Source organism: Ahaetulla prasina, chromosome 4 (genome assembly GCF_028640845.1).
Source record: "Ahaetulla prasina isolate Xishuangbanna chromosome 4, ASM2864084v1, whole genome shotgun sequence".
In the NCBI taxonomy this organism is placed as follows: Eukaryota; Metazoa; Chordata; class Lepidosauria; order Squamata; family Colubridae; genus Ahaetulla; species Ahaetulla prasina.
The window spans coordinates 4,849,636-4,920,466 of NC_080542.1; the positions used below are offsets into that span (position 1 = coordinate 4,849,636).

At 47.6% G+C, this 70,831-nt stretch overlaps 1 protein-coding gene across 1 annotated transcript; it reads right to left on the reverse strand.

Annotated features, from left to right (window-relative positions):
* Window positions 1-18,855: 18,855 nt before the first annotated feature.
* Window positions 18,856-52,738, reverse strand: CPNE6 (copine 6). Its single transcript, XM_058181259.1, has 16 exons — window positions 52,625-52,738; window positions 51,223-51,383; window positions 50,291-50,479; window positions 49,262-49,336; window positions 40,555-40,629; window positions 34,046-34,129; window positions 30,974-31,063; window positions 28,817-28,915; window positions 27,808-27,894; window positions 26,361-26,420; window positions 23,902-24,035; window positions 22,493-22,547; window positions 22,341-22,392; window positions 21,806-21,939; window positions 21,460-21,693; window positions 18,856-18,978 (listed from the first exon to the last, which is right to left on the reverse strand). The coding sequence occupies exons 2-16, from the start codon at window positions 51,373-51,375 to the stop codon at window positions 18,856-18,858; spliced, it is 1,644 nt and encodes a 547-aa protein (XP_058037242.1). The 5' UTR covers window positions 51,376-51,383; window positions 52,625-52,738.
* Window positions 52,739-70,831: the final 18,093 nt, after the last annotated feature.

The window sequence follows — 70,831 nt, forward strand, 5'->3', positions numbered from 1 at the left end:
ATGAAGAGTACAGTAGAATGGAATGGAATAGAATAGAATAGAAAATAGAATAGAATATAGAAAAAAGAATAGAATAGAATAGAATAGAATAGAATAGAATAGAATAATGAAGAGTATAGTAGAATGGAATGGAATAGAATAGAAAACAGAATACAATGGAAAATTAGAATATAGAAAAAATAGAATAGAATAGAATAGAATAGAATAGAATAGAATAATGAAGAGTATAGTAGAATGGAATGGAATAGAATAGAATAGAAAATAGAATAGAATATAGAAAAAATAGAATAGAATAGAATAGAATGCATAGAATATAGAAATAGAATAGAATAGAAAATAGAATAGAATGCAGAATAGAATAGAATAGAATAGAATAGAATAGAAAATAGAATAGAATGAAATGGAAAATAGAATAGAATATTGAAAAAATAGAATAGAATAGTAATAGAATAGAATAGAATAAAATCAAATAGAATAGAATAGAATAGAATCGGAATGGAATCGAATGGAATCGAATGGAATCGAATGGATAGAATATAGAAATAGAATAGAATAGAATAGAATAGAATGGAAAATTAGAATAGAATAGAATAGAATAGAATAGAATAGAATAGAATAGAATAATGAAGAGTACAGTAGAATGGAATGGAATAGAATAGAATAGAAAATAGAATAGAATATAGAAAAAATAGAATAGAATAGAATAGAATAGAATAAAATAGAATAATGAAGAGTACAGTAGAATAGAATAGAATAGAAAATAGAATAGAAAAAATATAGAAAAAATAGAATAGAACAGAACAGAATAGAATAGAATAGAATAGAATAGAATAAACAGAGTTGGAAGGGACCTTGGAGGTCTTCTAGCCCATCCCCCTGCTTAGGAAGGGAACCCTATACCATTCCAAACAAATCGTTGTCCAATCTTTTCTTAAAAACTTCCACTCATGGAGCACCCACAACTTCTGGTGGCAGGCGGTTCCCCCTGTTTAATTGTTCTCACTGTCAGGAAATTTCTCCTTCAATTCCAGGTTGCTTCCTTCCTGGATGAGTTTCCATCCATTTTTTCTCTCTCTTGTCCTGCCCTCAAGTGCTTTGGAGAATAGCTTGACTCCTTCTTTGCGGACGGCCCCTCAAATATGACTGCTATCACTCCTTGCCCTTCTTTGCATCGAACTAGCCATGCCCAATTCCTGTATCCATTCTGTTTTTTAGCCTCCAGGGTCCCCTAATCACCTTTCATTGCTCTTTTCTGCACTTGTTTTAAAGTTTCAATCATTTTCAGAGGTTGCAAAAACAAAAAAACAAAAAAACCCAAACCTAAAACAGGCCAGTCTTTCTTTGTGGCTGCCCCTCAAATATTGGGAATAGAATAGAATAGAATAGAATAGAATAGAATAGAATAGAATAGAATAGAATAGAATAGAATAGATTTTTTTTTATTGGCCAAGTGTGATTGGACACACAAGGAATTTGTCTTGGTGCATATGCTCTCAATGTACATAAAAGAAAAGATACCTTCATCAAGGTACAACACTTACAACACAAATGATGGTCAATATATCAATATAAATCATAAGGACTGCCAGCAACAAAGTTACAGTCATACAGTCATAAGTGGAAAGATTGGTGATGGGAACGATGAGAAGATTAATAGTAGTGCAGATTTAGTCAATAGTTTGACAGTGTTGAGGGAATTATTTGTTTAGCAGAGGGATGGCATTGGGGGAAAAACTGTTCTTGTGTCTAGTTGTTCTGGTGTGCAATGCTCTATAGCGTCGTTTTGAGGGTAGGAGTTGAAACAGTTTATGTCCAGGATGTGAGGGATCTGTAAATATTTTCACGGCCCTCTTCTTGATTCGTGCAGTATACAGGTCTTCAGTGGAAGGCAGGTTGGTAGCAATTATTTTTTCTGCAGTTCTAATGATCCTCTGAAGTCTGTGTCTTTCTTGTTGGGTTGCAGAACCGAACCAGGCAGTTACAGAGGTGCAAATGACAGACTCAATAATTCCTCTGCAGAACTGGATCTACTCAATACTGCTATCATGTCACCTCTAATTCTGCTCCAGTGTTTTAGGCCCAATGCTCTTCATACTCTACATAAATGACCTGTGCGCGGATCCTCTTCGCTGACGATGTTCAACTATCTATCAGCCTCTTCTATCTATCAAAGCTGGGGACAAGTAAAAGTCACTTCCTGTCGAACTGGGTTGTAAAATGGGCCATTTCTGGAGTGGGAAGGCTGTTGCCCTCCCAGACTCATGAAGGCTCTGGAGCCAGGAGAGAGAAAAAGCAGTTCTACTGAGCCATTCGCAGTAATCGCCCATGCGGGGGCGGGGTATAGAATTATGGGTGTGGGCGCGTGGTGAACGACTCCCCACTTCCCACCAAAGCATAATAAGATTTACCATCACTGCTATATACCATTTCAGACAAATTGTTTGCCCAATTGGGTGATGGGTTTCTACTGGTTTGTCCCTGTTTGGATGAAAGCGGAAAGTGGCAGCAACGCAGAGGGATTTGTCATGAGCGCCGATCGTTATTGACACTCTGCATGTAGCCTGAGACCGCCATGATGAAAAAAAAGTGGGCCACTACTGGTCAATCTCTTCTTAAGGCCTCCATATTGGAGCACCCACGGCTTCTGGTGGCAGGCTTCACTTAATTGTTCTCGCTGTGGAGAAGTCTCTTTAGTTGGTTGCTTCTCTCCTTGATTAGTTTCCATGTTGCTTCTTGTCCTGCCTTAGACTTTGGAGAATAATTTAACCCCACTTCTTCTTTGGGGCAGTGAGATATGGGTTCTTATAAAACAAGTTTAAAGCCTACTGATAGCCGCACTTGATTGCATCAGTTTTGTCACCATATATAGAAAGGTGCTGAGACTCTAGAAAAGTGCAGAGAAAGGTCAGCAAGATGATTAGGGGACTGGAGGCTAGAACATATGAAGAACGATTGCAGGAACTGGGTATGTCTAGTTTAATGAAAAGAAGGCTCTAGGGAGACATGATAGCAGTGTTCCAGTATCTCAGGGGTTGCCCAAATATAAGAGATATATAGAATTAATTCTTGAATAAAAAGTGCAGGACAGGAAGCAAGAGTGGAAACTCATCAAGGAGAATGCTTAGACTGGAACTTAAGAAATTTGCTGACAATAGATACGACATTAATACAATTGAACCAGAAATATTTGCTCCAGAAGTTGTAGTGCTCCAACCCTGGAGGTACAAAAAATACTGGGCAACCATTTGTCTGTTTCTTCATGTTATGTATCTTTAAATATTTGAGGGGAAACAAGCACGTTGCTGATTGATTGAAAGCCCGTTAAACTGTATATAAAGAGGTTGTTTTTCCCCAGCCTGTTGCTGGGTTCACCATATTAAAGAGCTGTTGTCACTACCCTGGTCTCCAGCCTCTTACTTCCCGAACTTAACACTGGCGACGAAGGTGGGATCTCGAGGCTAAGGAGCACCAGAACCGAGCTGAAGCACGAAGAACCGAACCCAGCAAACACAGGGCAGAAAAGCGGAGATGGCCAGTTACCACCGCACTGCTTGACCCGCAAAGAGAAATGGGGAACGATATGACCCGCTTCGAAAGCTTTCTAGAAGCCAACGAACTGCAAGGAGTTCCAGACAACCGCAAAAGGGCATATTCTTGAGCCACTGCGGTCCCGAGGTCATCGACATCGGAAGCCCTGGCAGAGCCAACGCCATACAATCGGTATCGTGGCAAACTCTGCAAACCCTGCTAAAAACCATTTCGCCAACGCCATCCAAATACGTGCGTTTGAATTTGGAGAGCGACAGCAGAGGGCGAATCCATCGACTACATGCCGCGGAAAGCCTCCAAAGACTGTGGGATACCGAGACCTGGACGAGGTGCTGCTGGAGCAACTCATCCGGGGGTCAGACCGCTTGGAGGCGGCTGCTATCAAAGAGCAATCTGACGGCAAACGCCTGGACGGCCAGAGCGCATGAAATGTCCACCCAAGCGGCGGAGACACTGCAAAAGCCTCTCACACCAAAGGCGAGCACAAAGTCAACCCCGTGCACCAGAGGAGATTCAGACCGAATCCGACGGTGAGGATGAGGAAGGGTCTGCCGAACCGAGAAACGCCAAAGAGACCGGGATGACGCGGAAGTTGCGGGTCAACACCAGCGCCAACGCTGCAAGTTTAAGGACGCAATATGGCGGTGTCGAGAAGAAAGGGCACCTAGCTCAAGTCTGTCGAGCTCCCCCAACCTTCCCGCCGAAAATTCAAATCGAATCAGAGCTGGATCGGCAAGGCGACGCGATTGGCTCAAACAAAAAGGCGCGGATTCAAACCAAACGACTGGTCATAGGCGCCAACCCGGTGGAGAAGAAGATCTTCACCAAACCCAAAATAGAGGAGTACGGTGCCGACTGGTGGACACGGGTCAGCGATCACCATCATGTCCTGGGACACTTTGGCAAGTCGCCGCCAGTCAAAGCGCCACCTGCAAACACAACGCTACGAGTCCACGACTACCAAGGGAATCGCATCCCTGTTCGAGGGACCACCTCCGTCCGAGTCGAGTACGGACCACACAAGAAGACCCTGCCCATCACGATCGTCGAAGGGACCCTGCCCAGTTTGTTGGGACTAGACTGGTTTCGCACTGGGCATGGGAGTGACTGGCATCTACAGAAGTGACTGTAACCTGAAAGACATTCTCATGAACGAGTTCAAGATGTCTTCAAGGACTGCCTGGGCAAGTACAAGGGGACCCCTATTTCCTTCAACTTAGACCCCAGGTAGCCCCATTAGGTTAAAGGCAAGGAGAGTCCCTTTGCCCTAAACCAAAATTGACAAGGAGCTAGATAAGCTCATAAATCAGGGATTTTGGTGCCAGTCGATCACGCAAAGTGGGAGACGCCAATCGTCACCCCAGTAAAACCAGATGGGTCAATTAGAATCTGCGCTGACTACAAGGCGGCTAAACAAAGCCTTACAGAAAAGCGCTTACCCGGTTCCCGTGGTGCAACACTTGCTGCACTTTTGGGGCAAGGGCAAGTCTTTGCAGTTAGACTTGGCTCAAGCCTACCAACAACTGCCCGTAGAGACGCCAACACAGCCAAGCCCAAACGATTGTAACTCACAGGGTTTCAAGTGTACCCGATTACAATTTGGGGTGAGGTGGCACCGGGTGTTCCAAAACTTAATGGAACGACTTCTGCAAGGGCTCCCAGGGTAGTTCCTCTACTGATGATGTATTGATATCAGCGAAACGAGAGGAATTGGGGAGCGTTGAGAAAGGTTCTGGGCATTTTCCGTCAGCCGGACTAAAGGTTAAAGTGAACAAATGCCAGATAGGGGTAGAATCACGATTCTTGGGCTACCGAATAGACAAGAAAGGAATTCACCCCACTGAGAGCAAGGTCAAGGCAATCAGAAAGGCTCCAGCGCCCAAAAACAAAACAGAGCTACAGGCATTCCTGGGCTAGTGAATTTTACGGTTTTTTTAAAAACAAAGCGACTGCTGTTGAACCGCTGCATAAGCTTCTAGGAAAAATACTGTTTGGTCTTGGGGAAAGTCGGAAAATAGGGCTTTGAAGCAGTAAAAACCTGCTCTCAGCGATAGCCTGCTCATCCAATATCAGCTCATTGCCCTAGTGCTGGTTTATGATGCCTCCTTACGGGTGGGGCTGTACTCAGCCACAGACTTCCAAACGGCACAGAAGCCCCTATAGCCTTCTACTCCAGAACGATGTCCTCCCAGAGAGGAACTATAGCCAGTTAGATAAGAAGCGCTAGCAATTGTGTCAGGGGTAAAAAATTTCACGAATATTTTTTGGGCAGACTTTGAAATTGTGACTGACCACAGACCGCTGTTAGGATACTGGCTGGCGATCACCAACGCCTGTGGCACTTTCGCCACGATTGACCCGATGGACTATTTTCTTAGCCGCCTACAAGCTGCAGCATCGACCAGGAAAAGAAGTGGGCATGGACGAAGCAGATGCCCACTACCAGGGGCGATCAAGACCCCACTCCGGGACGCCCATCCTGCTTATTGACTCTTGGACTCTGGCCCAGTCACATCTAAGGAAGTGGCTCGGCATCATACCGACATTATGTTAAGGACTCGGTTGGGTAAGAGGGGCCGCTGCGCCCGGGCGAACGTTTAAGGAATTTGTTAAAAACGTGATGAGCTCTCGGCTCAAGGGGGTGCCTGTATGGGGTGATCGTGGTAATCCCGGATAAATTAAGGGAAAGGTATTGGACCTCCACGAGGGTCACCCAGGGATCGTAAGGATGAAGGGGCTAGCAAGAAGCTATGTGTGGTGGCCACTCATGGACTCAGAGATTGCTGAGAGGGTAGGAAATGCCAGGCTTGCCAAGAGTCCAGACCTCTACCCCAACGGCCCCAGTCAGGAATGGGAAACCCCAAGGGCCCTGGTCAAGAATCCACATTGATTTTGCTGGCCCTTCCACGGCCAAACCTTCCTAGTGGTTGTCGACGCATTCTCTAAATGGTTGGAGATCATACTCATGAAATCCACAGCCGAGGCAGTAATCGCAGCCCTGCGCCACCTATTCGCAACCCACGGGTTGCCTGACACTCTGGTGTCCGACAACGGCCCAATTCACGGCAGCCCAGTTTGAAGAATACTTGGCAGAGGAGGCATCCGACATGCCCTCTGCGCCTTTCCACCCTGCGGAATGGCCTTGCAGAGCGCTCCGTCCGAGCGCTAAGGAGGCATTGTCCAGGCTCAAGCCAGGTGACTGGCAAACAAAGATAGATTTTTCTGGCCGTCAGCACAGAACCCCAAGCACTGCTACAGGCAAGCCCAGCCGAATTATTGATGGACGGAAACTCCGTGCCCACTTGACCGTTTGAATCCCCATTACACACCAGAGGGTTACAAGGGGAACTAGAAAACGAGAAATGGGCATAGGCGATCGAGTGTGGGCCCGAACTATGGGGACGGCCCAAGTTGGCTCGCAGGGCAAATCATAAAAGCAACCGGTCCAAAATCATACTTGGTGAGTTAAGACAACCGAGTATGGAGGCGCCACATAGATCAGATAAGGAAACGAATAACTGAACAACCGAGCCAAATGAGACAGATCATGACCACCCTTATTTGAACCCACAGCTGACCATAACCCGGGAGGCGCAAGACTTAGCTGAGGTCCCGGAGGTCCAGCGACGCCATCAGGTTCCCGAGGAAACAGCAGGAAAACTCAGTAATCCAAGGCCGGATGGCCAAGAAAAATTGTAAGTTTTCTAATCCCAGGATTTCAAGTCTGTTGGTATAAGGTATTTTTCTTCTCCCGGGAACTCAAACCTCTTGCCTTGCTTTTAAATTTTCCACCGCTATGGAAATCTTACTAACAATAGCTTGCTGCTCGACACGCACTCTGCCTCATCCGCCCCCGGATGCAAGCATTATGGAGCCGATCAATATTATTTATGGGCTGCCGAGAGAACGCAGCCATCGCTGAATGGATGGAGAGGTTAAATCAGTGCTAAATATCTTAATGTACCAGGCCCGGGGACTCGCCTGATTGCATCGGCCCCCCAAAAAACCAAATGCAATCCTAGGCTGCATTAATAGAGGGATGAAAAAAAAAATATCAAATCAAGATCACGTTAGAAAAGTTAGAATAACAGAGTTGGAAGGGACCTTGGAGGTCTTCTAGTCCAACCCCCTGCTCAGACAGGAAAGCCTACATACCTGTGATGGCGACGCGTGCCACAGGTGACACGCGTGGCCATATCAGCGGGCACGCGGGCTCAGTTCCAGAGCACATGTGAACGACGGCCAGCTGGGCCCACCAGAAGTAGAGAAACAGGCTGTTTCCTGCCTCTGGAGGGCCTGGTGGGTGGTGGGGAAGGCCCGTTTTTCTCTCTCACCTGGCTCCGGAGCCTCTTTAGGAGTCTCGGGAGGCTGGGGACAGCAAAAAAGTCACTTCCTGTCGAACTGGAAGTTGGCAAATGGGCCATTTCTGGAGTGGGGAAGGCTGTTTTCGCCCTCCCCAGACTCATAGAGAGGCTCTGGAGCCAGGAGAGAGAGAAAAACGGTTCTACTGGGCCATTGTGTGCGCATGTGCGGGGGCGGGGTGTATAGAATTATGGGTGTGGGCACGTGCGTGCACGACTCCCCCTGCCCCCCACCTGGCACACGATAGCCAAAAGTTTAGCCATCACTGCTATATACCATTTCAGACAAATTGTTTGTCCAATCAGGTGATGGGTTTCTACCGGTTCGTCCCAGCTCCGCCGACCCGCCCGGACGTCGTTACGGACACTCTGCACATGCGCAGAAGCGCCGCGCGGACACTCACCGGTCGCGAAACTAAGTGGAACCCACTACAGGTCCAATCTCTTCTTAAAGGCCTCCAGTTGTTGGAGCACCCACAACTTCTGGTGGCAGGCAGTTCCACCGGTTAATTGTTCTCGCTGTGGAGGAAGTCTCTCCTTAGTTCCAGGTTGCTTCTCTCCTTGGTTAGTTTCCATCCGTTGCTTCTTGTCCTGCCTTCGGGGGCTTTGGAGAATAACTTTAACCCCCTCCGCTTCTTCTTTGGGGCAGCCCCTGAGATATAGGAGTTCTTATACACCGCTTTGCAAAGCCTTAGTAAGGCCGCACTTGGAAGATTGCATCCAGTTTTAGTCACCATGATATAGAAAAGGTGCTGAGACTCTAGAAAGAGTGCAGAGAAGAGCAACCAAGATGATGAGGGGACTGGAGGCTAAAACATATGAAGAACGGTTGCAGGAACTGGGTATGTCTAGTTTAATGAAAAGAAGGACTAGGGGAGACATGATAGCTGTCTTCCAATCTCTCAGGGGCTGCCTCAAAGAAGAGGGAGTCAAGCTATTCTCCAAAGCACCTGAAGGCAGGACAAGAAGCAATGGATGGACACTAACCAAGGAGAGAAGCAAGCTGGAACTTAGGAGAAATTTGCTGACAATGAGAACAATTAACCAGTGGAACCACTTGCCTCCAGAAGTTGTGAGTGCTCCAACCCTGGAGGTTTTAAAGAAGAGACTGGACAACCATTTGTCTGTTCCTTCCTTCCTTCCTTCCCTCCCTCCTTCCCTTCCTTTTCCTTTCTCCTTCTCTTGCTTTTTTCCTTCTTCCTATCTCCCTTCCTTCCTCCCAGCTTCTTCATTCCCTTCCTCCCTTCTCTTCCTCTTTCTTCTTCCTCTCTCCCTTCTTCCCTCCTTCCCTTGCTTTCTTCCTTCTTCCTATCTTCCTCCCTCCTTCATTCCCTCCCTCCCTCCTCTTCCGTCCTCCCTCTTTCCCTCCTTTCCTCCCTCCCTCTTTCCCTCCCTCCCTCCCTCCTTCCTTCCTTCCTTCCTTATTCCCTTTTTCCTTCCAACCCTCCCTTCCTTGCTCCCTCCCTTCCTCCTTCCCTCCCTTCCTTTTCCTTCCTTCCAATCTTCTTCCCTTCCTCCCTTCCTTTTCCTTTCTCCTTCCCTCACTTGTTTCCTTCTTCCTATCTCCCTTCCTTCCTCCCAGCTTCTTCATTCCCTTCCTCCCTTCTCTTCCTCTTTCTTCTTCCTCTCTCCCTTCTTCCCTCCCTTCCTTCTTCCCTCCTTCCCTTGCTTTCTTCCTTCTTCCTATCTTCCTCCTCCTCCCTCCTCTTCCTCCTCCCTCTTCCTCCTTTCCTCCCTCCTCCCTCCTCCCTCCCTCCTCCCTCTTTCTTTCTTTCTTTCTTTCTTTCTTTCTTTCTTTCTTTCTTTCTTTCTTTCTTTTCTTCTTCCTCCTCCCTCCTCCCTCCTCCTCCCTCCCTCCTTCCTTCCTTCCTTCCTTCCTTCCTTCCTTCCTTCCTTCCTTCCTTCCTTTCTTATTCCCTTTTTTCTTCCAACCCTCCCTTCCTTGCTCCCTCCCTTCCTTGCTCCCTCCCTCCCTTCCTCCCTTCATTTTCCTTCCTTCCAATCTTCTTCCCTCCCTCCCTCCTTCCCTCTCTCCCAAACAGAAACGATGAGCGATGGACACGTGGAGGAAACCTATCTCCCTGGAGGGCTGTGATCCACTTCTGGGATGCTCCTGGCACAGCCACAATTCCAGAGACGACAACAACACACACACACACCCGCCCGCCCGCCCCGCTGGCTCTGCCTCCCAAGACATCTGCTGGATAAGCAGCTTCTCCATCAAAGAAGTCAGCAAAGCCATTTGTGGCAAAAGTGGAGCGTACCTCCATAATGGCCGAGGGCGGGGGTGGGGGGGGTGGGGGCTTTTCTGCTGAGCTGGCAGGTGAGCTGATGCGCTCAGCAGGAACAGCCCAAGATGGCCCATGTTGGCTCGGATCCCAGATGGGGGGCTGGGAAGCGGGGAACAGGATTGGCCAAGCAGGGCAGGACCAACTGGTGATAGAAAAAATGGATGATGGATCTGGTTTCGTGTCTGATTTCACCACGGTGAGCTTTGCTAGCCATTACCTAGACCCGTGTTTGCTCAACCGGGGCAACCTTAAGATGGGTGGACTTCAACTCCCAGAATTCCCGAGTCAGCATGGTGGTTAGTGACTTTCAAATGGGTGGGCCACGACTCCCAGAATTCCCTCGTTCGCACTGGCGCTAGATAGAAAGCCCAGCAATTTTAAGGTGGGTGGACTTCAACTCCCAGAATTCCCCAACCAGCATGAGGATTAGCAGCCTCAATGGGTGGACTTCAATTCCCAGGATTCCCTAGTCAGCACCGGAGTTAGAAATCGCAGCAATTTTAAGATGGGTGGACTTCAACTCTCAGAATTCCTCAAGCAGCATGGGGATTAGCAACCTTAATGGGTGGACTTCAACTCCCAGGATTCCACAGTTACTGTGGGAGTTAGCAACTTTAGTGACTTTAAGGTGGGTGGACTTCAACTCCCAGAATTCCCAAGTCAGCATGGTGGTTAGCAACCTTAGTGACTTTCAAATGAGTGGGCCACAACTCCCAGAATTTCCTCGTTCGCACTGGCGCTAGATAGAAAGCCCAGCAATTTTAAGGTGGGTGGACTTCAACTCCCAGAATTCCCCAACCAGCATGAGGATTAGCAGCCTTAATGGGTGGACTTCAACTCCCAGGATCCCCTAGTCATCGGTGGAGTTAGAAATGTCCGCAATTTTAAGATGGGTGAACTTCAACTCCCAAAATTCCACAGCTACTGTGGGAGTTAGCAACCTTAGTGACTTTAAGGTGGGTGGACTTCAACTCCCAGAATTCCCTAGTCAGCACTGGAGTTAGAAATCTCAGCAATTTTAATATGGGTGGACTTCAACTCCCAGAATTCCCAACTACCATGTTAGTTAGTAACCTTAGTGACTTCAAAATAGGTGGACTTCAACCCCCAGAATTCCCCAGCCAGCACTGGAATTAGGAATCCCAGCAATTTTAAAATGGGTGGACTTCAACTCCCAGAATTCCCCAACCAGCATGGGGATTAGCAATCTTAATGGGTGGACTTCAGCTCCCAAGGTTCCCTAATTAGCACTGGAGTTAGAAATCTCCACAATTTTAAGATGGGTGAACTTCAAATCCCAAAATTCCACAGCTACTGTGGGAGTTCGCAACCTTAGCGACTTTAAGGTGGGTGGACTTCAACTCCCAGAATTCCCCAGCTACCATGGTGGTTAGTAACCTTAGTGACTTCAAAATGGGTGGACTTCCACTCCCCGAATTCCCTAGTCTGTCCTGGAGTTAGGAATCCCGGCAATTTTAAGATGGGTGGACTTCAACTCCCAGAATTCTCCAACTACCATAGGAGTTAACAACCTTAGTGACATCAAAATGGCTGGACTTCAACCCCCAGAATTCTCCACCCAGCACTGGAGTTAGGAATCCCAGCAACTTTAAGATGCATGGACTTTCAACTCCCAGGATTCCTTAGTTACTACTGGAATTAGAAATCTCAGCAATTTTAAGATGGGTGGACTTCAACTCCCAGAATTCCCCAACCAGCATGAGGATTAGCAACCTTAATGGGTGGACTTCAACTCCCAGGATTCCCTAGTCATCACCGGAGTTAGAAATGTCCGTAATTTTAAGATAGATGGACTTCAACTCCCAAAATTCCACAGCTACTCTGGGAGTTCGCAACCTTAGTGACTTTAAGATGGGTGGACTTCAACTCCCAGGATTCCCCAACCAGCATGGGGATTAGCAACCTTAATGGGTGAACTTCAACTCCCAGGATTCCCTAGTCATCACTGGAGTTACAAATGTCCGTAATTTTAAGATGGATGGACTTCAACTCCCAAAATTCCACAGCTACTCTGGGAGTTAGCAACCTTAGTGACTTTAAGGTGGGTGGACTTCAACTCCCAGAATTCCCCAGCTACCATGATGGTTAGTAACCTTAGTGACTTCAAAATGGGTGGACTTCCACTCCCAGAATTCCCTAGTCTGTCCTGGAGTTAGGAATCCCGGCAATTTTAAGATGGGTGGATTTCAACTCCCAGAATTCCCCAACTACCATAGGAGTTAACAACCTTAGTGACATCAAAATGGCTGGACTTCAACTCCCAGAATTCCCCAGTCAGGCGATGAAGTCCACCCAGCTTAAAATGGTTAAGATTGCTAATCCCCCCATGCTGGGTGGGGAATTCTGGGAGTTGAAGTCCACCCTTCTTAAAGCTGAAATATTGATCCTTGGAGCTCTCGGGCCCGTGCCTTCCCTGTGCCAGCAAAAGCAGCCGGATTAATAGCGCTTCTGAACCTCTGCCATAAAGGAAATGCGAGGGAAGGCCGCAAAGCAAAGCAGGAAACCACAGGAAACGCTTAGCAAGGAAGAAAACCTGTCAAAATGACCCAAATTGCCTGTTGGGTTTATCAAGGGGGGGGGGAGAAATTATCGCTTGATTCGCACCAGGAGCTGGCTGCAAAAATTGGAGCCTTTTAGGTTTTTCTCCAGCCTGTGGTTCCCTTGGATGAGGTGTGCTTAGGATGGGTGGCCCACTGCCTATGCCCAGAGGTATTGCCAGGTAGGGTTGAGCACCCGTAACGAAGGACAAGCTGAGATGCCAAGGTTTGGCACAGATCGTGGTTTAGAGCTGGTCTAGGGCTTCTAGAAACACCCATTTGTCATATCTTGTTGCTAAATTAGGATCACCAAGATCTAACATTTTTTTAAGGTGGTCTCCAATGTCTCCCAGATGGCTTTCATGCCTAAGGCAGGACTAGAACTCACTGTCTCCTGGTGATTGTGCTAAAGTCCCCCAACCAGCTTTCATGCCTAAAGTGGGACTAGAACTCCTGGTCTCCTGGTGATTGGCCCAAAGTCACCCAGCTGGCTTTCATACCTGAGGTGGTGCTAGAACTCCCAGTCTCCTAGTGATTGGCCCAAAGTCACCCAGCTTTCATGCCTGAGGCGGTACTAGAACTCCCAGTCTCCTGGTGATTGGCCCGAAGTCGCCCTGCCGGCTTTCATGCCTAAGGCGGGACTAGAACTCCCAATTTTCTGGTAATCACCAGGAGGCCCACTAGGAGGCCCAAAGTCACCCAGCTGGCTTTCATGCCTGAGGTGGTGCTAGAACTCCCAGTCTCCTGGTGATTGTCCCAAAGTCACCCAGCTGACTTTCATGCCTGAGGCAGTACTAGAACTCCTGGTCTCCTGGTGATTGGCCCAAAGTCACCCAATTGGCTTTCATACCTGAGGCGGTACTAGAACTCCCAGTCTCCTGATGGTTGATCCCAAGTCACCCTGCCGGCTTTCATGCCTGAGGCAGGACTAGAACTCCCAATCTCCTGGTAATCACCAGGAGGCCCACCAGGAGGCCCAAAGTCACCCAGCTGGCTTTCATGCCTGAGGTGGTGCTAGAACTCCCAGTCTCCTGGTGATTGGCTTGAAATCACCCTGCCGGCTTTCATGCCTGAGGTGGGACTAGAACTCCTCGTCTCCTGGTGATTGGCCCAAAGTCACCCAACTGGCTTTCATACTTGAGGTGGTGCTAGAACTCCCGGTCTCCTCTTGATTGGCCCAAAGTCACCCAGTTGGCTTTCAGGCCTAAGGCAGGATTAGAATTCACTGTCTCCTGGTTTCTAACCAACATCTTAACCACTACACCATCCTGCCTGTTTTACTGATTTGTAGCAACCGCTGGGGACGATGGGTATGCTAAAATCAAGCCCCCAGCATCAATAGCCCTGGGCCCCACCCTATAAATGTTTGTCATCTTATTGGCCCAAGTCAAAACTTCTGTATTACCATAAAATCATGATTAATTATTAAAAATCATGATTAAATGGGTTTATTTTTTTAAAAAAATATATCTAAAACACTGTTTTTCAACCTTGGCCACTTTAAGACTTTAATTCCCAGAATTCCCCAGCTAGCCAAGGTCGAGAAACACTGACCTGATCTGCTTTTCGTCATGGGCGGCGTCACGGATGGACTAACCAGGTTATTGATTAACCAACTTAGCTTGTCTCTGAATTTGAGATCCCTATTAAAACCTTTCACCAATATTTATTTATCTTACACACTTCAAAATCAATATCCAAATTTGGGAATAAAACTCCCTTGGAGAATAAAAGTTTCTACCACCAGTCAAGTGAAAACGGACAATTTTTTCCCCCCCATGGCAAAAAATAAAATAAAAATATCATCATTTTTTTAACAGCCAGGTAGTCCTCAACTTTACGGCCGCAATCCCTGACCCGAATTTCCTCACCAAGCGGCGGTTAAACGACTCGGCCCTGATTTTATAACCTTCATTGGCTACCCTTCTTCAGCAAATCCCCATAGATGGTCGTTAAATGAACCCGTGGTCGTTAAGCAAACCCGAATGTCCCCATTGAACTTTGCTGGTCGGAAATCGGTCGGAATGGTCACGAACGGCGATTATACGACCCGGGGGACCACTGCAACCATTCGTAAATGTATGTTGGTTGCCAAATGCCTGGATTATGTTCATATGACTGGTGTTAATGCTCCGAGGGTCGTATGTGCGAGGACTGGTCATAAGTGCGAGGAAAGGATGTAAGGGCGAGGATCAGCTGTAAGTGCGAGGACCGGCTGTAAGGACAACTGTCAGTGTGAGGACTGGTCAGAAGCGCGAGGATCAGTCGGAAGTGTGAGGACCTGTCCCAAGTCATTTTTTTCCAGCCCCGCAGTCGCGTAGCCGAACGGTCGTAAGTCAAGGACTCCCCGGGTCTCCGTGCCCAGGCAAGAATTCAAGAATCTCAGGAGGATTTGATGGTGTTTATTAAAGGATGTGGGGGTCAGCCCCGGCAAGCTATTTTTTTGGGGGGGTCGGGGGGTGGGGAGGGTTTTCAGGCTAAGATCGGGGGAAGGCAGAGAAGGGGGAACTCTGGGGGGCGGAGGGGGTGCCCGATGCCCATGGTGCCAGCTGACGTCCTGAGTCGTGTGTGGAGGCCTGAAACCGCAGAGGATGGAGGCAGCTCCCTGTTCGTTCGATCTCTTTTTGGTCCCACCCGAAGGGACCGAGGGTGGGTTTTCCGAAGGGACCGGAGGCTGGAAGACGGAGGTGTGAGGATAGAGAACAGGCACCTGGGTGGGAGAGGGAGGGAGAGACAGAAAAAGAGAGAAAGAGAGGCGGAGGGGGAGAGAGAGAGACAGAGAGAGGGAGGGAGGGAGGGAGAGACAGAGAGAGAAAGAGAGATACAGAGAGAGAGGAGGAGAGACAGAAAGAGAGAGAGAGGTAGAGACAGAGAGAGACAGATGCAGAGAGGAGAGACAGAGAGAGAGAAAAAGAGGGAGGGAGAGGAGAGAGAGACAGGGGAGGAGAGAGAGAGAAACAGAGAGGAGGGAGAGAGAGAGAGACAGAGAAGGGGGAGGGAAGGAGAGACAGAAAGAGAGAGAGAGAAAGAGATACAGAGACAGAGAGAGGGAGAGAGGGAGGGAGAGAGAGAAAGAGATACAGAGAGAGGGAGAGGGAGGAGAGACAGAAAGAGAGAGAGACAGGTAGAGAGACAGAGAGAGACAGATGCAGAGAGAGGGAGACAGAGAGAGAAAAAAGAGGGAGGGGGAGAGAGACAGGGGGGGGGAGAGAGAAAGAGACAGATGGGTAGAGACAGATGCAGAGAGAGGGAGAGAGACAGAGAGAGAAAAAAGAGGGAGGGAGAGGGAGAGAGAGACGGGGAGGGAGAGAGAGAAACAGAGAGGGAGGGAGAGAGAGAGACAGAAAGAGAGAGAGAGAGACAGAGAGAAGGAGAGAGGAAGGAGAGAGAAGAGAGAGAGAGAGAGAGAGGGAGAGAGTCAGAGAGAGAGAGAGAGACAGGTAGAGACAGAGAGAGACAGATGCAGAGAGAGAGACAGAGAGAAAAAGAGGAAGGAGAGAGACGGGAGGGAGAGAGAGAAACAGAGAGGGAGGGAGAGAGAGAGACAGAAAGAGAGAGAGAAAGAGATACAGAGACAGAGAGAAGGAGAGAGGAAGGGAGAGAGAGAAAGAGAGATACAGAGAGAGAGGGAGAGAGGGAGAGAGAGTCAGAAAGAGAGAGAGAGACAGGTAGAGACAGAGAGAAAGAGAGAGAGAGAGACAGAGAGAGAAAAAGAGGAAGGAGAGAGACGGGAGGGAGAGAGAGAGAGACGGGAGGAGAGACAGAAGAGAGAGAGAGAGAGAGACAGAGAGAAAAAGAGGAAGGGGGGAGAGAGAGACGGGGAGGGAGAGAGAGGGACAGAGAGAAGGGGGAGGGAGGGAGAGACAGAAAGAGAGATACAGAGACAGGGAGAGGGAGAGAGAGAGACAGAGGGAGGAATAGAAAGAGAGAAAGAGAGACAGGTAGAGAGAGAATGAAAGGGAGGGAGAGGGAGAGAGAGACAGGAGGAGGGAGAGAGAGAAACAGAAAGGGAGGGAGAGAGAGAGAGAGACAGAGAAGGGGGAGGGAGGGAGAGACAGAAAGAGAGAGAAAAAGAGATACAGAGACAGAGAGAGGGAGAGGAAGGAGAGACAGAAAGAGAGAGAAAGACAGAGAGAGAGGGAGAGGGAGAGAGAGAGACAGAGAGAGGGAGAGGGAGAGAGAGAGACAGAGAGGGACGGAGGGACAGAGAGAGGGACGAAGGGAGGAATAGAAAGAGAGAAAGAGACAGGTAGAGAGAGAATGAAAGGGAGGAGAGGAGAGAGAGACAGGAGGGAGAGAGAGAAACAGAAAGGGGGGGAGAGAGAGAGAGAGACAGAGAAGGGGGAGGGAGGGAGAGACAGAAAGAGAGAGAAAAAGAGATACAGAGACAGAGAGAGGGAGAGAGGAAGGGAGAGACAGAAAGAGAGAGAGAAAGACAGAGAGAGGGAGAGGGAGAGAGAGAGACAGAGAGAGGGAGAGGGAGAGAGAGAGACAGAGAGGGACGGAGGGACAGAGAGAGGGACGAAGGGAGGAATAGAAAGAGAGAGAAAGAGAGACAGGTAGAGACAGAGAGAGAATGAAAGGGAGGGAAAGAGAGAAACAGGGAGGGAGAGAGGAGGAGGAGAGATAGAAAGAGACAGAGAGGGGGAGAGAGAGACAGAGAGAGGTGGGGAGAGAGAGTGAGAGGGGAGACAAATTGATGCACAATGGTCATTTGCAAAGTTTGCCGATTCACACAACCCACTAACCCCTACAACCGGGTTCTTGTGATTGTGGGAAAGCTGTACAGATGACCTCTGGAGTCCCCAAGAGTCTTCTGTTTTTGGACTTACCTCATGCCTGCTGCCCTGCTGAAAGTTCCCATAACCTGCACATCTTGTGCAGTTCACACAACCCCTCTACTAAACCCACACCGGGGTTCTTGCGGTTGTGGGAAAGCTGTACGGAGATGACCTCTGGAGTCCCCAAGAGTCCCACCCTTCCCCAAGTGTCTTCTGTTTTAGATTTGCCTCGTGCTTGTTGCCTTCCTGATGGTTAAAACAACCCACAAATCCACCGGTTCCCACAACTCACTAACCCTACAGATGACCTCTGGAGTTCCCAAGACTCCCCTGTTTGCCCTTCGCCCCGTGGCTGTTGCCTTCCTGCGGATTGTGAGGCGATTTCCGCAATTCCCCGTGTTTTTCCTCAGCAAAACGCTAACAAAGCTGGCTAGAAAGAGAGGCCACAGACCGGGTTCATGACTGCGCCAGGCTCTCCTTTTGAGAACCGCAATTCCCAGCATGCCCAGCTCTGCCGCTCGGCATGCTGGGAGTTGAAGTCCCCATCCTTCTAAGAAGCAGGCTGTTGTGTCTGCGCCCCCCGAGCTGGTCCTCCTGCCAGAAAGTGACTTGGAAAGTGAGGAGGAAGGGCCGTCAGGACTTACCTCGGGAGCACCGGCTTCCCTGGCTCAGCTCCAGGAGTCAGAGGCAGGCCAGGTGGAGGAGATAACGAGGCCTCCGTCTCCTGACTCTTTCACCCCCAGGCCACGCCTCCAGACCCAGCTGATGGCAATCAGGCCTGGCTGGACCCTAGGTTTCGTAGGCAGGAGAGGCGGGAACAACAGAAGCAGGGGTGGGGCAGGCCTAGGAAGTGCTGAGTCATGGAGCCGCACCCCTCAGGATATAAAGGCAGCAAGGGCTGCTGTGCCTCTTCGTAGCAGGCAAATCAACTGCTTGACTAGAGCTGAAGTACGGTTTGTTGACTCATCGGCATCAAGGGAGATAACAGAGACACTTGGCAGGCGCTCGCTAGTTTGCTGCCAGAGCTGATAGTGCCGGCTAATTAAGCCATCGCTCGGACGGAGGCGAGGGGGGACAGAACACAGGCCTTCTCCAGTTGGGGGAGCCCGCGGTTTCTATATTTTTGGCTCATTCTCACCTATTTTTTTTTTCCACCCAAAATTTATATCTCTACCTCACCCCTCCATCTTGGCAGCTTGAAAGTCCAGCCCATCCCCAAGTCGCCATTTTGAGAGCAAAGTTGCTTTTGACACTCACATTCAGGTTCTGGACAGATCATGCCCACAGGAAGGGGGGTGCTGGCGGGGGGGAGGTCTCACTGGGGCAGCGGAGACGAGGATTTCTGTGTCCCAGGCGGGATTCCTTTGCACCCGTAATATTCCACCACCTGTCTGGGGACTTCAGCCAACACGGTCTTGGCCAGAGCATTGGGGCCAGTCTGGGGGAAAAAAATACCAAAAGAAAGGAAGGAGGGAGGGAGAGAGGGAGGGAGGAAGGAAGGAAGGAAGGAAGGAAGGAAGGAAGGAAGGAAGGAAGGAAGGAAGGAAGGAAGGAAGGAAGGAAAAGAGAGGGAGGGAGAGAAAGAGAGGGAGGGAGAGAAAGAGAGAAATGACAAGAAGAGGGGGAGGAAGAGGAAGAGAGAGGAAGGAAAAGAAAGGAGGAAGGAAAAAAAAGGAGGAAAGGAAAAAGGAAGGATGGAAAGGAAGGAAGGAAAGGAAGGAAGGAATGGGACAAGGAGAAGGACAAGGAGGTAGAATGAATGGAAGAGAGAGGAAGGAAAGAAAGGAGGAAAGGAAAAGAAGGAAGGAAAGAAGGAAAAGGAAGGATGGAAAGGAAGGAAGGAATGGGACAAGGAGGTAGAATGACAGGAAGAGAGGGAGGAGGAGAGAAAGAGAGAGGAAGGAAAGAAAGGAGGAAAGGAAAGAAAGAGAAGGAAGAAGGAAAAGGAAGCAAGGAAGGAAAAGAGGTAGAGTGAGAAAGATATAGGAAGGAAAGAAAGAAGGAAGGAAAGAAAGGAAGGAAAGAAAAGACAGAGAAGGAAGAAGGAAAAAGGAAGGAAAGGAAGGAACGAAGGAAAAGAAAGGTAGAAAGACAGGAAGAGAGGGAGGGAGAGAAAGAGATAGGAAGGAAAAGAGAAGGTAGGAAAAGAAAGGAGGAAAGGAAAAAAGAAGGGAAGAAGGAAAAGGAAAAGGAAGGAAAGGAAGGAAGGACAAGGAGGTAGAATGACAGGAAGAGAAGGAGGAGAGAATGAGAGGAAGGAAAAGAAAGAAGGAAGGAAAAGAAAGGAGGAAAGGAAAAGAAAGAAGGGAAGAAGAAAAAAGGGAAGCAAGGAACGAAGGAAGGAATGGGACAAAGGAGAAGGAAAGAAACATAAAGCAGGGAGGGAGGGAGGAAAAAGAGGTAGGGGGGAGAAAGGAAGGAAGGTAGAAAGAAGGAAAAAAGGTAGAATGAAAGGAAGAGAGGGAGGGAAAGAAAGGAGGAAAGGAAAGAAAAGAAAGGAGGGAGAGAAAGAGAGAAATGACAAGAAGAGGGGGAGGAAGAGGAAGAGAGAGGAAGGAAAAGAAAGGAGGAAGGAAAAAAAAGGAGGAAAGGAAAAAGGAAGGATGGAAAGGAAAGGAAAGGAAAGGAAGGAAGGAATGGGACAAGGAGAAGGACAAGGAGGTAGAATGACAGGAAGAGAGAGGAAGGAAAAGAAAGGAAAGGAAAAGAAAGAGAAGGAAAGAAGGAAAAAGGAAGGATGGAAAGGAAGGAAGGAATGGGACAAGGAGAAGGACAAGGAGGTAGAATGACAGGAAGAGAGGGAGGGAGAGAAAGAGAGAGGAAGGAAAAGAAAGGAGGAAAGGAAAAGAAAGAGAAGGGAAGAAGGAAAAAGGAAGCAAGGAAGGAAAAGAGGTAGAGTGAGAAAGATATAGGAAGGAAAAGAAAGAGGGAAGGAAAAGAAAGGAAAAGAAAAGAAAGAGAAGGGAAGAAGGAAAAAGGAAGGAAAGGAAGGAACGAAGGAAAAGAAAGGTAGAAAGACAGGAAGAGAGGGAGGGAGAGAAAGAGATAGGAAGGAAAAGAGAAGGTAGGAAAGAAAGGAGGAAGGAAAAGAAGGAAGAAGGAAAAGGAAAGGAAGGAAAGGAAGGAAGGACAAGGAGGTAGAATGACAGGAAGAGAAGGAGGGAGAGAAGAGAGGAAGGAAAGAAAGAAGGAAGGAAAGAAAGGAGGAAGGAAAGAAAGAAGGAAGAAGAAAAGGAAGGAAGGAAGGAAGGAATGGGACAAGGAGAAGGAAAGAAACATAAAGCAGGGAGGGAGGGAGGAAAAGAAGTAGGGTGGAGAAAGGAAGGAAGGTAGAAAGAAGGAAAAAAGGTAGAATGAAAGGAAGAGAGGGAGGGAAAGAAAGGAGGAAAGGGAAAGAAAGAAAGAAAAAGGAAGGAAGGAAGGAAAGGAAGGAATGGGACAAGGAGAAGAAAAAGAAAGGAAAGAAATATGTAGTAGGGAGGGAGGGAGGAAAAAGAAAGAGGGTGGAGGAAAGAAGGAATTGTAGAGGAAAGAAGGAATTAAAGAAGGAAAAGAGAGGTAGAATGGAAGGAAGAGAGGGAGGGAGAGAAAGAGAGGAAGGAAAAGAGAGAAGGAAAGAAAAGAAAGGAAAGAAGGAAAAAGGAAGGAAGGAAGGAATGAGACAAGGAGAAGGGACGGAGGGAGGAAGAAAAGTAGAGAAAAGGAGGGAAAGAAATATAAAGTAGGGAGGAAGGAACGAAAGTAGAAGAAAGGAAGGAAGGAAGGAAAGAAAGAAAGCCAAATTGAGAAGGAAGGATTGTAGAGGCCGAAACTCAAGCGCACAGAACCGATGCTCCGAGCCGGCCTTTTGACCCCTCTTGGTGGCCCCGGGGGGGTCTTCTGCCCGCACCCGCCTGGCACAGCCTGGCCCGTCCTTCACCTTCTTAAACTCCCTGACGGGCACGAACTGCACGATGTCCCGCACGGCCCGGCCCTCTTCCGTCTCCAGCATCCCCCGGTCCCCGTTCAGCTCCCGCATGTCGGAGAAGTCGGCGTTCCCGATGCCCACGATGATGATGGAGAGTGGTAGGCGGGAAGCCCGCACGACGGCATCGCAGGCCTCGGGCATGTCGCTCACCACCCCGTCGGTCAGGATGAGCAGTACGCGGTACTTCTGCGAAAGAGGGCAGAGGAAGGTCTCAGAGACCCCCACCGAGGGGGCCCACAGGGTGAGACCAACCACCACCACCCCGCTGCCCTTTTTGGGGTTCCACCCCGTCCCTTACCGTGGGCATCCCACTCTTCTCCTCTTCGGCTGCAGGTCCTGCCACCTTGTTGATGATGGGCGCCACGTTGGTGGGGCCGTAGAGCTCGATCTGGGGCAGGCAGCGCTTGTAAGCCTCAATCACCCCGAGAATCTCTGCCAGGGAAGGAAAGACATTAGATTCCCACCCCATCTGGAAGAGGTTAGCTTCCTTCCTTCCTTCCTTCCTTCCTTCCTTTCCCTCCCTCCCTCCTTCCTTAATATTTTCTCTTTTTTAAAATGCTCCTTTTCCTTCCTTCCTTCCTTCCTTCCTTCCTTCCTTCCTTCCTTCCTTCCTTCCTTCCTTCCTTCCTTCCTTCCTTCCTTCCTTCCTTCCTTCCTTCCTTCCTTCCTTCCGCTTTGCCCGGGTTTTCAATCTCCCAAATCTTTCTTTTTTTAAAAAATAAATAAATCAGTAGCTGGCACGAGAATGTGAAATTCCACCCAATAAATAAATAAATAAATAAATAAATAAATAAATAAATAAATAAATAAATAAATATCACAATCCTTCCTACTTTCGCATTCGGGGTTCTCCAGATCGAAGTTGATGGCGAAATCGTGAGACACCTGTCCGAGAAAAGAAAGACGAAATAAAATAGGAATGAGGAGTCGAACTCGGAACACCACAAGGGAACGTTTCGGCTTCCTCAGATCTCAGGACTCCTACCTCGAAATCGGGAGGGATTCGCGCCCCGAAGCCAAAGGCCGGGAACCGTTTATCGCTGGAAGAGAAAACATTGTTAGTTTTTCCATCCGGACAGGGGACCATTGTGATCCAACCTTGGCAGAGGCAAGAAACAGACTCCTGGGCCACAAAAAACCCTCATGTGAATTAATGGCATCCATCCACCGAAAAGCCCAGGCGAGAGTCCTTCAAGGACTTAACGGCAGTAACAGACCTTATCAGTTCCTTGCAATAATTGCCAGGCCGGGAGCTCCCAGCCGCAAGGCTGCAAATTAAATTCTGGCAAGCAGTCTTTGTGGCACGAAACTCAATGAGCAGAATCTTCAGAAATACGAACGGTTGTCTCCTACGACCACCACTTCCTTTTCCTTCTTTTTATTCATTCCCCAGCCGGGGGCGGGGGGCATTCAGCGTCCACGTGTGCATTGCTTCCCGAGTCGACTCCTTGTCTTCCGTTGTTCTCCTCTCCTAACTGCTCTGCACAATACGTGCATCTGGAACAGGCCCCAGCTGTTCTTCCTCCTCACTCATCTCAGCCTCCAAAGGCAGCCACCTCCCCGGCGGCTGGGAAATGTTGGACGGCCCTGGCTCTATCTCTGCGTCTGATGCAGAGCATCCATCAGAGCCTTCCCCAGACTCCAGCACTGGCCCACGTTCCTCCCCAACCTCCTCATCGTCCGAGTCTGGCCAGAACAGGGACAGGGGAATTTTGAGAGTTATTGTCGTGTCCCACCCCCACTCCGACGAATGAGTCAAGGAAGTCCGTAACAAACTTGGCAACAAAGCCTCTGCAGCTTGCCAAGTGCCTTCGAGGTTTATCAGGGCAGGCAGGAGTCCAAGTTGTGACTTCAGCGATAGGGTCCGATATCAGCAAACTAGATAAGACTTTGCTTGACTCAAGGTTGGAATGCCAAAAGCAGGTCCTTTATATAGGCTGTGGGGTGTGGCTCCATGACTCAGCATTTATCCAGGCCTGCCCCACCCCTCCTTCTGCTGGCGTCGCCTCTCAGATCTCTGGAAGCGAGGGTCCACCTACTCTGAACTGTCTTCAGCTGGATCTGCTGTCAGTTTCTGGGAAAGGGAGGGGTCAGAGGGAGTAGGGCCGAGTGATTCCAGCACCTGGCTGGCTTCCTGCTCTGATGGCTGAGCCAAAGGAACCCAAGCTGTATGAGTGAGGTTTATTGGGCTTCTCCTTTCACTCCTTGAATCCTCTCCGGGCATGGGGCTAGGGCCGGGGGCTGGAGGCATGACAGGTCGTTCATCTTCATTATCAGACTCGGAGTCTGATAAAAGGCCCGGTTGGAGACGGGAGGGGCCCGGCTGAGGAGAGGAGGGAGGACGAGTCACAACAGTTATAGTTTCAACACTGCAGGCACAAACTTATCCTATACCTGTCGTAATCCTGGCAGATCTCGCCCACGGACGACAAAGTTTTCAGGTATTCATTGGGCTCTCGGGGGTTGATGAAATGGAGGGAATGTTCACTTCTGGGGTCGCCGTTGGAGGCTGTGAAGTCAATGGCTACCTGGGCAAGGGAGAGAGAGAAAGAGAGAGCCAGCGGTGTAGCCTAATGGTTAGAGCATCGCAGTGGTGGGATTCAAATAATTTAACAACTACTCTGCCCTAATGACCGGCTGGGTGGGTGTGGCCATGGTGGGTGTGGCCAGGGGTGTGTGACAGGCAGCACTCGGCCTCCTGTACCCCACTGGGGGCAAAAACGGGCTGCAGGGGGACACCAACCCGCCCCGTTCCCCGTTTTGGGCCCAGTAGGCTTCTCTACAAGCTCCTGGGAGCAAAAACAGGCCGTGGCGGGGGGCATGATGCACCCCCCCATGCCCAGTTTTGGGAGCCAAAATCGGGCACGTGGAGACTCTTGGAAAGGGCGGGGAGGGGAGGGCCAGGGCCAACCAGCAATTTAACAACCGGTTCGCCCGAGTCGGCCCGAGCCTAACCCTAACCCTAACCCATTGTATCACACCTTTAAAAAAATCTTGGCGCACTGGGGAACTACCAGTGGATTGAAAAAGAGCTGATATGATTCCCATCTTCAAAAAATGAAGAAGAAGAAAAAAAGGACCCAGGAAATTACCGACCAGAGGTGGTATCATCCGGTTCGGACCGATTTACCTGAACTGGTAGCAGAAATCATGGGTGGGCCTGCCCACCCACCCCGCCTCTATGCCATCATATTTAGGCACGTTTTTAAGGCCGGGTATAGGTACGAAATAGGGATATGGTGGCTTTAGTGGGTAAGATGCTGAGCTTGCCGGTAGAAACGTCGGCAGTTCAGCGGTTCAAATCCCTAGTGCTGTGTAACAGGGTGAGCTCCCGTGACTTGTCCCAGCTTCTGCCAACCTAGCAGTTCGAAAGCACGTAAAAAAATGCAAGGAGAAAAATAGGGACCACCTTTGGTGGGAAGGTAACAGCGTTCCATGCGCCTTTGGCATTTAGTCATGCCAGCCACATGACCATGGAGACGTCTTCGGACAGCGCCTGGCTCTTTGGCTTTGAAACGGAGATGAGCATCGCCCCCTAGAGTCGGGAACGACTAGCACATATTTGTGAGGGGAACCTTTACCTTATATGCACAAAAGGCTCATGCGCCAGCAAAGCACACATGTGGAAGGCCGCGTGGATGCGTGGATGTAGCGCACATGAGCAACGCAGGTGCGCATGCACCCCTTTGCGAACCCATATGGAAAATAAGTGCATACCATCCCGGCTACAGACCTATCAGCCTAACCTCAATACCTGGGAAGATACTGGAAAAAATAGTTAAGAACCAGTTCTGTGAAAAATCTAGAAACAAATAAAGTTATAATTATGGTAGAAGCCAGAACACAGTTTGTTAAAAACATATCGTGCCAAACCGATCTTATGTCATTCTTTGACAAAGTGACTAAATTCGAAGACCAGAGAAATGCTGTGGACCGAATATTCTTAGATTTTCAAGAAGGCATTCGACAAGGTAGACCACAACCTACTTTCTTGGTAAGCTAGAAAAATGTGGGATCGACAGCATTGCCACCAGATGGATTTGTAATTGGCCGACAAAGTGTACTTGACGAGTAGTCCTTAACGGTACTATGTCTACATCAGGGGTGAAATGCTCCTGGTTCGGACCAGATCGTGCGATCCGGTAGCGATGGGGGCGGGTAGTTTGGAGAACCAATAGCAAAAATCCCTGCCCACCCTCTCCGCCCACGCCTTGTTGTTCCTCTTCTCTGTCCCTGAAGCTCTCGGTGGTGATATAGCTGTGAAGGGCCTTAAATGACTGCTGGCGCTTCAAAGGGCCGCACTACAGCTGATCAGCGCTGTAGGCGGCTAGTAGACCGGTGCCTCTATTTTTGAAGAAGGTAGACCGGTGCGCTCCCAAAAAAAGGCAATTAGTAGACTGGTGCCTCTATTTTTGAAGAAAGTAGACCGGTGCGCTCCCAAGAAAAGGCAATTAGTAGACCGGTGCCTCTATTTTTGAAGAAGGTAGACCGGTGCGCTCCCAAAAAAGGCAATTAGAAGACCGGTGCCTCTATTTTTGAAGAAGGTAGTCCGGTGTGCTCCCAAAAAAGGCAATTAGAAGACCGGTGCCCCTATTTTTGAAGAAGGTAGACCAGTGTGCTCCCATAAAAAGGCAAGTTTTGTATACTTTATTATTTTTATTATTTATTATTATTGGCCATGCCCATTCAGTCACCTGACCACCAAGCCACGCCCACCAATTAAGCCACGCCCACAAAACTGGTAGGGAACATTTTTAGATTTCACTACATGGAGGGAAGTAAGCAGTGGAGTACCACAAGGTTCCTGCCTAAATTTCCCTCCTTTCTCTTAATTCTTAATTATAAAAACTTACCGTGAAGGAGATCTGTAAGCCACCCATGATATAATCCAGGAAAGTGTGGACTTTCTCCATCTGCAAAGAAACAACGATGGTCAGGATGAGGGGCCGCGACGGTTAGCCAACTTCAGAATCTTTGCTTTTCTTCTTTTTCTTCCGAGCCCCAAATATTAACACAGTTACTCCTCAACTGACAACAGTTCACTTAGTGACCGTTTGAAGTCACAACGGCACTGAAAAAAGGGGACTTTTTTTCCACACTTGTGACCATTTCGGCATTTTCGCGGTCACGTGAGGTAAATATGGATGCTTGACAACCGACTCGTAATTCGGACGGTTGTTGCAGAGTCCCGGGGTCCTGTCGCGATTCCCTTTTAGCGACCAGCGATGTCGATGGAAATCTGGATTCGTTTAACGACCGTGCGACCGATTGAATGACGGCAGCGATCCGCTTAACGACGGTGGCAAGGAAGGTCGTCAAAATGGGTCGTAAAGCTCGCAACAATGGTCTCGCTTACGTGATCCCCTTTTGCGACCTTCCAGCGAGCAAAGTCAGCAGAGAAACCAGGTTCACTTAACGACCGTGTGACTAATTTAATGACGGCAGGGAATCCGTTCATCGATGTGGCACAGAAAGTCGTAGAAGGCGGCAAAATTCACTTTGAACGACTTTCTCACTCAGCAACATTAAACTTGGGGCTCAATTCTGGTCGTAAATCGAGGACTACCTGTACTACCAACACCCTAGAAACAAGGCTGGTCAACTACAGCAATGTTAGGACTTAAGGACTTCAATTCAAAGAATTCCTAGAATTCCTGAGCCACCCATGTATCTCCATGAAGGAATATAGGTAGTCCTTGACTTATAACATTCATTTAGCGACCGTTCAAAGTCACAAGAGTCCTGAAAATAAGTGGCTTCTGACCGTTTTTCACACTTACGACCGTTACGGTCACGCGATCAAAATTCAGACGCTTGCCAACCGACCCATATTTATGACGGTCGCGATGTCCCCGGCGGGGGGGGGCAGGGGGGTCACGTGATCCCCTTTGGAGACCACAGCAACGTCAACGGGAAAGCCGGAGTCACTTAACAACCGTGTGACTTCATTTAACGACGGAAGGGATTCGCTTAACCGCTGGGGCGAGGAAGGCCATAAAACGGGGCCCGCTCGCTGAACGACGGAGCTTCGGAGCGGCAGACATTTTAGGCTCCATTCTCGTTGTAAGTCGAGGATTAGTTGGAAGATTTGATCGGTCATATCTTCCCAGCAATTGAAGCCTGACGGATGATCCAGAACCTTAGAAACCTATATATATATATTTTTTTCCAAGCGTAGGAATATTTTTTGATAATTGCTGAGCTGTGTGGAGAATTTGAAAGCTTTAAAAATCAGGCTGCTTAAGGTTCCCCGTCTTACCTAAACCAGACGGGAGAAATGATGGCCCTTGAAAGGCTCACCTTGCACTGAGTGAGGACGATATAGCCCGAATTTTTGTAATGTTTCTTCTTTTCTTGATACTTGTGGTTAATACATTCCCATTTCACCTGCCAAGAAAAAAAAAATTGGATTATAATGCAAATTATGGCTTTTGCTAGTCAAAAGGCTGGACTAAGATTTTTTTTCCAACTAACCCCAGCATTACAAAACACGACGGTAGTCCTGGACGGATGGCCATTATTAAACAAATGTTCCTTCCCTCCCTCTCTTCCTCTCTCACTCTTTTCCTTCCTTCCTTCCTTCCTCCCTTCCCTCCTTCCTGCCTCTCTCGTTCTCTTTTTCTTTCCTCCCTCCCTCCCTTCCTTCTGCCTCCCTCCCTTCTTTCCTTCTCTCCCTCATTTCCTTCCTTCCTTCCTTCCTCCTTTCCTGACCTCCTTCCTCTCTTTCTTTTCTTTCTCCTTCTTCTTCCTCCCTCCTCTCTCCCTTCTTTCCTCCTCTCCTGTTTTCTTCCTTCTTCCTCTTTTCCTTCCTCCTCCCTCCTTCCTCTCTTTCTTTTCTTTCTTCCGTCCCTTTCTCCTCCCACCCTCCCTTTCTCCTTCCACCCTCCCTTTCTCCTTCCACCCTCCCTTCTTTCCTTCTCTCCCTATTTTCTTCCTTTCCTCCCTCCCTCCCTCGTTTTCTCCCTCCCTTCTTTCCTCCTTTCCCTCTTTTTCTTCCTTCCTTCCCTTCCTCCTTCCCTTCCTTCCCTCCTTCCTCTCTCTTTCTTTCCTCCCTTTCTCCTCCTCTCTCCTTCTTTCCTTCTCTCCCTCTTTTCTTCCTTCCCTCCTCCTTCCTCCCTCCCTCCCTCCTTCCTCTCTTTCTCTTTTTCTTCCTTCCCTCCCTCCCTCCCTCCCTCCTTTTCTCCCTCCCTCCCTTCCTGCTCTCCTTTCCCTCTCTTTCCCTCCCTCCCTCCCTTCATTTCTTCCTCTCTCCCTCCTATGCTTCCTCCCTCCTTTTCTCCCCCCTCCCTCCCTCTCCATTCCAATTTACCTCTTTTTCGGAGGAAACCTGCAGCATCTCTTGAAAAGTTGTGCTGAATTCCCCGATGTAATCGTGCTTCCCGCTGGAATCATGATCGTAAACCACGCACTGGAAAATAAACAAGGAGGGAGTGACAGAGACCCAAGAAATACAGAATTTTCCGAAAAGAACTGCTTTCCCATCCGATTAAAAGTGAGGTTTCATGGGATTTTTTTTGAAACCCCTCCTCCGAGACCAGAGAAATAAAAACCGATCGGAAAATTGGTTCTGCTTTCCTGAACCGCTTCGTTGGGTTTTCCTAACCCAGTGGTTCTCAACCTTTATAGTGCTGCGACCCCTTTAATACAATTCCCCACGATGTGGCGACCCCCAACCGTAAAATTATTTTCGTTTTGAATTTATCGCGCCTGAAGCCGTCTTGGCTAGCGATCTGAACTGCTTGCGATTGCCTTGAGGACGGAGGCATTAAAGCGGAGACTCCTCCCCTATTAAGTTTATGGCGCCTGAAGCCAGATTAGGCTAGCGATTGGGAGGGATTGCAGCTGGCTTGAGAGGGAGACATCAGAGCAAAGATTTCTCTCTTTTTTTAATTCATCGCGCCTGAAGCCGAATTCGGCTAGCGATTTGAAGAGCCTGCAGCTGGCTTGCGGAGTCAACCATTGGAGCGCGATTCTTCGACTCGCAAGTATACTTCCCATATTTCCGATGGTCTTAGGCGACCCCTGGCAAATCGTCATTCGACCCCCAAAGGGGTCCCGACCCACAGGTTGAGAACCACTGTCCTAACCGTTTCATTGTAATTTGAGATTATTTTTCCAGATCAAGTGTAATTTCCCCCCCCTCCAACTTTGCCAAGATGAATTCCGGTCATTTGAGTTTATTTTCAGATCTAATGGCGTTTTTTTCCCTCCAACTTGGCAAGTTTAAGCCGGGTTGGACTTCAACTCCCAGAATTCCCCAGCCAGCACAATTGTGCTGGCTGGGGAATTCTGGGAGTTAAAGTCCACCCGGCTTAAATTTGCCAAGTTGGAGACACCACGGACTTAAATCCTTTTATATTGATATCCAGACTGGTGGTATTCGGACCGGTTAGGGCGAACCGGTTGTCCTAACTCTATGCCGTCCTATTTAGGCACAGTTTTGAGGCCAGGCGCATGCGCGGAAGGCCTGTGTTTGAACAAAGCACATGCGCGGAAGGCCAAACCCATGCACGGAAGGCGCCCAGGTGCGCAATGCAGGCTTGCGCACTGCGGCGAACCGGTGGTAACCAAATATGAAACCCACTGCTCTTGATAATGTAGAATGAAAAAACTTTTTCATGCTGGACTTTCAAGCAACCAAAACTTTTAAAATCGGTATTTCATACTGAAGTTCATCCTCCTTCCTTCGTTTTCTTTCTTTCTTTCTTTCTTTCTTTCTTTCTTTCTTTCTTTCTTTCTTTCTTTCTTTCTTTCTTTCTTTCTTTCCTTCCTTCCTTCCTTCATTTTTCCTCTTTCTTTCTTTCTTTCCTTCCTTCCTTCCTTCTTTCCTTCCTTCTTCCTCTTACGTTTTATCTTCCTTCCACCCTTCCTTCCTTCCTTCCTTCCTTCCTTCCTTCCTTCCTTCCTTCATTTTTCCTCTTTCTTTCTTCCTTCCTTCCTTCCTTCATTTTTCCTCTTTCTTTCTTTCTTTCTTTCTTTCTTTCTTTCTTTCCTTCCTTCCTTCCTTCCTTCCTTCCTTCCTTCCGTCCTTCTTTCCTTCCTTCCTTCCTTCATTTTTCCTCTTTCTTTCTTTCCTTACTTCCTTTCTTCCTTCCTTCCTTCCTTCCTTACTTTTTATCTTCCTTCCTTCCTTCCTTCCTTCCTTCATTTTTCCACTTTCTTTCTTTCTTTCTTTCTTTCTTTCTTTCTTTCTTTCTTTCTTTCTTTCTTTCTTTCTTTCTTCCTTCCTTCCTTCCTTCCTTCCTTCCTTCCTTCCTTCCTTCCTTCCTTCCTTCCTTCCTTCCTTCCTTCCTTCATTTTTCCTCTTTCTTTCTTTCCTTCCTTCCTTCCTTCCTTCCTTCTTTCTTTCTTTTTCTTTCTTTTTTTCTTTCTCTTTCTTTCTTTCTTTCTTTCTTTCTTTCTTTCTTTCTTTCTTTCTTTCTTTCTTTCTTTCTTTCTTTCTTAATACGGCTCAGAAGAAACTTACCCGTATAGGCCTTTCGGGATCACAACTGCACAACGATTGCAAAGAGATACGGAAGGGTTGCCACTGAGGACTCAGGTTGTTCTTCACCACCTGGTGCACAAAACAGATTAACGGAGTCGGACGGGACCTTGTAGATCATCTAGTCGAACCCCCCCCCCCCCCACCCAAACATCGGGAGAGAGAGAGATGTACAAAAAAACATGACTCCCGAGAAATTGTCCTTTCCCCCCCCCCCCAAACCGAAGCACTTGTTCGAATCCCTGGGTGAGCAGGGGGTTGGACTAGATGACCTCCAAGGTCCCTTCCAACTGTCCTCTCTTCTTTTCAGTTTAGCTTCACAGCCTTTTTGGTGGCGGCTGTTAAAATCCCCATGTTTCCTACTGAAAAGGGCCTTATCTATGCAAGCCTTTAAAAATCTATATTTTCCTCAGATTATTAGAAGAAGGCTGGGTTTTTTGCATTTTTACTATCTCTTTACCGTTCTGCCTCGCTTCGCTTGCTGTTTTCCTCAGTTTTTGAACTGCACGAGTGCCAATTCCCTGAGTAAAATTGGAGTCAGTTTTAATTTCCTTTTATTCATTTACTAACTCAATGATGGTATAGTACAGGGGTCTCCAACCTTGGTCCCTTTAAGACTTGTGGACTTCAACTCCCAGAGTTCCTCAGCCAGCAAAGCAAAGCTGGCTGAGGAACTCTGGGAGTTGAAGTCCACAAGTCTTAAAGGAGCCAAGTTTGCAGACCCCTGGTATAGTATTTAGGTTCTCCTGATTGGGCAGGGGGCTGGACTAGAGGACCTCCAAGGTCCCTTCCAGCTCTAGTCTAGTCTATTTTTATTATACAGCCCCCGTAATTGTGAAACAGAATGAACCAATTTCTTTAAAAAGTATCTTTAAACTATAGCTGCAGGTAATCCCAATTGGTTGAATTTTCATTGCTGGGCTAGGTCGTTAAGTGAGTCGCACCCCGTTTTACGACTCAGGGGACAGTTCTGCAAATCACTGCAGTTGTTAAGTGAATCGGGCGGTCGTTAAACGAATGTGGCTTCCCGGCTGTCAGGAGGGAAGCTGCAACCATTGTAAATACGAGCCGGTTGCCAAGCACCCGAATTTGATCATGTGACCATCAGGATGCTGAAACGGTCATAAGTATGAGGACCAGTCATAAGTCTTTTTTTTTCACTGCCATTATAACTTTGAAATGGGTCACTAAATGAACGGTTATAAAATCAAGGCAGTTTTTTTATTTATTATTTATCCATCTATCATCTATCTATCTATCCATCCATCTTATCCATCCATCCATCCATCCGTCTATCGTCTATTATCTATCTATCTATCTATCTATCTATCTATCTATCTATCTATCTATCTATCTATCTATCTATCTATCTATCTATCATCTATATCTATCCATCCATCCATCTATCTATCTATCTATCCCTTATCTATCTATCTATCTATCTATCTATCTATCTATCTATCTATCTATCTATCCATCCATCCATCTATCTAGCTATCATCTATCTATCCATAATATCTATTCATCCATCCATCCGTCTTTGTCGTCTATAATCTATCTATCTATCTATCTATTCATAATCTATCCATCCATCCTTTCAACCATCCACCCATCCACCCATCTATAATCTATCCATCCATCCATCTGTTTTTCAATTTGTCCGTCTATCCATCCATCCATCCATCCATCCATCCATCCATCCATCCATCCATCCATCCGTCTTTGTCGTCTATCTATCTATCTATCTATCTATCTATCTATCTATCTATCTATCTATCTATCTATCTATCATCTATATCTATCCATCCATCCATCTATCATCTATCTAGCCATAATCTATCTATCCATCCATCCATCCATCTGTCTTTGCCGTCTATAATCAATCTATTTATCATCTATCTATCCATAATCCATTCATCCATCCATCCGTCTTTGTCGTCTATTATCTATCTATCTATCTATCTATCTATCTATCTATCTATCTATCTATCTATCCATAATCTATCCATCCTTCCATCCAACTATCCAACCATCCAGCCAGCCATAATCTATCCATCCATTCATCTGTTTTTCAATCTGTCCGTCCATCCATCCATCCATCCATCTGTCGTCTATTATCTATCTATCTATCTATCTATCTATCTATCTATCTATCTATCTATCTATCTATCTATCTATCTATCTATCTATCTATCCATCCATCCATCCATCCATCCATCCATCCATCCATCCATCCATCCATCCATCTATCTATCTATCCATCCATCCATCCATCTATCCATCCATCCATCCATCCATCCATCCATCCATCCATCCATCCATCCATCCATCTATCTATCTATCTATCTATCTATCTATCTATCTATCTATCTATCTATCTATCTATCTATCATCTATCTATCCATAATCTATCCATCCATCCATCCATCCATCCATCTGTCATCTATAATCTATCTATCTATCTATCTCTATCTATCTATCTATCTATCTATCTATCTATCTATCCATAATCTATCCTTCCATCCATCCATCCATCCATCCATCCATCCATCCATCCATCCATCCATCCATCCGTCTTTGTCATCTATCATTTATCTAGCTCCCTCCCTTCCTCTCTGTCTCCTCTGTCTCTCTCTCATCTATCAAAATTTATTGGCTGCCCATTTTACCTCAGGATAACTCTGGACGGCTTACAATCGCAAAAGATAAAAATAATCATATAAAATTCAGTTTATTTTATGTACTTTACTTTCTTTTTCAAAGTTATTGGCTGGCCCATCTCATTTCGAAACGACGCTTGGGCATCTGGCGGCATTGAAAGGATTGAAAATCACCGAAGGGCGAATATATTTCTAAAACATTCCTTAGATCAAATGGATCTATTCGGATAGCCGGTTATCCGATCAGCCCACTGAGAGGTTTGCAAAACTTCCCCTTGCTCCTCTCTGTTCCAGTCTGTTTTAATTTTTTAATATCTTCATTTTTCATCCTTTTTTTTTTTAAAAAAAAACCCCTCCCATCAAATTCTCCGGCGGGGCCTTGTAATATCCTCACCTCTGTCCTCCAAACCAGATTTTCCGACTCGCCAACGCTAACTTTATATATTTCCAGGAAAGGATCGGATTTGCTGAAGAAATCCTGGAAAATAGAAAAAAAAAAGGAAAGCAATTTTTCAAAGCGTTACGGCAAAGCAGCCATTTTGTGACACCCAGGGGAAGCCAACTGGCAACAATCCAGATTGTTATATATATATCACACCAGCTGTTCTCACACGGCACACCGGAGGTCCTTTAAGGTCCCCTAACGCACCCCTGCAACCTTTCTAAAGACGGTCCGCGACTTACGACCACAACTGACCCCCCGTTTCTGTTGCTAAGCGAGACAGTTAAGTCAGCTTTGCCCCGTTTTGTGATCTTTCTTGCCACGGTTGCAGAGGTGATATTCAGACGGTTCGGGCTGGTTCGGACCGGTTCGGGCGAATTGGTAGCGGCGACAGGAGGTGGGCTCACCCAGACGTAATGCAGTCCTATTTAGCCGCGTATTTGAGACCTGATACACACCTCGTGGCGCACACAAGCAAAGTGTACGTGCAAAAAACTAGGCGCATGCGCAGAAGGTGCGCAAACTCGCAGCGAGCATGTGGAAGGCTGGGCACATGCGCGGAAGGCGTGCGAACGGCGAACCGGATGGCAAGAATATGTAAAACCCACCGCTGCATGGTTGTGAAGTGAACTCCTGCCGGCTTCCCCGTCGACGTCGCTCGTCGGAAGGTCGCAAAAGGGGATCGCGTGACACACCCCCCCCACCGGGACATAGCAACCGTCATAAATACGAGTCAGTTGCCAAGCGGCTGAATTTTGATCATGTGACCTGTGGGGATGTTGTAAGTGTGCCAAACGGTCCTAAGTCGCTTTTCCGGTCCGTCGTAACTTCAAATGGTCGCTAAATGAATAAGTCAAGGACTGCCTGTGGATCCCCAGCGTAGGAATAAACCTTAAAGTCTTCCACAGCTGGCTTGGTGTTAAAGAATGCAGCTAGTCCTCGACTTACAACAGTTCATTTAGTGACGGTTCGAATTTACAACGGTGTAGGAGAAAAAAAAACTTATGACCGTTTTTCAGACTTATGACCTTTGCGGCATCCCCATGGTCACGTGATCAAAATTCAGAAGCTTGCCCACTGGCTCCTATTTATGACGGTTTGTCGTGTCCCCGGGGTCAGGCGATCCCGTTTTTGCGACCTTCTGACAAGCCAAGCCGATGGGGAAGCCCGATTTGCTTAACAACCGTGGAACTCGTGTCCTTGAAGAAGCGTCAAAGGTCGTCAAATGGACCTTTCGTTCGCCGAACAAACGTCTCGCTTAGCGACGGAACATTTGGGCTCCGTTGCGGTCGTAAATCGAGGACTGCTTGTCTTTTTATTTAGTCCTTATTCAGTCGTTCTCCGAGCTCAGCCTCTCAAAGCAGGCAAAATATTTAGCCATTCTCCTGATTTTTTTGGGGGGGGGGGGAACCTCCGAGGATTCTCGGGGACGAAAGCATGGAAAGACAAACGCACGCAGGGCTGGAAAACCATTTTCGCCCAGCGGCGCACAAAGAATTGCATTTTTAAGTCCTGCGGTGAGGCAGGTTTTCTCCAAATGAGCTCAGCCCCCCTGGGAAATCCGCAGGAAAACAGGCTGGCCAAATTAAGTGGGGCATCCAGAAACTGACGCAGCTGCATCGCACCACCAGCTCTCGCGACCTTGCGAAACGAAAGAAAAGATGGCGGGAGGAACAAGGGCAGCACAGAAAAGAAAGCGGGGAAGACTGACAGCCTCTCTCCTGACGGCGAGAAGAAGAACCAGCGGGCTGCGTCCGCCACACTCCTAACCGATAATCCTGTTGAAGGGGATCAAAACCGTGCAGTGTTTCCCCCCCACCGCCCAAGCTGGACCACTTTAAGAGGGGTGGACTTCAACTCCCAGCATCCCCCAGCCTTGACGGAGGAATTCTGGGAGTTAAAGTCCGCTCCTCATAAAGTGGTCCAAGTTGAAAAAACACTGATCTGGAATGTTTCTGAGCACGGGAAGTGTTTTAGCAAGATGGATGAACCATTTTAAGCCAGGTGGACTTCAACTCCCAGAATTCCCCAGCCTTGACGGAGGAATTCTGGGAGTTGAAGTCCGCCCCTCATAAAGTGGTCCAGGTTGAAAAAATACTGATCTGGAATGCTAAGTATGGACAGTGTTTTAGCAGGATGGGTGAACCATTTGAAGATGGGTGCATGGACTTCAACTCCCAGAATCCCCCAGTCATGACGGAGGAATTCTGGGAGTTGAAGTCCGCCCCTCATAAAGTGGTCCAAGTTGAAAAAACACTGATTTGGAATGTTTCTGAGCACGGGCAGTGTTTTAGTAAGATGGATGAACCATTTTAAGTCAGGTGGACTTCAACTCCCAGCATCCCCAGCCTTGACGGAGGAATTCTGGGAGTTGAAGTCCGCCCCTCATAAAGTGGTCCAGGTTGAAAAAAGACTGATCTGGAATGCTAAGCATGGACAGTGTTTTAGCAAGATGGGTGAACCATTTGAAGATGGGTGCATGGACTTCAACTCCCAGATTCCCCCAGTCATGACTGAGGAATTCTGGGAGTTGAAGTCCGCCCCTCATAAAGTGGTCCAGGTTGAAAAAATACTGATCTGGAATGCTAAATATGGACAGTGTTTTAGCAGGATGGGTGAACCATTTGAAGATGGTGCATGGATTAACTCCCAGAATCCCCCAGCCATGACTGAGGAATTCGGGGAGTTGAAGTCCGCCCCTCATAAAGTGGTCCAGGTTGAAAAAACACTGATCTGGAATGCTTCTAACAACAGAGAGTGTTTTAGCAGGATGGGTGAACCATTTGAAGATGGTGCATGGATTAACTCCCAGCATCCCCAGTCATGACTGAGGAATTCTGGGAGTTGAAGTCCGCCTCATAAAGTGGTCCAGGTTGAAAAACACTGATCTGGAATGCTAAGCATGGACAGTGTTTTAGCAAGATGGATGAACCATTTTGTCAGGTGGACTTCAACTCCCAGAATTCCCCAGCCTTGACGGAGGAATTCTGGGAGTTGAAGTCCGCCCCTCATAAAGTGGTCCAGGTTGAAAAAATACTGATCTGGAATGCTAAGTATGGACAGTGTTTTAGCAGGATGGGTGAACCATTTGAAGATGGGTGCATGGACTTCAACTCCCAGAATCCCCCAGTCATGACGGAGGAATTCTGGGAGTTGAAGTCCGCCCCTCATAAAGTGGTCCAAGTTGAAAAAACACTGATTTGGAATGTTTCTGAGCACGGGCAGTGTTTTAGTAAGATGGATGAACCATTTTAAGTCAGGTGGACTTCAACTCCCAGCATCCCCCAGCCTTGACGGAGGAATTCTGGGAGTTGAAGTCCGCCCCTCATAAAGTGGTCCAGGTTGAAAAAAGACTGATCTGGAATGCTAAGCATGGACAGTGTTTTAGCAAGATGGGTGAACCATTTGAAGATGGGTGCATGGACTTCAACTCCCAGATTCCCCCAGTCATGACTGAGGAATTCTGGGAGTTGAAGTCCGCCCCTCATAAAGTGGTCCAGGTTGAAAAAATACTGATCTGGAATGCTAAATATGGACAGTGTTTTAGCAGGATGGGTGAACCATTTGAAGATGGGTGCATGGACTTCAACTCCCAGAATCCCCCAGCCATGACTGAGGAATTCTGGGAGTTGAAGTCCGCCCCTCATAAAGTGGTCCAGGTTGAAAAAACACTGATCTGGAATGCTTCTAACAACAGAGAGTGTTTTAGCAGGATGGGTGAACCATTTGAAGATGGGTGCATGGACTTCAACTCCCAGCATCCCCCAGTCATGACTGAGGAATTCTGGGAGTTGAAGTCCGTCTCTCATAAAGGGGTCTAGGTTGAAAAAACACTGATCTGGAATGCTAAGCATGGACAGTGTTTTAGCAAGATGGATGAACCATTTTAAGCCAGGTGGACTTCAACTCCCAGCATCCCCCAGTCATGACTAAGGAATTCTGGGAGTTGAAGTCCAACCCTCATAAAGTGGTCCAGGTTGAAAAAACACTGAGCTGGAATGCTTCTAAGCACAGAGAGTGTTTTAGCAGGATGGGTGAACCATTTGAAGATGGTTCAACTCCCAGAATCCCCCAGCCTTGACTGAGGAATTCTGGGAGTCGAAGTCCACCCATTGTAAAACAGCTCAAGGTTGAGAAAGATTGCTCTAAAAGGCAACTGACAATTTGTGTGGGGGGGAAAATCTAACCCAGCAGATCTGTTCGTGAACAATGGCATCGTTCCAAAAGATGCCGTGTTTCGTTATGCAACCCTCAAATACGTTGTAAAAAGAAATATATTCTTTGCCCAAGAATAGCCATTGAAAGCTTGGAGGAATTCCAGAAGACATTTTATTCATACCAGAGGAAAAATTTGCATGCTGGAAAGATTCACACACAATCGCTTTCTGATAACCGAGCAGATCCAGCTCCGAGAAATCGGTGGCGGCGAGGATAATAATCTAATGTAATCTAAACAAATTGAATGCTTCCAAGATGTTTAGGGGACTGGAGGCTAAAACATATCATAACGTATCATAATAACAGAGTTGGAAGGGACTTTGGAGGTCTTCTAGTCCAACCCCCTGCCCAGGCAGGAAACCCTACACCATTTCAGACAAATGGCTAAATAAATGGAATAATAAAGAACGGTTGCTGGAATTGGACATGTCTAGTTTAATGAAAAGAAGAACTTAGATAGAATAGAATAGAATAGAATAGAATAGAATAGAATAGAATAGAATAGAATAGAATAGAATAGAATAGAATAGAATAGAATTTTTATTGGCCAAGTGTGATTGGACACACAAGGAATTTGTCTTGGTGCATATGCTCTCCGTGTACATAAAAGAAAAGATACCTTCATCAAGGTACAACATTTACAACACAATTGATGGTCAATATATCAATATAAATCATAAGGATTGCCAGCAACACATTATAGTCATACAGTCATAAGTGGAAAGAGATTGGTGATGGGAACTATGAAACGATTAATAGTAGTGCAGATTCAGTAAATAGTCTGACAGTGTTGAGGGAATTATTTGTTTAGCAGAGTGATGGCCTTCGGGGAAAAAACTGTTCTTGTGTCTAGTTGTTCTGGTGTGCAGTGCTCTATAGTGTCGTTTTGAGGGTAGTAGTTGAAACAGTTTATGTCCAGGATGCGAGGGGTCTGTAAATATTTTCACGGTTAGATGTGACATGATAGCATCTTCCAATATTTGAGGGGCTGCCTCAAAGAAAGAGATACCAGGATACCAAGAGTTGGACGGGACCTTGGAGGTCATCTAGTCCAACACCCTGAATACTAGGGATTCGAACCGCTGACCTTTCTGATCGACAAGCTCAGCGTCTTAGCCACTGAGCCACCTAGCCAGGTAGAAGGTAAAGAGAAGGTTGAGGAAGAGGAGGACGGGGGGGGGGGAGGAAGAAGAGGAAGAGGAGGAGAGGGAGAAGGAATGGAGGAGGAGGAGAAAGAGAGGAAGGGAGAGGAGGAGAAGGAAGGAAGGAGGAGAAAGAAGGAGAGGAATTCTCCAAAGCACCAGAAGGCAGGACAAGAAGCAACGGGTGGAAACTAATCAAGGAGAGAAGCAACCTGGAACTAAGGAGAAATTTCCTGACAGTGAGAACAATTAACCAGTGGAACTCCTTGCCTCCAGAAGTTGTGGGTGCTCCATTATTGGAAATTTTTAAGAAGAGACTGGACATCCATTTGTCTGAAATGATACAGGATCTCATGAACCAGAGGGATTGGACTAGGACCTCGGATATAAATATAAATAGTATTTAGTGCAATATAAAAATGCAAATAATTTTTCTGGGGACCACCAACATTTTCTCATGAACTACCAGTGATCCACGGACCACTGATTGGTGACCACTGGTCTAAAGTAAAAAAGGAACGTTTTCATTTGTTAAAACTTTTTCAACAAACAAAAAAAAAAGGAGGACCAGGAGTGACATGATAGCAGTATTCCAATATCTGAGGGGTATTTGCCCCATAGAAGACGGGTTCAACTTATTTTCCAAAGCACCCGAAAGCAGGACAAGAAGCAACCGGGTGGAAACTCATCAAGGAGAGAAGCAACCTGGAACTAAGGAGAAATTTCCTGACTTGTTTGAGAACAATTCACCAGTGGAACGACCTGCCACCAGATGTTTTCAGTGCTCCATCACTGGAGCTTTTTAAGACGAGATTGCACAACCATTTGTCTGAAAAGAGTATGGGGCTTCCTGCTTGAGCAGGGGGATGGACTAGAAGACCTCCAAGGTCCCGTTCAACTCTATTATTTTGTTACCTTGCCACTTTATTCTCCCTCGTTTGAAAAAGCAATAATTCATGAGGCAATGTTTGAATTTAAAATGTCGCCCATTTTCTAGGTTGCACAGCATTCTTCCCAGCCAAAGAATCCTGTGTGACATCCCAGCCTTGATGTTATTTTTGTAGGATCTGCTTTCTGCTTTGTTTTTTTCCTTTTCCTTACCTTGTCATCCAGTTCTTGACCGCAAAATTCCAGTTGTACAAACTTATTGGTCGGGGAGACCTCTTCAGCTTCGATCTGCCAATAAAAATAACCCCAAAAGTTCATTTCAAGAGGGGGGAAAAAAAACCCCCCGCCAAATTAACCCGCCTGCCATTTTCTTCAAATCGATACAGGTCGCCCTCGACTTACGACCAGAGTTGGGAGAGCCGAATTTCCCTTAGGGAGTTGTTAAGTGAGTCACACTGGAACTCGCGACCATTTTGCCATGCAAATCATTGCGGTTGTTAAGTGACTCCCCCCCCCGGTCGTTAAGCGAGACCGGCTTTTTCCCCTCACTGACTTTGTTTGTCAAGACGCCGTAAATGGCGATCGCATGACCCCGTCGTAAGTACATGCCAATCGCCAAGTGTTCGAATTGTGACCATGTGATGTGGCAATGGTCATAAGTATGAGGACCAATTGTAAGCCTTTTTTTTCCAATTCTGTGGTCACTTTAAATGGTTGCAAAAGGAACCCACGTCGGGGGAGGTACCCTAGATCTGATTTTTATCTCTGGCCAGTGGTCTAATGATCTGGTTTTAAATGATTTAGTTGTTGAACCTTTGTCATGGTCAGATCATTTTCTCCTTCGTCTAGACTTTCTGACCGCTACCCACCACCGCAGGGAGACGGAACCAATGCGCTGGTTCCGTCCCAGGCGCCTGATGGACCCGGAGAGGTTCCTGACGGAGCTTGGGCCGTTCCCCGAGCACCTGGCCCACGACTCGACTGAAGAGCTAGTTGCGGCCTGGGAACGGGCTGCGGCTGGAGCTTTGGACCGTGTCGTGCCTTTGCGGCCTCTGACCCGGCGTCGGTCTCAACCAGCTCCTTGGTTCTCCGAGGAGCTGAGGGAGATGAAGCGCCGGAGAAGACGCCTAGAGAGTGCCTGGAGATCCAGCCGCTCTGAGGCTGACGGACACTAGTTAGGTCCTATAGTAGGACCTACCTAGTGGCAATGAGGGCTTGCCACGCTTCCTCCCTCATTGCGTCGGCAGATAACCGCCCGGCCGCCCTGTTTCGGGTGACCCGCCTCTCCTTCAACAGGAGGGGCGGAGGACCCCTACAAGGCGTGCCGAGGAGTTTAACGGTTATCTATACGACAAAATCGCTCAGCTTCGGGACGGATTGGATCAAAATTGGGTAGATCAGGCGAGGTTCTGAGGCCCGTCTTGTTGAGGTGGTTTGGGATGACTTTGATCCTGTGACTCCGAGGACATGGACAGGTTGCTGGGTAGGCTGAGCCACCACATGTTTACTGGATCCGTGTCCTCCTGGTTAGTACTGGCTACTCAGGAGGTGACGCGAGGCTGGCTCAGGGATTACAAATGCTTCTTTGAGGAGGGGTCTTTCCGCGGCCTTGAAAGAGGCAGTGGTGAGACCCCTCCTCAAGAAGCCTTCCTGGACCCAGCTGTTTTAGGGAACTACGTTAGTCTCCAATCTTCGCCCACGCGAAGATTGTTGAGAGTGTGGTGGCATGTCAGCTACCCCAGTACCTGGATGAAGCTGTCTATCTAGACCCGTTCCAGTCCGGCTTCCCGCCCGGATACAGTACGGAGACAGCTTTGGTCGCACTGGTGGATGATCTCTGGAGGGCCAGGGATAGGGGTTATTCCTCTGCCCTGGTCCTATTAGACCTCTCAGCGGCTTTTGATACCATCGACCATGGTATCCTGCTGCGCCGGTTGGAGGGGTTGGGAGTGGGAGGCACCGTTTATCGGTGGTTCTCCTCCTACCTCTCTGATCGGACGCAGACGGTGTTGATAGGGGGGCAGAGATCGACTCCAAGGTGCCTCATGTGTGGGGTGCCGCAGGGGTCGATTCTCTCACCCCTCCTGTTCAACATCTATATGAAGCCGCTGGGTGAGATCATCAGTGGCTTTGGGGTGAGATACCAACTGTACGCTGATGATACCTGTTAGGTTCGGGAAGTAACGAGGCTGGAGACCAGGGTAGTGACAACAGCTCTTTAATATAGGGTGAACCCAGCAACAGGCTGGGGGAAAACCTCTCCTTTTATACAGTTCTGCTGGAGGCTTCGTCCAATCAGCAACGTGCTGATTTCCCGCTCAAATATTTAAAGGCACAACTGTTAATACATAACACTCCTCCCCTCCCAGAAAACACTTGGTCTCTATTTACATATTTATTTACATGTTATTTTTCGACGTAGTCACGCAAATAACCTGGGCGTCTCCTAGTTCTTTCTGACCTGCGCGGTTCAGTTCTGGGTGGTGTTTTGAGCTGGTCGGAGGGGCTGTTTTCTCCTCCCAGCTCTTTCTCTGGGCCATCGGGCTCTGGATTATTGGCCGACTCTTTTTCTTGGCCATCCGGCCTTGGATTAATTTTGGAATTTTCCCTGCTGCTTCCCTCGGGGACCTGATGGCGTCGCTGGAACTCTGGGACCTCAGCTAAGTCTTGCGCCTCCCCCGGGTCATTGTCAGCTGTGGATTCAAAGTGGTATTGGTCATTACCTGTCTCTGTTGGTTTGGTTTGGTCAGTTATTCGTTTCCTTAACTGATCTATGTGGCGCCGCCACACTCGGTTGTCTGGTAGCTCTACCACGCGATTTTGGGCCTGTTACTTTGTTACTTGTCCGGCCAACTAGGGCCGTCCCCATAGTTTCGGGCCCACACCCGGTCGCCTATGCTCATTTCCTTGTCTTTTCTAGCTCCCCTTGTAACCCTCGGTGTGTAATGGGGTTCAAGCGGTCAAGTGGGCACGGAGTTTCCGTCCCATTAGCAATTCAGCTGGGCTTTTTCCAGTGGCTGTGCTTGGGGTTCTGTGCTGGGCGGCTAAGGAAAAGTCTATTTTTGTTTGCCAGTCACCTGGCTTGAGCCTGGACAATGCCTCCTTAGCGCTCCGGACGGAGCGCTCTGCAAGGCCATTCGACGCAGGGTGGAAAGGTGCAGAGAGGGCATGTCGGATGCCTTCCTCTGCCAGGTACTCTTCAAACTGGGCTGCCGTGAATTGGGGCCCATTGTCGGACACCAGAGTGTCCGGCAACCCGTGAGTTGCGAATAGGTGGCGCAGGGTTGCGATTACTGCTTCGGCTGTGGTGGACTTCATAAGTATGATCTCTAACCATTTGGAAAATGCGCCCACCACCACTAGGAACGTTTGGCCGTGAAAGGGGCCAGCAAAGTCAATGTGGATTCTTGACCAAGGCCCTTGGGGCTTTTCCCATTCTCTGACTGGGGCTGTTGGGGTAGCGGTCTGGACTCTTGGCAAGCTTGGCATTTCCCTACCCTCTCAGCAATCTCTGCGTCCATGAGTGGCCACCATACATAGCTTCTAGCTAACCCTTCATCCTTACGATGCCTGGGTGACCTCGTGGAGGAGGTCCAATACCTTGCCCCTTAACTTAACAGGAATTATTACGATCACCCCATAACAGGCACCCCTTGAGCCGAGAGCTCATCGTTTCTTAACAAATTCTTTGAACCGTTACCCGGTGCGCCACCCTCTCTGTACCCAACCGAGTACAGTCCTTAACACAATGTCGGTATGATGCCGAGCCACTTCCTTTGATGTGACTGGGCCAGAGTCCAACGAGTCAATAAGGAGGATGGGTGTCCCGGAGTGGGGTCTTGATCGCCCTGGCAGTGGGCATCGGCTCAATCGTCTGCATGCCCCACTTCTTTTCCGGTCGATGCTGCAGCTTGCGAGTAAGCGGCTAAAATATAGTCCATCGAGTCAAGCGTGGCGAAAGTGCCACAGGCGTTGGCGGTCGCCAGCCAGTAATCCCAGTAACGGTCTGTGGTCAGTCACGATTTCAAAATTCCGCCCAAAGACATACTCATGGAATTTTTGACCCCTGACACAATGGCTAGTGCTTCTTTGTCTAATTGGCTGTAGTTCCTCTCTGGGAGGACATCGTTCTAGAGTAGAACGCTATAGGGGCTTCTGTGCCGTTTGGAAGTCTATGGCTGAGTACAGCCCCACCCCATAAGGGGACATGAAACCAGCACTAGGGTAATGAGTCGTGATATTGGATGAGCAGGCTATCACTTGAGAGCAGGTTCTTTACTGCTTCTAAAGCCCTATTTTCTGACTTTCCCCACGACCAAACAGTATTTTTTCCTAAGAGCCTATGCAGCCGTTCCGCAACCGTTGCCTTGTTCTTTAAAAGACCGCGTAAAATTAACCAATCCAGGAATGCCTGCAGCTCTGCTTTGTTTTTGGGCGCTGGAGCCTTCTAATTGCCTTAACCTTGCTCTCAGTAGGGTGAATTCCTTTCTTGTCTATCCGGTAGCCCAAGAAATCGACGGATTCGACCCCGATCTGGCATTTGTTTGTCTTGACTTTTAATCCGGCTGTCCGGAAAATGCTCAAGACCTTTCTTAACCGCTCCCCCAATTCCTCCATGTTTTCCCCTGAAATTAGGACATCATCGAAGTAGGGAACTACCCCTGGGAGCCCTTGCAGTAGTCGTTCCATCAGGTTTTGGAACAGCCCTGGTGCCACACTAGCCCCAAATTGCAATCGGGTGCACTTGAAGGCACCCCTGTGCGTCACAATCGCTTGGGCTTCGCCAGCGGGCGCTACTGGCAGTTGTTGGTAGGCTTGGGCCAAGTCTAACTTTGCAAAGACTTGCCCTTGCCCCAAAGAGTGCAATAAGTGTTGCACCACGGAACCGGGTAAGCGCTTTTCTGTAAGGCTTTGTTAAGCGTCGCCTTGTAGTCAGCGCAAATTCTAATTGACCCGTCCGGTTTTATGGGGGTGACGATTGGCGCCTCCCACTTGCGTGATCGACTGGCACCAAAATCCCTGATTTATGAGCTTGTCCAGCTCCTTATCAATTTTTGGTTTTAGGGCAAAGGACTCTCCTCGCCTTAAGCCTAATGGGGCTACCTGGGGTCTAAGTTGAAGGAAATAGGGGTCCCTTGTACTTGCCCAGGCAGTCCTTGAAGACATCTTGAACTCGTTAAAGAGAATGTCTTTCAGGTTACAGTCACTTGTAGATGCCAGTCACCCCATGCCCAGGGCACGAAACCAGTCTAGTCCCAACAGGCTGGGCAGAGTTCCTTCGACGATCGTGATGGGCAGGGTCTTTTTATGTGGACCATACTCGACTCGGACCGAGGTGGTCCCTCGAACAGGGATGCGATTCCCCTGGTAGTCGTGCACTCGTAGCCGCTGTGCTTGCAGGTGGCGCTTCGCGACGCACGGCAGCGACTTCGCCAGAGTGTCCCAGGACATCATGGTGATCGGTGATCCGTGTCTACTTCAAGCCTGCACCGTACTCCCTCGATCTTGGGCTTTGTGAAAATCTTCTTTCCACTTTGGTTGGTAGCGGCCTTTAATGACAGTCGTTTGGTTAGACTTCGCGCCTTTCTTGTTTGAACCAATCGCGGGCCGCCTTTCCGGTTCCGCGTTTTGATTGGCCGATTTGAATTTTCGGCGGGAAGGTTGGGCCGCTCTGCAGACCTGAGCTAAGTGCCCTTTCTTCCCACACCGCGCATGTTGCGTCTTTAAACCTGCAGCGTTGGCGCTGATGCTGCCCTCCGCAGCTTCCGCACTCGTCACGGTCCTCAGTGTCGCGTTTCTCGGTCCGGCAGACCCTTCCTCCTCGCCTCACCGCCGGATTCGGACTGAATCTCCTCCTGGTGTACTGGCGTTGGCTTTGGGCTCGCCTTGGATTGAAGAGGCTTTTGCAGGGTCTCTGCTGCTTTAGTAGACATTTCGTGTGCTCTGGCTTCGCCCAGAGCGTGGCTAGTGTCAGGTTGCTCTTGGCTAGCAGCCGTGGCCGACGGATGTCCTTGACCCCTCGGATGAGTTGCTCGAGTAGCACCTCGTCTAAGTCTCGGTATCCGCAGTCCTTGGGACGCTCTTCTTAAAGCGGCCATGTAGTCACCGATGGATTCGCCCTCCATCTGTCTCGTTCTCCGAATTCAAACCGCTGCACGTATTTGGACGGCGTCGGTGCGAAATGGTTCTTCAGCAAAGTCTGCAGAGTCGGCCACGATACCGATTGTATCGGCGTTGGCTCTGCCAGGGCTTCCGCAATCTCGATGACCTCCGCCCACAATGGCTTAAGAAATAAGCCCGCTTTGCGGTTATCCGGATCCTGTAGTTCGTTGGCTTCTAGAAAGCTTTGAAGCGGGTCATATCGTTCCCATTTCTCCTTGACCGGGTTGTACGGTGCGGGTGGCGTGTTTGCCATTTCCGCGTTTCTGCCCTGAGTTTGCTGGGTTCGGAACTATCGTGCTTCAGCTCGGTTCTGGTTCTCCTTAGCCTCGAAATCCCACCTTCGTCGCCAATGTTAGGTTCGGGAAGTAACGAGGCTGGAGACCAGGGTAGTGACAACAGCTCTTTAATATAGGGTGAACCCAGCAACAGGCTGGGGGAAAACCTCTCCTTTTATACAGTTCTGCTGGAGGCTTCGTCCAATCAGCAACGTGCTGATTTCCCGCTCAAATATTTAAAGGCACAACTGTTAATACATAACAATACCCAGCTGTACTTTTCCACCCCGGGCCACCCCAGTGAAGCTGTCGAAGTGCTGTCCCGGTGTCTGGAGGCCGTACGGGTCTGGATGGGGAGGAACAGGCTCAAACTTAATCCCTCCAAGACGGAGTGGCTGTGGATGCCGGCACCTCGGTACAGTCAGCTGCAGATGCGGCTGTCTGTCGGGGGTGAATCATTGGCCCCGATGGAGAAGGTACGCAACTTGGGCGTGCTCCTGGATGGTCGGTTGTCCTTTGAAGACCATTTGGCGACCGTCTCCAGGAGAGCATTTTACCAGGTTCGCCTGATCCGCCAGTTGCGTCCCTTCCTGGACTGGGATGCCTTATGCACAGTCACTCATGCTCTCGTTACCTCTCGCCTGGACTAATGCAATGCTCTCTACATGGGGCTCCCCTTGAAGAGCACCCGGAGACTTCAGCTAGTTCAGAATGCGGCTCTGTGGTTATTGAGGGCGTCTCGGGCTCCCATATAACACCTATCCTCGCAGACTGCACTGGCTACCTGTTGTTTTCGGGTGCGCTTCAAGGTATTGGTTACCACCTTTAAAGCGCTCCATGGCTTAGGACCGGGCTATCTCGGGACCTTCTATCTCCCATCGTCGATGCGTTCCCAGAGAGGGACTCCTCAGGGTGCTGTCAGCCAAACAGTGTCGACTGGCGGCCCCCAGGGGGAGGGCCTTCTCTGTGGGGGCTCCGACCCTGTGGAACGAACTTCCCCTCGGACTTCGACAATTACCTGACCTTAGGACCTTTCGCCGCTAACTTAAAACTTATTTATTCTGTATGGCTGGACTAGCCTGATTCTTATTTTTATTGGATGGGTTTTTAAAATTCTGTGATTTTACGGGGAAGTACGTTTTTTAATATTTTGGGCATTTAAATTAGTTTTTTAAGGGATGTTTTTTAATTATTGTGTGTATGTATATTTTATCTGCCTGTTCACCGTCCTGAGTCCTTCGGGAGAAGGGCGGTATACAAATTAAAATATTATTATTATTATTATTATTATTAGTTGAAGATAACTTGTATTCTCGTTAACTTTTCTTTTCTTTTTTTAACTTTTTATTTTTCTAGACAGACAGACAAAAAAACATCTTCAATCAAAACACAGACAATTGCTTTTATGCAATTTCACCATATTCATAACATGTAATTTATCTTACTTTATGTTTACCAATCTAATATACATCCAAATATTTTAATCAATTGATCTTTTGTTTAAACTCTGAATGTTTCTTCCCTGGCCTTATATAAGTTGTACTCGATTTTACATTAATTATATTTCTATCATTCATTTCCTTTTCTTAAATCAAACCAATGAGATTACATTATATGTTGTTTGTTTCAACCATTCTTACATTATCAATATCTCTGATCAAAAAAATCCCGCATCTTATAGTAGTGTTTATCTTCCTGTTCTCTAATTTCAGATGTCAGTTTATTCATTTCTGCCCATTTCATTATTTTCTTAATGATTTCATCTTGCTTTGGTATTCTCGTTAACTTTTCTCAGGGATATTTGATTTTACTAAACAACTTAATATATTCTGAGATATTATTACTCATTTGAACTAAGCACCCCACATCTCCCCCACCGTATATTTGAAATCTGTGGGGCTTCAATTCCTGCACACCAGGGGCTGACGGCCATTAGAGAAGGTCAGGGAACAGTTCAAATCCCTATTTTTCCTGTCAAGCACACAGGCCAGGCTACCTCACGAGGTACGGATAAAAGACAACCGAGGGCAATACAAACTACCTCCAGAAAGGCAGGTTGTAAACTCATGCAAAATTGCCAGAGGAATCGGCTCTCCCGTTTCCAAAAATCCAGAATAGACAACTCTTGTAAGTAAGCCAAGCTGCATACTGGGGAAAGAAAGCTAAATGTTGACCACCAGAAGATGACACTGGTGGGGCCAAGAGGTCAGCTTCACCTAGCTGTTATGGGACTTATGGTCCCAATGCAACCTTGGCTTTCAGTTAAAATAAATTTTCGCCCATGGTTCTAGACCCCATGACTACCCAGACTGTGTTTCTGATCAGATCACGCAGCTTCCATCACTCTTACAGTTCCCTGCATTAGGCTGTGTCCCCTATCTTTCCCCCCCCACCCCGAATTATCCTTCGTTTTTTCTTGGTCTTCTCTAAAATTAAAATTATTTCCCATTTCTCTTCTGCCCCTGCCCCGTGGATTTATCTACCGTGATGGTTGAATTCTCCGAAATCTCTCCGTTTGGCAACACCAGCTGCTTGGTGACTTTGGTTTGGGAGACAATCTGGAAGTGAAAAGATAGAATTGGTGTTTGGATGGATGAATGGAGGGAGGGAGGGATGATTAGAAAGATAGGAAAACGGTGATAGGTAGGTAGGTAGGTAGGTAGGTAGGTAGGTAGGTAGGTAGGTAGATAGATAGATAGATAGATAGATAGATAGATAGATAGATAGATAGATAGATAGATAGATAGATAGATAGATAATAGATTATAGATATAGAGACATAGATATATATAGATGGATACATAGATACACAGAAGATTGATAGATAGATAATAGATATCTATTGTAGATTATAGATAGATAGATAGATAGATAGATAGATAGATAGATAGATAGATAGATAGATAGATAGACAGACAGACAGACAGACAGACAGATAGATCGATCATAGATAGTTGATAGATACGGTAGATAGATGATAGATAGCTAGATAGCTAAATAGCTAGATAGATAGATAATATATAGATAAACAGATAAACAGATAATAAAGATAGACATAGATAAAAGACAGATAGAATGATTGATATATAGATGATAATTGATAGATGGATGATACATAAGTAGATGATAGAAAGATAGATAATACATAAATAAAAGACAAGGTATAGATAGATAGATCGATCGATCGATCGATCGATAGATAGATAGATAGATAAGATGGATATATAAATAGATGATAGATGATAGATAGATACAGTAGATAGATGATAGATCTAGATAGATCTAAATAATATAGATAGATAAACAGATAATAAAGATAGATAGATAAAAAGATAGATGATAGAATGATTGATATATAGATAATAGATAATTGATAGATGGATGATACATAAGTGGATGATAGATAGAAAGATAGATAATAAATAAATAAAAGATAGATAGATGATACAGACAGACAGACATAAGAGAGAGAGGGGCGGGGGAGTGGGAGGCAGATTCCCTTCCCCTCCTACCTGCCCCAGGGAGCATTCGATGCTGCCCATCAGCATCCCAGATTCACAGCCCAGGTCGGGTTCACTTTCTCCGTTGGCATCAAAGACCTCAAATTTCAAATTCTGCATCTCCTCAAAGAAGTAATCCAGGGCAAAGACGTGAGCGAAAACGGGGTTCTGGGAGCCGTGCAGGACTTCCGAGCGCCCCACCTGGGAAGGAGGGAAGGAGAGGTTGGGTGCCAGTAATCCCAGAGGGCTTCCAGCGTGGGAGAAAGGCTGGAAAATGTTTTTAGCCAATGCGAGAGCTTCGATTCGGCCGTGCCTTTAAAGCTGAATATCGCATTTACTGGGTTGTTGTTGTTGTTTTTTTTTAAAAAATAAATAATTTGATGCCTGCAAAACCGTGTTTTTTTCTCAACCTTAGCAAGTTTAAAACCGGCGGACTTTGACTCCCAGAATTCCCCAGGCAGCCTGTTTTAGAGGAGCGGTAAATAAAAGCAAAACTTATTTTTCTTTAGTTGTCCATCAAACATGGGTGAGATACAGGCAGGGCTGGGATTCAGCCGGTTCGGGCAAACCGGTAGTGTGGCTCCGATGCTACGCTGTCCTATTAAGCTGCGTTTTTTTAAGCCGGGCATATGTGTGAAGCACGCGTGTGAGCAAAGGCCGACACAGGTAGCCTGGATACAGGTAGCCCTCGACTTACGACCGCCATTGAGCCCAAAGTTGCTGCCGCTAGGTAAAAAGCTGGTGAGTTCTGCCCCATTTTGGGTTGTTAAATGTGAGAAAAGTCCTGTTATTCAGCGGCGTCGAAACTTCGAGCGGTCGCTAAAGGAACGGTTGTAAGCCGAGGATTATCTTCTACGTGTGGAATCAAAGAATGTGACCTTTTGCAATTGACCGACGGGAATGTTATCAATGCCCCGATATTTTTTTTTTTTAAAGCCGTATACCTCGTTCCACTGTCCATCGCTGAGCAGTTGGATAACCAGGCACGGATCCGGTTTAATGTTAGCTTCTCTCTCCGACAGGCTCCAGCAGGAAACCCGGAGTTCGACCCGAGACGCCCCCAAAGCCACCGGCTGGGAATCGGCCCCTTCAGACATGGCAGCACCTAAAAGGGAAGAAGGAGAAAAATAAGGAGAAAATTAGATGGCAGGACGGGCAGGTAGTGGGAAGATCTCGTCGCAAAGAGAAGTGAAGAGGCCGACTGGCTGTGTGGATGATGGGAAGTGTGATCCTGCAGGTTTAGAAGACAATTGCCTGCTTGGGAACAATTTGTGATTTAGAGGGATGTAGCATTAAGAGTTTTAAGAAATCCACCCGTTTTAAGACGAGTGGATTTCAAGAGATTCCGGGAGTTAAGTCCACCCATGACTTCACTGCATTAAAGAGCTTAATTGCTGACTGAGAATATTTCCTTCCTTCCTTCCTTCCTTCCTTCCTTCCTTCCTTCCTTCCTTCCTTCCTTCTCTCCCTCCCTCCCTCCCTTCTTCCTTTGTTCTTTCCTTCCTTCTTTCCTCCCTCCCTCCTCCCCATCCTCCCTCCTTCCATTCTTCCTTTGTTCCTTCCTTCCTTCTTTCCTTTCTCCCATTTCCTCATTAAGAAAACTTGAGCACTGAAACCCAGAGGCCAGAAAGAGGATTGGGGATGGAAGGGAGGGAGGGAGGGAAGGAAAGAAGGAAAGAAAGGAAGAAAAACAAAGGAAAGGAAAGAACGAAAGGAAAAGGGAAAAGAGGAGAGGAAAAGGGAAAAGAGGAAAGGAAGAAAAGAGGAAGGAACAAGGGAAGAAGAAAGAAAGGAAAGAAGGGAGGGAAGGAAGGAAAGAAAGGAAGGAAGGAAGAAAAAACAAAGGAAAGGAAAGAAGGAAAGAAAATGGAAAAGAAGAAAAACAAAGGAAAGGAAGGAAGAAAAGAGGAGGAACAAGGAAGAAGAAGAAAGAAAGAAGAAGAAAGGAAGGAAGGAAAGAAGGAAAGAAGGAAAGAAGAAAAACAAAGGAAAGGAAAGGAAAATGAAAAGAGGAAAGAAAAGAGGAAAGGAAGAAAAGAGGAAGGAACAAGGAAGAAGAAGAAAGAAAGAAGATGGGAGGAGGAAGGAAAGAAAGGAAGAAAAATAAAGGAAAGGAAAATGGAAAAGAAGAAAGGAAAAGAGGAAAGGAAGAAAAGAGGATGGAACGAGGGAAGAAGAAAGAAAAGTAGAAGGGAGGGAGGGAGACAGGGAAGGAAAGGAAGGAAGGAAGGAAGAAAAAACAAAGGAAAGGAAAGAAGGAAAGGAAAAGAAAAGAGAACAGAGAAAAGGAAAGGAAAACAGACAAAAGGAAAGGAAAGCCAAGGAAAATAGAACTGGTGAGCCAACCATTTGGAAGGATGAACTCAGCCTGGTATTCCCACTGATGCCAACTCCGGCCAGAGGTCCGGGCAGGGGGTGGTGGTGATGGGAGGTGGGGGGGGCAGCCTCTCTGAACCGGGCACCGAGAGATGGACGTGGCCCCTGTTTTCCTGGCAGGCCACGGGGCCTTTCCGGGCCTTCTGCCCCGTATAACCTTCTTCTCCAGCTCCGGCCACGGGACGGGAACGCGTGGGAGGCCAGCTGGCATTCCCAACTTGGCACCTGCACTTTGTGAGCCCTTGGGGTGCTGAGTCAGCTGCCGGTCTTTTGATTTATTACATGGGGATTTGGAGGGTGGGGGGGGTTTATCGGCTGCCACGGGGGATTTGAGTCAGGTCAAATCCAGGATGTTCCCACCGCAGCAAAAAAACAACCACCACCAACATTAAAAATTGTTTACAGATGTGTTTTCCGATCTGGACAGCAGCGTGTAACGATTTCAAGGGATATAACATTTTCTTTCTTTCTTTCTTTTGTCACAACAGTAGATATAAGCATAAGCATGAAAATAACTATATAATATCTAAGCATATATCTAAGCATAAGTATGTCATAACTATATGAATAGAATAGAATAGAATAGAATAGAATAGAATAGAAAATATGGAGTGAAGTGGAATAGAATAGAATAGAATAGAATAGAATAGAAAATAAAATATGGAATGGAATGGAATAGAATAGAATAGAATGAATAGAATAGAATAGAATAGAAATGAAAAGAAAATATGGAATGGAATGGAATAGAATGGAATAGAATAAATAGAATAGAATAGAATAGAATAGAAATATGAAATGGAATAGAATAGAATAGAATAGAATAGAATAGAATAGAATAGAATAGAATAGAATAGAATAGAAATATGAAATGGAATAGAATAGAATAGAATAGAATAGAATAGAATATGGAGTGAAGTGGAATAGAATAGAATAGAATAGAATAGAAATGAAAAGAAAATATGGAATGGAATGGAATGGAATAGAATAGAATAGAATAGAATAGAATAGAATAGAATAGAAATATGAAATGGAATGGAATGGAATGGAATGGAATAGAATAGAATAGAATAGAATAGAATAGAATTTTTTATTGGCCAAGTGTGATTGGACACACAAGGAATTTGTCTTGGTGCATATGCTCCCAGTGTACATAAAAGAAAAGATACGTTCATCAAGGTACAACACTTACAACACAATTGATGGTCAATATTTCAATTTAAATCATAAGGACTGCCAGCAACAAAGTTACAGTCATACAGTCATAAGTGGAAAGAGATTGGTGATGGGAACTATAGTAGTAGTGCAGATTCAGTAAATAGTTTGACAGTGTTGAGGGAATTATTTGTTTAGCAGAGTGATGGCCTTTGGGAAAAAACTGTCCTTGTGTCTAGTTGTTCTGGTGTGCAGTGCTCTATAGCGTCGTTTTGAGGGTAGGAGTTGAAACAGTTAATGTCCTGGATGTGAGGGATCTGTAAATATTTTCACAGCCCTCTTCTTGATTCGTGCAGTATACAGCTCCTCAATGCATAGGTCTTTGGAGACTCAAGATATAATTGGATATAATGAAAGGAAACAATAGGACAGGAACGGTAGGCACGTTTGTGCTCTTATGCACGCCCCTTATGGTCCTCTTAGGAATGGGGTGAGGTCAACAGTAGACAGTTTTTGGTTGAAGCTTTGGGGATTTTGGGAAGAGACCACAGAGTCAGGTAGTGCATTCCAGGCATTAACAACTCTGTTACAGAAGTCATATTTTCTGCAATCAAGACTGAAGCGGTTAACATTAAGTTTAAATCTATTGTTTGCTCTTGTATTGTTGCAATTGAGGCTGAAGTAGTCTTCGACAGGAAGGACATTGGAATAGATGATTCTATGAGTTAAACTCAGGTCCTGTCGAAGGCGGCGGAGTTCTAAGTTTTCTAAGCCTAGGATTTCAAGTCTGGTGGCATAAGGTATTTTGTTGTATTCAGAGGAGTGGAGAACTCTTCTTGTAAAATATTTCTGGACACGTTCAATTGTACTGATGTCCGAAATGAGGTGCGGGTTCCAGACAGACGAGCTGTATTCAAGAATTGGTCTAGCAAATGTTTTATAAGCTCTGGTTAGCAGTGTAGTGTTTCTGGAGAAGAAGCTACGTAAGATTAGGTTTACAACTCCTAGAGCCTTTTTTTAAAAAGCCTTTTTACATGGTCAGTCCGAACCCGGTTAAGATTTTAAGGGACATAACATGGTCAGTCCGAACCCGGTTAAGATTTTAAGGGACGTAACATGGTCAGTCTGAACCCGGTTAAGATTTCAAGGGATGTAACGTGGTCAGTCTGAACCCGGTTAAGATTTCAAGGGATGTAACATGGTCAGTCTGACCCCCGGTTAAGATTTTAAGGGACGTAACGTGGTCAGTCTTAACCTGGTTACAATGTCAAGGGATGTAACCTGGTCAGTCTGAACCCGGTTAAGATTTCAAGGGATGTACCAAGAGTTATCAGACTGTTTTTGAATGATTATGATGTATTATGTTTGATTGCTTTGGGGGGAAGTTAGGAACTGATGATTGTAGGGGTATAATTAAGTTGGGACGAAAATTTTTTAGCATATGTTTGTTTTATCTTTAACTATACCTTGTGTTCGTTCCGGGAAGTCGGGGAGGGGTTGTAACCTGAGGGGAGGAGGGGGAAAGAAATTTTGTAAAACTTTTTGAATAAAAAAAAAAAAAAAAAAGATTTCAAGGGATGTAATCTGGTCAGTCCGAACCGGTTAAGATTTCCCTGAATGCTTTGAGCTCAGCATTTGCCATAAGAATGGAGGGAGAGGGTTTGGGGGGGGGCAAGGAGAACACCTACAATTTGTGTGTGTGTGTGTTTGTGTATGTGAGTCAGGCTGGGAGGCCAAGAGACTTTGCTGACCTCCCCTCAGAATTAAAAAAGTAAATCTGGAGTAAATGTGGTGCAACCAAAACAATCTGGAACCGAACACACTCAAAACCGTAGAAATGGTGGTAGACTTTAGGAGAAACCCTTCCATACTTCCACCTCTCACAATACTTGACAACACAGTATCAACAGTAGAAACCTTCAAATTTCTGGGTTCTATCATATCGCAAGATCTCAAATGGACAGCTAACATCAAGAACATCATTAAAAAAGGACAACAAAGAATGTTCTTTCTGTGCCAACTCAGTAAGCTCAAACTGCCCAAGGAGCTGCTGATCCAGTTCTACAGAGGAATTATTGAGTCTGTCATTTGCACCTCTATAACTGTCTGGTTCGGTTCTGCAACCCAACAAGAAAAACACAGACTTCAGAGGATAATTAGAACTGCAGAAAAAATAATTGCTACCAACCTGCCTTCCATTGAGGACCTGTATACTGCACGAATCAAGAAGAGGGCCGTGAAAATATTTGCAGATCCCTTGCATCCTGGACATAAACTGTTTCAACTCCTACCCTCAAAACGACGCTATAGAGCACTGCACACCAGAACAACTAGACACAAGAACAGTTTTTTCCCGAAGGCCATCACTCTGCTAAACAAATAATTCCCTCAACACTGTCAGACTATTTACTGAATCTGCACTACTATTAATCTTCTCATCACCAACCTCTTTCCACTTATGACTGTATGACTATAACTTGTTGCTGGCAATCCTTATGATTTATATTGATATATTGACCATCAATTGTGTTGTAAATGTTGTACCTTGATGAACGTATCTTTTCTTTTATGTACACTGAGAGCATATGCACCAAGACAAATTCCTTGTGTGTCCAATCACACTTGGCCAATAATTCTATAAAATAAAAAAATTTAAAAAAAAATGAAGAACCGTAGTCCTCTCGTTCTGCGAGATGCCGAGGTGCCGTTCCCGAAGGAGCGCCAGGCTGGGACCCTGCATGAGTTCCCGTTCTCCAAAGCGGGGGGAAAAAACCCACACCCTGTTCCCCATGGTGTGTGTCATAGCACAAACCCAGAACAGCTCGCAATGGGCCGCGCGGTGCTGACTGAACAGATGCTAAAATCAGACCGAGCATTCAAACAGAGATTCAGCGGGAAGCCACCCCGATGTCCGGTATCATGTTTTTAAAATATTATTCCGGTCTGCGTTCGTGTGATGCTGACAGGACAGGATTTAGGGACAAGTGTGCTGAGCCCCCCCTTTGCCCCCACAAATAAATGCAGTTAGTCCTCAACATATGACTGTAATTAAAACCCGCAGAATCCCATTGCTAAGAGAGACGGTTGTTCAGCGAATTTGGCCCTTTCTTCTCACGGTCGTTAAGCGAATACCTGCCGCTGGTTAAGTCAGGAACGCCGTTGTCCGGTGAATCCGATTTCCCCGTCGACGTTGCTCTTCGGAAGGTCGCAAAAAGGAGCAATCAGGTGACCCCCGGGGACCGTCGTAAAAACAAGTCCGTGGCCAAGCGTCCAAATTTGGATCGTGTGACCGTGGGGAGGCGGCGATGGCCGTAAGTGTGAAAAACGGTCGTAAGTCCCTCTTTTCAAGTGCCATTGTGAAGTGAGGACAGGAAAGGGGTCTCTGAACTGAATTGCTAATTAGTCCTTGACTTACGACAGCTCATTTAGTGACCGTTTAAAGCCACAACGGCACTGAAGAGAGTGACTTATGACCGTTTCTCACACCAATCAAAATTAAAAAGCTTGGCACCCGACTCACATTTACGACGGTCGCAGCTTCCCAGGGTTATGTGATCCTTTTTTTTTTTTTGGGCGACCTTCTGACCAGCGAAGTCCTGGGGGAAACCCGATTCACTTAAGAACCGTGTTGCTAACTTAAGCACGGCAAGTGATTCACTTAACAACGGTGGCCAGAAAGGTCGCAACACGGGGCGAAACCCCAAACGTCTCGCTTGGCGATATCCGTTCTGGGCTCCGTTGCGGTCGTAAAGTCGAGGATCACCCGTGCCTTCAAAGCTAAGTTACACAGAAGGATATTAAGATGATGAAGTTATTAATTATCTTAATTAATGCCCAAATATTACATTCTTTATTCGGCTGCAGGCCAGCCAGCCTTCCGAAATTGGTCCAAGATGTCGAAAAAGTCAAAATGGCCACCCTAAGAAATTGCCGTGGAAATTTCCTTGCATCGATCGACATTATTGTGGCTGCAATCCCTATTATTATTATTATTATTATTATTATTATTATTATTATTATTATTATTATTATTATTATTATTATTATTATTATTATTATTATTATTATTATTATTATTTAACCGTATTAACACCCCAAGATATCCCCCCACAAACAAATGGATGGTAGTTTGTGGCAATCAGCAAACTGCAAAAAAAATTAAAAAAAAAATGGACTTATTTTGAAACAAACCGAAAACCTAAACAAGGCCCGGAACTCGTACGTAACGGCACCGCTTTTTAAAAAATAGGATTAAAAAATAAAATAAAAATAAAAACAGCCCTAAGGAGCAGAGCTAAGTGGTAGCTTTCCAATCTGGAACGCGTTCAAGTTAAAAAGCCGGCTTTGCAATCTTTTGGAGAATTACAAAACCCATCAGGCGGCCGGGAGGGAAGTGGCTCGTTGGAACGTTTCAGGCGAAACCCACCCCCCCAGGTCAGATGTCACTAAGAATCCCCACGGATCAGGGCGCCGGGGTGGGGGGGGAAAATGAACCCCGGATTCTCAGCAGGCATAATATTATTAATAAAATCAAATTCATACCACCGACGGAAGCCGCGGTCTTTAAAAGAACTACCCAATGGAAACTCGTCCAATTTCAAAACAAAAAAAAATTAGCGATGCGTAGCGGGGGGGGGGAAACACAGATTGAAAGGCAACTTTGAGGCCATCTAGACTAACCCACCCACCCTGCCTAGCGCGAAGCCAACAAGTCTTAAAGTTGCCAAGGTTGGAGACCCCTGATCTAGATTCACTCCCCTTGTGGAGCAAATGATCATCTAGACCAGCGGTTCTCAACCTGTGGGTCGGGACCCCGTTGGGAGGTCGAATGACGATTTGCCAGGGGTCGCCTAAGACCATCGGAAATATGGGAAGTATACTTGCGAGTCGAAGAATCGCGCTCCAATGGTTGACTCCGCAAGCCAGCTGCAGGCTCTTCAAATCGCTAGCCGAATTCGGCTTCAGGCGCGATGAATTAAAAAAAGAGAGAAATCTTTGCTCGGATGTCTCCCTCTCAAGCCAGCTGCAATCACTCCCAATCGCTAGCCTAATCTGGTTTCAGGCGCCATAAACTCAATAGGGGAGGAGTCTCCGCTTTAATGCCTCCGTCCTCAAGGCAATCGCAAGCAGTTCAGATCGCTAGCCAAGAAGGCTTCAGGCGCGATAAATTCCAAAACGAAAATAATTTTATGGTTGGAGGTCGTCACATCGTGGGGAATTGTATTAAAGGGGTCGCAGCACTATAAAAGTTGAGAACCACTGATCTGGACTCACCTCTTATCTAGTGCAAATAGACTCACCCCTTATCGTATGCAGAGGTCATCAAGACTCACCCCCTTATCTAGTTCAAAAGATCATCTAGATTAACCCGTTGCCTAGTTGCAAAAATCCAGAGAAGTAAAGCAAACCGAAAAACTGAAATGCTTGGTGAGGGGAAAAACAGTGGCTGTCCGGCTGAGGCCTGGCCAAACCTGCACCTTTTTTTAATTAATTTATTGACAAATCGAATCGTTTTCCAAAAAGGAGAAATCAGCCGCCAGCTGAACAGCTCTCAAAAGGTGGAAAAAATAATTTCTTAGGTTTGTGAATTATCCTAGTTAAAGTGAAACCGCAAATTCGGCGGAGGTAAATTTCAGTTGTTCGGCGAGACAGTTGTGAAGTGAGCTTCGTCCTATTTTTACCACTTGCCACAGTCGGTAAATGAAGCACTGCCGTTGTTAAGTTAGCAACACGGTTGTTAAGTGACCCACGTTGTTAAGTTAGCAACACGGTTGTTAAGTGAACCACTGCGATTGTTAAGTTAGCAACACGGTTGTTAAGTGAACCACTGTGATTGTTAAGTTAGCAACACGGTTGTTAAGTGACCCATTACGATTGTTAAGTTAGCAACACGGTTGTTAAGTGAACCACTGCGATTGTTAAGTTAGCAACACGGTTGTTAAGTGAACCACTGCGATTGTTAAGTTAGCAACACGGTTGTTAAGTGAACCACTGCCGTTGTTAAGTTAGCAACACGGTTGTTAAGTGACCCACTGCGATTGTTAAGTTAGCAACACGGTTGTTAAGTGAACCACTGCGATTGTTAAGTTAGCAACACGGTTGTTAAGTGAACCACTGCGATTGTTAAGTTAGCAACACGGTTGTTAAGTGAACCACTGCCGTTGTTAAGTTAGCAACACGGTTGTTAAGTGACCCACTACGATTGTTAAGTTAGCAACACGGTTGTTAAGTGAACCACTGCGATTGTTAAGTTAGCAACACGGTTGTTAAGTGAACCACTGCCGTTGTTAAGTTAGCAACACGGTTGTTAAGTGAACCACTGCCGTTGTTAAGTTAGCAACACGGTTGTTAAGTGACCCACTACGATTGTTAAGTTAGCAACATGGTTGTTAAGTGAACCACTGCGGTTGTTAAGTTAGCAACACGGTTGTTAAGTGAACCACTGCGATTGTTAAGTTAGCAACACGGTTGTTAAGTGACCCACTACGATTGTTAAGTTAGCAACACGGTTGTTAAGTGACCCACTGCAATTGTTAAGTTAGCAACACGGTTGTTAAGTGAACCACTGCGATTGTTAAGTTAGCAACACGGTTGTTAAGTGAACCACTGCCGTTGTTAAGTTAGCAACACGGTTGTTAAGTGAACCACTGCTGTTGTTAAGTTAGCAACACGGTTGTTAAGTGAACCACTGCCGTTGTTAAGTTAGCAACACGGTTGTTAAGTGAACCACTGCCGTTGTTAAGTTAGCAACACGGTTGTTAAGTGAACCACTGCCGTTGTTAAGTTAGGAACACGGCTGTTAAGCGAATCCGTCTTCCCTATTGACTTTGCTCGCCAGAAGTTCACAAAAAGTCACCCCATGACTTTGGGGGCCACTGCAACCGTCATAAATACGAGTCAGCTGCCAGGTGGCCAAATTTTGATCACGTGACCAAGAGGATAGATGCCACAACGATCGTAACTATCGTTGGATGTCATTTATCTGAAATAGTGTAGGGTTTCCTGCCTGGGCAGGGGGTTGGACTAGAAGACCTCCAAGGTCCCTTCCAACTCTGATATTATGTTATGTAAGTGTGAAAAACGGTCATGAGTTGTGTTTTTCGGTGCCGTCGTAATTTCGAATGGTCACTAAACGGTTGTTAGTCAAGGACATCCCTCTGCAATGTCGGGCATTTTAATGTCTCTAGATAATTAATACACAGTTAAATAACAATAATTGTCAATATCTGGGAGCCGTTAAATACCTACTTTTCTCTGTTGTGTGGGAAAAACAAACCAACCCACAACTTTCTCCCATAAATTCACCACAACAAAGAGTTCTACCGAGCCGCAAAGCTCCCAAGTGCCTGCACACTCCGACCGCACAAATATTATTTTAACTAAGTCTCTATCTTTTTTCCCCTCCTCCTTCTTTCCTTGCAACTTTTAATTGCTGTAGTGTATATTAAATTAAGGGAGCCGAGGACGAATTTGGAACACTGCAGGCGTGTAATGAATCAACAACCTGGCCTCTCAAGATCACACCACACACAATGTGTCGGTCACACAAAAGCCCCTGAGAGAGAGAGAGACAGAGTGTGTGCAAAAAAGGGTAGCAAAATCGGTGTGCGTTGCCGCTAAACCCGCCCCCGCCCCACACACACACACAGTGGGACCTTCCCAAATAAGCAAAAAATAAGCAAGGTGTGCGGCCCTCCCCAGGCAAAAAAATGTGCGTGTAACGCAACACAACAGCGCGAAAGGAACACAAACTGTGAGGGCGTCGTCACATAGCACAAGGGTCAAAAACCTGGACTCTTTTAAAGCCATGAAGCTGTGAGACGTTTGCATTGGGAAAACGTGTCCATCAAGAGGAAGCATCAGTTTGACCAGTCCAAAACCCCCAAACCCAGCAACGCACAAGCATGTGCAGAGTGCAATCTGCCCTAGCACACTTGCTTCTTGTGCACTTCGCTGTAGCTGTCCCCCCACTGAACAAACGACGCCCCCCCAGGGGTGGGGGATGGGGGAAAATCCCATTTCCCCCCCGCCACCCTCCCACAAACATCAAATGCATCCAATCTAGAGTAGAACCTCCCTGGGCCAAGACAATCTATCTGATAACCAAAGCAAGCCAAAAGGAAGAGATGGGGGAGGGGGGTATTTCTTTAATTCCTAGAAGGAAAAAAAAATATGGAGGGTCAACGAAGGACCTTCAAAAAAAAACAAACCAAAACGCAAAAGTTGTGTAGCCCCCCCCCCCCAAAAAAAAGAAAAATCGCACAAGGTCCACCCATTGCATAACATAAGTTATGCAACATCCCTCCATGTTACCGGTTGGCGAGTTTCTTTTCGGCTTTGCCCTAGCTTCCGACTCCCCTTCTCAGATAGACTGCTCCTGAATCAGGAGGCTCTATTTTGCTGGGTCCAATTAACCAATTTGGGTGGGGCACAGGATTCCGCACCCCCCCACCCCCACCCAAGGAAAAAAACAGCTGCGTGGCTGGCTAGAGGTTTCTCCCACGAACTCCCAAGACGGCTACTCCCCCCAGGGAGAGAAGGCAGTGGCACATAGGTAAGGGAGTCATCCCGCTCGGAGCAGGATGATGGGAGAGAAAGAAAGAGAGAGAGAGAGAAACCAAGTCGGGGGTTTGCTTGAAAGGACACGCCCGGGGAAGGAAAGGCAGGCATTCACGCAGTGCCGGCTCCGGCTGGGAAGCATGGGGCTTGTGATCCATCCTCAAACAGCAAGGGAAAGGAGGTTAGGAAGAGGCTCAGGACCGGTCCGGTTCGAGAGGAGGGAGGAAGGGAGCCGCTGCGCGCACCCTTGAATGGCAACGCTCCGCGCCCAGACCCCGAAGCGCGCAACGGCGGCCGTGGGATAGCGGCCAGATTCGGAAAAGCGGGGACCCTGCCAAGCGGGGCTGGGGTCTTCGGCGGGAGAGGGGGGGGGTTGAGCGCCCTAAAGTTGGCCACCGGACCCCCCCGGCCATCCCAGGGAGATCCATCCCCTCCCCGCCAAGAGGAGGAAGAGAAGGGAGGGAACCCCACCCAACTTGGGGACCACAAAGCCATCTTCCGCGCAACGGCGGTGGTGGGAAAGCGGCCAAACTCGGAAAAGCGGGGACTCACCTTTAATCGGGCTGGGGTCTTCGCGGGGTGGTGGTGTTGAGCGCCCTAAAATTGTCCGTCGGACCCTCCCAGCGAGGAAGAGGAGGAGGGAGCGAGGGAGCCCCATCACATAAATCTCCCCAACTTGGGGACCACAAAGCCCGTCTTCCGCGCCCTACAATTGCCCAATCCCAAGGAGACCCTCACCCTCCCCGCGAGGAGGAAGAGGAGGAGGGAGGGAGCGCCATCAGAGAAATTTCCCCAACTTGGGGATCACAAACCCCATTTTCCGTGCAACGGCGGCCGTGCCAAACTCGGAAAAGCGGGGACCCTCCCGAGCCGGGCAGAGGTCTTCATGGGGGGGGGGTTTGAGCGCCCTAAAATTGCCCTTTCCCAGGACGACCCCTCCCTCCCCGCGAGGAGGAGGAGGAGGAAGAGGAGCCCCATCAAAGAAATCCCCTCAACTCGGGGACCACAAAGCCCATCTTCCGCACCCTAAAGCTGCCCATCCCGGGGCCACCGCCCCCCCACTTCCCGCGAGGAGGAGGAGGAGGAGGAAGAGGAAGAGGAGGAGAAAGGAGAGAAAAACCTCCCCAACTCGGGGACCACAAGGCCCATCTGCCACGGCCCTGCCCCCCCTCCCCTCCCCCCTCCGCAAAAGGATGCAGCGGGCTCGGGGACACACCCCAGTCAGGGCGCAGCGGCCCGCAAGCTGCGGTCCCGCATCAGGACCAGGAGGGGAGCTCACCTGGGTTGGGTTGGCAGGCGGAGGGTCGGGGATGATGGGCTCTTGGGTGACCCTCCTGGGCTTGGCTTGGTCCTCTAGGTCCGCTTGGTCCTTTAGAGACGCCCCCTCCCCCCTAAAAAAACAAACAACAACACCCCAGCCCCGCGACCCCGCTGGGTGGACAAGTCAGCCGTCCCGCGCGTCTCTCCTCCTGCCGGTCCAAAGGATGCTCTGAGCCGCGGCCGCGTCTTCTCCCCTCCCCACTATTCCCCCTCCCAGCCCTCGCCCCCAACCCGAGGCTCCTCCCCCTCGCCAGACTCCGCAGTGCACGGGACGGGAGGGAGGAGAGAGGGAGGGAGGCGGAGGGAGGGAGGGAGGGGAGAGTCTCCTCCCCCTCCCCAATCCCGGGATACCCCCCTTCCCCAAAGATGGATGGGTACCACTCTGGGAAGGATGCTTGCAACACGGGAGACGGCGAGGGGGGGAGGAAGCGCGAGGATGGCTGGGAAGAGAGAGACCGCTTGGAGGTGGGGAGGGGGGGGGAGAGTCTCCAGGCGGGGTCTCCACGACGCCCCGAACACCCCCCCAAACTCTCCCGGGGGGAGGGAGGTTGGTTGATAGAGTAACCCAGAGACGGGTTCTTGGGTTTGCCCTTCAAGCTTCCTTCTTTTTTTCCTTCCCTCCTTTCTTCCTCTCCTCTTTCTTTCCTTCCTACCTCACTTACTCTCTGCGTCCCTCCCCTTCTTCCTTCCTTCCTTCCTCTCTCTCTTTCTCTCTTTCTTTCCTTTCCTCCCTTTCTCTTCTGTTCCTTTATTTCCTTCTTCCCTCCTTCCTTTCCTCTCTTCTTCCTTCCTCCCTTCCCTTCTCCCTTCCTCTTCGGTTCCTTTCCTTCTTCCCTCCCTCCTTCTTCCCTCTCTCTCTCTTTCCCTCCTTCCTTCCTTCCCTCCTTCCTTTATTTCCTTCTCCCCTCCTTCCTTCCTTTCCTCTCTCTTTCTCTTTCTTTCCTTTCCTCCCTTTCTCTTCTGTTCCTTTATTTCCTTCTTCCCTCCTTCCTTCTTTCCTCTCTCCTTCCTTCCTTCCTCCCATCCCGTCTTCCTTCCTCTTCTGTTCCTTTCCTTCCTCCCTTCTTCCCTCCATTCCTCTCTTCCTTCCTTCCTTCCTCCTCCTTCTTCCTCTCTCTCTTTCCTCCTTCCTTCCTTCCTCCTTCCTTTATTTCCTTCTCCTCCTTCCTTCCTTCCTTCCTCTCTTTCTTTCTCTCTTCTTTCCTTCTCTCTCTTCTGTTCCTTTATTTCCTTCTTCCCTCCTTCCTTCTTTCCTCTCTCCTTCCTTCCTTCCTCCCTTCCCTTCTTCCTTCCTCTTCAGTTCCTTTCCTTCCTCCCTTCTTCCCTCTCTTTCCTTCCTTCCTTCCCTCCCTCTTTCTTCTATTCCTTTATTTTCTTCTTCCCACCTTCCTTCCTTTCCTCTCTCGTTCTTTCCTTCCTCCCTTCCCTTCTTCCTTCCTCGTCTGTTTGTTTCCTTCTTTCCTTTTCCCTCATTCCTTCTTTCCTCTCTCCTTCCTCCCTTCCCTCCCCCCCTTCTTCCTCTCTTCTTCCTTGCCTTCCTACTTCACTTACTGTCTCCCTTCCCTTCCTTCCTTCCTTCCTTTTTCTTTCTCTTTCTTCCTCCTTCCTTCCCCTCTTCCTTCCTTCCTCTTCTGTTCCTTTATTTCCTTCCTTTCTTCTTTCCTTCCTTCCTTCTTTTGTTCCTTTATTTCCTCCCTCCCTCCTTCCTCTTCTGTTCCTTTACATCCTTCTTCCCTCCTCCTCCTTCCTTTTTCCTCTCTCCTTCCTTCCTTCCTTCCTCCCCTCCCTCCATTCTTCCTCTCCTCTTCCTTTCCTTCCTACTTCACTTACTGTCTCCCTTCCCTTCCCTTCCTTCCTTCCTTCCTTCCTTTCTTTCTTCCTTTTTTCTTTCTTTTTTCTTTCTTTCTTTCTTTCTTTCTTTCTCTCTCTCTCTCTTTTTCCTTCCTCTCTTCCTTCCTTCCTCTTCTGTTCCTTTATTTCCTTCTTTCCTTCTTTCTTTTGTTTCTTTATTTCATCCCTCCCTCCCTCCTGTTCCTTTATTTCCTTCTTCTCTACTTCCTTCCTTCCTCTTCTGTTCCTTTATTTCCTTCTTCTCCTTCCTTCCCTCCTCTTCTCTTCCTTCCTTCCTTCCTTCCTTCCTTCCTTCCTTCCTTCCTTCCTTCCTTCCTTCCTTCCTTCCTTCCCTTCTTCTTTCTTCTTTTATTCCTTTATTTCCTCCCTCCCTCCCTCTTCTCAGTGCCCCACTTCTCTCAGCATGGCAGATTAATTGCCCACTTTCCAGCTTTCCCTGCTCATTGGAGCCAGCACTGGATTCACCATGCTAGAGAATTCTTGAAAAGCCTTCAAGAGATTTTTTTTTTTTTTGTGGATGGGGGGGAGCCTCACAACCTGCAGGGCCCCAAAACCTCGCCCCTGCCCCCAAAAAAGTTTTCCAAAAAGGGCCCTTGAAACTCACTTTAGGGATAGAATCCGTCCCGTTGGAAAAAAAATCACTGAGCAACCCAGTCTGGATTTTAGGGCCACCCCAGCAATGTTTCTTCAATCCCCTGCAAACCTTTTAAGACATGCGGACTTCAGCTCCCAGAATTCCCCAGCCGACCAGTAAGCAGGATGGGTAAATTTGGAGGAATGACAAAATTTCAGATTCTAGCTGAATTTGGGCTCCATTTATCTTTCTATCATATCTCTCTCTCTCTCTCTCTCTCTCTATATATATATATATATATGTGTGTGTGTGTGTGTGTGTGTGTGTGTGTGTGTGTGTGTGTGTGTGTTTGTATGTAGGTCTTTGGTTATTCAGGTTTTCTCCCACGTAAAATTAGAAGTGTCTCATTCGTCATCTTCAGGCTTCAGCTTCGTGCTTCTGAAACACAAATATTTGTTTTCTGAGGTTTTTGTGGGTGTTTGTATGTAGGTCTTTAGTTTCTCCCATGTAAAATTGGAAGCAATGGGAGCATTGTGTGCTTCTGGGAGCACACAATGCTCCCCTTGTGCGCTCCCGGAAGCACACATTGTGCTTCTTCACACATTGTGCTTCTTCACACATTGTGTGCTTCCTTTTAAAAGGAAGAAACAGCTGCGATCACACATTGCTCCCAGAAGCACGAAGCTGAAGCCTGAAGATGACGAATGAGACTTCGTCGAAATGTCGCCAAGACACTTCCAATTTTACACGGGAGAAAATCCGAACAACCAAAGACCTATATATATATATATATATGCTTCTCTTGGGACCAGCCAGATATTTTAATATGCCACCCTATTTTGCAGGTCAGCCCAGCCCTATTAATCTCTCTTAATCCCGTTTATCCAAATATTATCCGTTCATATTTTTTGGGGGGGCATCCTCCTAAATCCCCAGATCCCACAAAATAAGGGACCGAATTCTCGTGGGAATTTTCCGCTTGGGAAAACAAAAATGCACGCGCAGCATGTGAGAACGGCTGGAAGCCGCGACGGTTTTATCTCCTGGTTTTCTTTCTGTTTTCGGAGAAGCCGTTCCTCGCGGGCTGCAAAGTCGGGGAATCTTATTCCTCATTTACGGAGGGATCCTGGGAATTGCATAGGTCTGTGATGGCTAACCTTTTTGCCGTTGCGTGCCAGAGGATCACATGCGCGTGCCCACACCCATAATTCTATGCATCCCGCCCCTGCATGTGCGACACCCCACCCCCGCTCCCGGCACGCGATGACCCAGTAGACCCGTTTTTCTCTCTCACCCGGCTCCAGAGCCTTTCTAGGAGTCCGGGGAGGGCAAAAACAGCCTTCCCCACCCCCAGACGTCCTCCAGAGGCTGGAAAGGGCCAACTTCCGGTGGGACTGGAGGGCTCAATTTTTTTGCTGTCCCCAGGCTCCAGAGCCTTTCTAGGAGACTGGGGAGGGCAAAAACAGCCTTCTCCACCTCCCCAAAGGCCCTCCAGTGGCCGGAAATGGCCCGTTTGCGAACATCCGGTCCCACCCTGAGCTCGTGTGCCCCCAAATATGGCTACATGTGCCACCTGTGGCAGGTGTGCCATAAATTCACCATCACGGGTGTAGGTAGTCCTTGACTTACGACCACAAGGAAGCCCAAAATTCAGGTTGCTACGCAGGGACACATGTTAAGTGAGTTTTGCCCCCTTTTAACGACGTTCCTGACCTCAGTTTGTTAAGCGAATGCCTGGAATAGTTCAGGGAGTCACACGGTTGTTAAGTGACTCTGGGCTTCCCCGTGGACTTTGCTTGGGTCAGAAGGTCGCAAAACGGGATCACTTGACCCAGGGACACTGCAATTGTCATAAATAGGAGCCAGTGGCCAAGCATCTGAATTTTGATCACGTGGCCATGAGGATGTTACAACGGTCATTAAGTGTGAACAATGGTCATAAGTCACTTTTTTCAGTGCCATTGTACAGTAGCTTCGAAAGGTCACTAAATGAATGTTTGAAGTCAAGGATTACCGGTATTCCTAGCGTATTGAAGGATCACAGGAATCCTATTCTTAATCTATCAGGGATCCTAGAAATAGTATTCCTAACCCACTGAGGGATCTGGGAATCGTATCCCTAACTTACTGAAGGATCTGGGAATACATGCTGAGGGATCTGGGAATCGTATCCCTAACCTACTGAGGGATCTGGGAATCATGTTCCTAATGTGCTGAGGGATCTGGGAATACATGCTGAGGGATCTGGGAATCGTATCCCTAACCTACTGAGGGATCTGGGAATCATGTTCCTAATGTGCTGAGGGATCTGGGAATCGTATCCCTAACCTACTGAGGGATCTGGGAATCGTATCCCTAAATTACTGAAGGATCTGGGAATCATGTTCCAAACGTGCTGAGGGATCTGGGAATCGTACCTCTAACCCACTGAATGATTTGGGAATCATATCCCTAACCTACTGAGGGATCTGGGAATCGTATTCCTAACCTACTGAGGGATCTGGGAATCGTATTCCTAATTTACTGAAGGATCTGGGAATCATGTTCCTAATGTACTGAGGGATCTGGGAATACATGCTGAGGGATCTGGGAATCGTATCCCTAACCTACTGAGGGATCTGGGAATCATGTTCCTAATGTGCTGAGGGATCTGGGAATCGTATCCCTAACCTACTGAGGGATCTGGGAATCGTATCCCTAACTTACTGAAGGATCTGGGAATCATGTTCCTAACGTGCTGAGGGATCTGGGAATCGTATCCCTAACTTACTGAAGGATCTGGGAATCATGTTCCAAACGTGCTGAGGGATCTGGGAATCGTACCTCTAACCCACTGAATGATTTGGGAATCATATCCCTAACCTACTGAGGGATCTGGGAATTGTATTCCTAACCTACTGAGGGATCTGGGAATCGTACCTCTAACCCACTGAGGGATCTGGGAATCATATCCCTAACTTACTGAAGGATCTGGGAATCATGTTCCTAATGTGCTGAGGGATCTGGGAATCGTATCCCTAACCTACTGAAGGATCTGGGAATCATGTTCCTAATGTACTGAGGGATCTGGGAATCTTATCCCTAACCTACTGAGGGATCTGGGAATCGTATCCCTAACTTACTGAAGGATCTGGGAATCGTGTCCCTAACCCACTGAGGGATCTGGAAATCATATTTCTAATCTACCGAGGCATTTGGAAATTGTATTCCCACCCCATCTGAAGCCGTAAACCGGAGGCCGCAGACTGTTTTTCCCCCCGTGAGGGCACGCTTGGCATTTTGCACCCCCCCCGCTTAGGATGTCCCTGGGGGCCTGGCATGGGCGTGGGACAGCTGCCTCTACGCAGGCTGGCATCCCACTGGCGCGCGCCACACGGGGCCTGGACTGCCTTTTCACGCCGCGCAGCTGCCGAGGCCCGGTTGAAAAGGGTGGGCGGTCTCCTGCGGCTCAAATGATGGGTCTTCCTAGCCGATCTTTATCGGGCAAGGAAGTCCCTCCCAGCTTTGCCATCAGCCGTGTGGGTGGTGGTGGTGGGGAGGAATCGAATGCAGGGCCCAGAGGAAGAACGGGGGAAACGTTTGGCAGTGGCTGCTGGGCTTGGGGGTTGTACATCCAGCCCCATTTCTGTTCGGGAGGGGAAGGGAAGAATCTTCCAGAAAGCTCTCATCTCTGCAACTGTTTCCGACGACCGAGCTCAGCCAGGTTTTCGGTCAGGAGGGACTGTTTCTGAGTGTGTGCAGAGGGCTCTTCCTTCCGCGGCTCGGGAACCGCAATTCTCTTATCACGTCGGCTCAGGATTGCGAACATTCAGAATTTTTTTCTACACCCCCCCCCCAAACTTTATTTCCTCATCAGATGCCAACCAACATGTTCCCAGCCACCGGCTTACAACAGCTCATTTAGTGACCGTTAGGAAGTTACGACGGCGCTGTCGAAAGTGACTGAGGGCTGCTTTTCACACGAACATTGCAGCATCCCCCGGGGGTGTGTGTGTCACGGATCAAAATTCAGATGCTGGGCCACCGACCCGTATTTATGACGGCTGCATTCTCCCAGGCTGGGTTGTGTGATTTTGTGACCGTCTAACAAGCAAAGTCAACGGGGGAAGCAAGATTCATTTAACTACCGTGTTCCTCACTTAACATCTGCAGTGATTCACTTAACAGCTGTGGCAAGAAAGGTTGAAGGAAGGCAGGAGAGAGATAGGGAAGGAAGGAAGGAAGGAAGGAAAGGAGGGAGGGAGGGAAGGGAGGAAGGAAGGAAAGGAAGGAGGGCGGAGGTGGGAGGGAAGGAATGAAAGAAGGGAGGGAGGATAGAAAGAAGGAAAGAAGGAATGAAGGAAAGAAGGAAAATGAGTGGGAAGGGAGGAGGAAAGGGAGGAATGAAGGAAAGGAGGGAAGGAGGGAAGGGAAGGGAGGAGATAAAGAAGGAAAAAAGAAGAAAATGAGAGGGAAGAAGGGAGGGAAGGAAGGAAGGAAGGAAAGGAAAGATGGGGAAGGAAAGAAAGGAGGGAGGAAGGAGGAAGGTGGTGGGGAGGAAGGAAGGAAGAAGGGAGGAAGGAGGAAGGAGGAAGGAAGGAAAGATGGGGAAGGAAAGGAGGAAGGGGAGGAGGGAAGGAAGGAAAGAAGGAAGGAAAGGAAGATGGGGAAGGAAGAAAAGGAGGAAGGAGGAGGGAGGAGGTGGGAGGAAGGAATGAAAGAAGGAGGAGGATAGAAAGAAG

Excerpts from the sequence above, each read along its gene's own strand:
- CPNE6 (XM_058181259.1), bottom strand. The coding sequence starts at position 51,375 with ATGTCTGAAGGGGCCGATTCCCAGCCGGTGGCTTTGGGGGCGTCTCGG. Across the intron at positions 22,548-23,901 it reads ATCTGCCAGGATTACGACAG|CGATAAACGGTTCCCGGCCT; the intron begins GTATAGGATAAG and ends TTTCTCTTCCAG. Across the intron at positions 21,940-22,340 it reads GGAGAACCCCGAATGCGAAA|AGATTCTCGGGGTGATTGAG; the intron begins GTAGGAAGGATT and ends CTTCCCTGGCAG.